The sequence below is a fragment of the Hakea prostrata genome, chromosome 3, assembly GCF_041222555.1.
Source record: "Hakea prostrata isolate BN-2017 chromosome 3, UWA_Hpros_2, whole genome shotgun sequence".
Classification (NCBI taxonomy): domain Eukaryota; kingdom Viridiplantae; phylum Streptophyta; class Magnoliopsida; order Proteales; family Proteaceae; genus Hakea; species Hakea prostrata.
Window position 1 is genome coordinate 75,377,471 of NC_142602.1, and position 62,982 is coordinate 75,440,452.

Consider the following 62,982-nt stretch of genomic DNA (forward strand, 5'->3'; position numbering starts at 1 on the left):
GGCTGTTACAGGTAGAAATAAATAACACAAGTATATCTTCAATCCTCTCCTCTCCTCTCCTCTCCGTAAATATATATATATACATGTTGATGGCTGCTAACATTCTTATCCTACCTAAATTCAGGTTTTTGTAGCTGCATTCGAAAAGAGTTAAATCTTCCCTTACCAGAAAATGAAGCAGAATTATATCAAGAATCTCCTGATGAAGAGAGAATTGGGGAGATACTCTCACGGACAAAGAGTTTTCAGTCCAATGCATCATGCATTTGGGTTCGGATACGTTTCCCAGATTCCTCAAAGGAAAAGCCGTTGGTTGGAAGGTCAGCAAGGGCTGCTACTAATTCACTCAGGACCTCATGTGCCCATGTCTGTTTTTTTGGCTTGGATTTCAGTTCTTTGCAATCACTGCATTTCCTGGTGTCTACGTCGGTTGTTAGTGCCATTTGCGCGATCACCGGACAGACGGCATCACCCCGCGGGGGGGGGGGGGGGCCCTGTTTTGTATCGGGGGCGGCCCCCCCCCCCCCCCGGGGGGCGGGGGAGGGGAGGGGCCCCCCGGGGGGGGGGGGCCCGGGGCCCCTCCTATTCCCCCCCGCCCCCCCGCCCCCCCGTTTCTTTTTTTGGGCTGGGTTTCCGTTCTTTGCAATCACTGTCATCGATGTGTTTGCATATGCTGGTTTGCTCGAGTTCTTCACCCAAGAAGCATCGAGGGGATGAAGTCTCTGGGAACTGCCCTTTTCTGGAGTATACTTGGTTTGGGGTCTTTGTTAGGCTCTACTCTTGTGTTAGTGGTAAACAAATACACCAGACACGGAACTGAAACTGGATGGTTGGGGGGAAAGGATTTGAACCATAACCATCTTGATCGTTTCTATTGGTTGTTAGCCGCCATTGGTCTTGTAGGATTCTTGAATTATTTGTTTTGGGCCACTAGATATGTGGAGCGGAAACCAGTAATTAATATAAAACACAGAGAAGTTGAAGCTTGAAATTTGGAGAAAGCAATCAATTTGATTTTCTAACCACTCATAATCATTTAAAACTGGATCAAAGATATTCCAATGACGTATTGATATGGGAAAATTAAACCAAACCCGATGCATCACAACCCGGTTGAACCACGATCGGGACCAGTCTTAACCTAGTCTCTACGATCATATAGGAAGGAGCCGTCTGACGGTTGCAAGCCACAAACGTAACCGAGTTATAGGAGGAAACCGCCATTGATGCAGAGAGGGAATCATGCTAAGATCGGTAACTAATCACGGTCCCGAGTATCTAGGGTAAAACCCTACAATCGGGGGATCACGAACTCATCCAACGATCGAGAATCACAGGTAGAACCTATATAAATGAGTAGCTAACTCGCATACGAGGTATCTGAATCTTTTCCTCACTTTGCAATTAGCCAGAGTTGTGATTAAGTTCATTTGCTGACTTAGCCTTCAGAGGTGGCTTCACGACCCCCACGGTCGGGCCATTCCTAATATTGTTTTGCAAATCATCTCCACAAATCTCAAGGCTGGGCAGATTTAGGACGCATCACATATAAATAGGAAATGAAATGTTGTCACCCCGGCCTGCGCTTCAGCGTGTATGTACCTGTACCCAAACAGAGTTAGACGGCCTCATAGTGATACATTAAAGGATGCCTAAGTGTATAAAAAGGCTCTTGAATGAGTTCTCCGATGTAGCATCGAAGAACTTCCAAACAAGTTGTTACCAATGCATGACATCCAACATCGAATTGATTTGGTATCCAGCACCACCTTACCAAATTTATCACATTATTGAATGAGTCCAACCTAGCACGCTGAATTACAAAGACAAGTTCAAGAGTTAATAAAAAAAAGGGGCTTATTCAAGAGAGTTTGAGCACATGTGCTATGTTCTTACTCCAAAGAAAGTTGGATCTTGGAGGATATGGGTTGATAGTAGAGTAATAATAAAATTATGATTTAAGTATAGATTTTTCATTCCCTTATTAAATGATATGTTTGATATGTTTAATAATATAAAAATATTTTATAAATTTGATCTTAAAAGTTATTATCAACAAACTCGCATCAACCGGGTAATGAAAGGAAAACCATTTTCAGGACACAGAGGGACATTATGAATGGCTTGTGATGTCATTTGGCTTGTCTAAAACACTAAATACCTTTATGAGATTGATAACTCAAGTGATTAAGACCATTTTGTGGAGAAAAAAAACTTTGTTGTTTATTCTAATGATATTCTCATAATTAGTTCTTCTTGTGATTAACATATTAATCATGTGCCTTAAGTTCTTAAGGTTTTATGCAAAGGAAGATTAAATGTAAATCTCACGAAATGTTCTTTTGTAGCCAAAAGTGTTTTCTTTTTAGGTTTTAGTATCACTTCACGAAGAGTTAAAGTGGATGAAAAAAATATCAAGGCAATTATGGATTGGCAAATTCATCGATCCTTAATCGAAGTGAAGAGTTTCCATAGTTTGGCTTCATTCTGCCAACGGTTTGTGAAAAAATTTAGTACTATTATTGTTCTGGTAACCGATTGTTTTAAATCTAAATCTTTTTCTTGGACCCAAGATGCTAATCAAAATTTTAAACTAATAAAACAAAAATTAACGAATGCTCCAATTCTTGCTTTACCTAATTTTTATGAAATATTTGAGGTTGAATATGATGCTTCACATATAAGCATTGGAGTCATTTTAACCCAAAAGGGTCACCCCATAGCTTACTTTAGTAAAGAACTTAATGATGCCGAAAAAATGATACTTTACTTATGACATTGAATTTTATATCATTGTGTAAACATTGCGATTTTGGTGTCATTATTTGATTCACAAAGAATTTGTCTTGTTTATCAACTGTGAGACTTTAAAGTTCTTGAATTCTCAAAAGAGATTAAATTTAAGACATACAAAATAGGTCTCTTACGTTCAAGAATTTAATGTTGTAATTCATCATAAATCATGTACAAATAATAAAGTTGCCAATGCTCTTAGTTGTAAATATTGTCTTCTCAAGACATTAGATTTAATATTTTACCGAAAAGTTTAAAAAAAAATTTATCTATATTTTGCAAAATTTTTGCAAGAATGTGAAAATAATAGAAATGATAATTTTAGCATTTTTTTTATGGTTACTTATTTAAGGAAAATCAAATTTGTCTACCACATGGGTCTCCAAGACTTTATGTCATCTTTGAACTACATGGGGGGGGGGTTAGGTGGATATTTTGGAAGAGACAACACCTTAGCATTGGTTAGAAATCTTAATTTTTGCCCAAATTAAAACATGATGTGGAAAGATATGTTAAACAATGTATAGTTTACCAAAGTGCCAAAGAAAAAAACTCAAAATCATGGCCTTTAATAACCATTATTATAACAAATCACCCTTGGGAGGACTTGAGCATGGACTTTATTGTAGGACTCCCAAGAATTTAAAGAGGTTTTGATTATATTTTTGTGGTGGTAGATAGGTTTTGAAAAATGTCTCATTTTATTCCTTGCAAGAATACCACCGATGCCTTTCATGTGGTGAGACTATTTTTTGAAAAAATAGTGAGGCTACATAGTGTTCCTAGGACAATTACCTCGGATCATGACATTCAATTTGTGAGTCACTTTTGGATTACCTTATAGAACTAATGTTCACTAACTACATTTTTCAAGTACTTATCATCCACAAACCAATGGTCAAACCGAGGTTGTGAATATGTCACTTGATGATTTGATTTGTTATCTTGTAGGTGACCATCCTTGCCAATGGGACTTGGTTCTACCACAAGATGAGTTTGCCTACAATAGTTTCAAGTGTCAATCCACTTAAAATTGTCCCTTCTAAATAGTGTATTGTTAATGCAACCTAGAGGGGGTGAATATGTTGCAACTAGTGGATTTGCCTTTTTTTTTTTTTTTTTTTAATTGCAAATTCAATATTAATTATGAATTAAAATGAAAGTAAATAATTGCAATCAACAACGACACAAATATTTTATAGTGATTTGACTTTACAAATTTATGTCCACTCCTCTTTTGGCCTCAAGAGAGTATTCTCCTACTGATTTTCTTTCAATACATGAATAAAAATTCAAGTCCTCACAATCTATGTTCAATAAGGCAAAAACACCATTTTTGCAATCTTTGTTACAATAAGGCAAGAGCACCTTATTCAGTCTTTGTTCACGGGCAAGAGCACCCTAATCAAACCTAGACTAGAATTCAAACTAACAAGATAGAAGAGATGAAAGGATATTATCTAATAAAGGGTGTGAGACTTTACCCTTGTGAGAGTGTGATGAAATGAGAAGTAAGCTCAAATGAATATAATATGCACCACTAATGAATCACCAAAGCCTTCAATCACCTCAAGCTTAGCTTGTACAATCATGCTTAATACCTTGGAATGTTCTTCAAGGATGAGAGAGGATGAAAGTCAATAAATAGTCAATCTTTGACAAATTTGAGAACTTGAAAGTAGTTGGGAAGCAATTATTCGATTTGGCAAGGTGGAGGCTCTCAAATGGGGGTGGTTGGGCTTATAAAGATGACATTCAATTGCTTAGCCCAACCACCCTTTGGCTAGAATTAAGAGTGAAATTTTAGTCCAAATGGCCCGCCTTCTAATCAGGTGGTGCACCGTCAATTAAAATATAGCCATTAAAAAATAGTCCTTGAGCATTTTTAACCAAAAGGATCGCCTTCTAAGTCAGCAGCACTCCTTCTAGTCAAACGGCTCACCGTCCGCTCAGATGAAAAATCTGACTGAGCCTCTATGATTGCATATGTTTCATATGCAATCTCAAGGCTCATCTGCTGGGGCCAGACGATGCGTTGTCTGTAGCCTAGGGAACATATAAGGATTTAAAAGGGATTTAAATTCTCTTAGCGAACCCTATCTTCACATACATTCTTCTAACATGTCTTAGATCAATCTAATGACATGATGCACATGGTTTTGATGCAAATGAGTACAATTACATTTGTCTGTGCATGGAAGTGTCCTAAACCCTAAATTACTAAGTCTTCTTGCTTGAGTTTGAATTGATATGCATCGGTGTTCTTGAATCTACTTGTAGACCATTATTTATGTTCATCTTAACTTTGACTTCTTGTTCATCTTCACTTGATCTTGGCCCTCACTTGGGATCAAGCATCCGGTGTTGAGTTGGATTAGGTCCACTTGTTCTCATATTAAAGTATACATACACAACTCAATATAGCCATTAGTAATTCATGTTTGTTATCATCAAAACTAATGGAGGCTAATGTGTTAATGCTGACATGGATTAGGTCCAAGTCACATTTTAGATCATGTTCCAATTCTAAATCATAATAAGAGAAATTTAGAAGCGGAAGAGCTTGCAAATCATATTCATGAAATCCATAAACAAGTTCGGGCCCAACTCCAAAGAGCCAATGATCAATATAAAGAAGATGTTGATGTTTATCAACGCAATGTGGAATTTGAAGTTTATGACTTGGTGATGGTATATCTACGAAAAGAGAGATTTTCAAGTGGCATATACAACAAATGCAAGCAAAAGAAGATTGATCCTTGTCGCATTCTTAAGAAAATAGGACCCAGTGCCTATTATGTTGAGTTGCCTAAAGGCATGAATATTATTTATATTTTTAACGTCTCAGATATCAATCCATACTGTAGCGATCCAAGCTTGAGGACGAGTTCATCACAAGTGAGGGACGATGATGAAGCCCAAACCCATTATAAAACAAAATTAAAATTAAACAAATCACGAGCAATTAATAATGTTCTTGTCTCTTTTCACAACCACCACCCCTCTTTAATGTCTCTTCAATCTCTCTCTCTTCTCTCTCTCTCTCTCTCCCCCCCCCCCCTCTACTTCTACTTCTATTTCTATTATTCTATCTATATATATAATATATATATATCACTTCTTTAGAGGGAGGTCATTGAATATTGTTTTATTTGGGCACACTAGTGTTGAAGAGTTGAGTGAATCCTCTTGGGTTGAGTGAGTCCCTAAGTTACCATTTCCTTATATCATCATTCAAGACCAATACTGAAGATCATCATTTATGTTGTCTTTTAATATTGGAAACTTTGGCTACATTACCGAGCTAAGCGAATGCCTCCTGACAAGTGTACTTTTCCCACTACACAAGCCCCCCATTCCGTGTGTTGTAAATTCCAAATTGTCCTCTTTCATTCCACATAAAAGTTAAGACAAGAAACATAAGCTAGGTAGAGAACGTAAGTAGCAAGAATAAAATTATACCTTTCTCACCCAAAAACAACAAATAATAAACTCATGGTTCTACTAACATCCTCGCCATTGAGGAACTTCATGGCCAGCTCACAATGTGCCATTTTTAAAGCTTATCAGCACCCTAAAATAGTGTTAGTGTTAAATTTACCATAAACATTCACACACAAGACCCAAGAATTAACGTGGTTCGGCATTCATTGTGAAGCCTACATCCACATCAAGAAAATCCCAATCAACTATTTCTGGGGTGAGGTTTCTCATTATCTTTAAATAGAGAAGAGTAAGAGTTTTACAAGAAGTTAAATTCTAATATGACTCCCCCTCTCTGCTAGTCTCCTTATAAAGTTAGGAGACTAGCAAGTTACATTCATAACACTCCCCCTCAAGTTGGATCGAAAACATCATTTGAGGTCAACTTGCTCAATGCAATTTGAAACAGTCCCTTTGACAAGGCTTTGGTGAAGACATCTGGAAGCTGATTTTCACTTCTTACATAAGGGGTTTCAATAATTCCATCCTAAACCTTCTCACAAACAAAATGACAATCAACTTCAATGTTATTTAGTTCTTTCATGAAACACCGGATTAGAGGCAATGTGTGTAGCCGCTTGATTGTCACAGAACAACTTCATGGGTTCTTTATAACATCTCACCCCCAATTCTTGAAGTAGGGCACCAATCCAAACTAATTCACTAGTGGCAGATGCCATTGCTCTAGACTCTGCTTCTGCACTAGAACGAGCGACAACATTTTGTTTTTTACTTCTCCAAGAGACTAAATTTTCTCCTACGAATACACAAAAGCCATTAGTTGACCTTCGATCAGTAGGATTGCCAACCCAATCTGCATAGGCATATCCTTCAATGTTTGTGTGTCCATTCTTCTTCATGCAAATGCCCCTTCCTAGAGAAGACTTCAGATAAGGTAGTATATGATTAACCAATTCCATGTGCCCTTTGGTAGGATTATGCATAAACTGACTTGTCACACCCCACCCGCCGGTCTCGGTTACCACGCCCCGACAACCCGTGGGAGTGATCCGCCATAGGATCCATGGTTTTAGTCTATCAACAATATTAAATACAAATAAAGATAATCATGAGCAACAAATATTCAATAAATGAATTAAAGGAATTACAGGAGTCCAAATACTCCAATAACAATAATAAAGGAAAGAAATAATGAATAAAAATGAATAAGAGTTCAGCAGAAGTAAACAAAAGAGTTATATCAATTTCTTTCCAGTTTCCTTTTCTAAGTTTAAATAATGTTTTTCATGAATCTCAAGATAAGGTGTCCTCCAATTCTTCTCCATTCGCTAAGCCAACTATCTAACCACCTTCCGTCTATGACCATCAATAGGTGCGATAAGCGCACTCCATGCACCCGCAGGAGCTCCCGCACAGCCTATCTCCATTTCCCATTGACGGTGCCACATCCTCTTCATACGGGATGGTTCCTTCATAGGAAACCAATCCATCTTCCTGTACAATTCTTTCTTCTATGCAAGCTAATAAACATATACAACATAAAGGAGTGAGTTCTAAAGAACTCAGTAAGAAACAATCATAATTCCCATCAATTATCCAACAAAGCATATATGCATAAATGATATGAATTAATGCAAAGTATGAATGACTCTATGATTTCTAACTATGCAAGTCTCTAATAGCTGACATGCTTTAAGATATACACAAGCCCTCCTCTGGGTAAGTCTTATCACTCTGATCCGGCAAGGACTGGTTACCTCTGTAGGGATCCTGGGCAAAAGGGAAAGTCCACACCTGGCTCACAAACCATGGCTGGGGTTGAGTCAACACTCTCTCACCACGACCATTGGTAATGAGTACTGGCGCATGTCGGGGTTTCTAATCCAATGCAAGGTCATACTGGTAACATGTCTACATGAAGTCCAGATACATCCCCTATGGCACAAACCAACTCAATTCAGTATCCTTCGCAACCTAGGAATGAGAATCCTCACGGACTGGCTACCACTATTGGACTCCACTCCTTAACCCTATGGTCATCCACATATTATTGGGGCGGATGCTCTCATGACTCCTCACGACACCCAATCCGTTCCTTGGACATCCATGAGCCCAACCCTAACATATGCAACCCCACCATTTATATGACTAACAGTGGACCAACGTCACATCACTGTCATCACGGGTCACTCGGTTTCAATCCCCCTACCGAAAGGGTAGTAGCATGTGGGGTACCTAACCATGCAATTCTAGACTCTACCTATGAATGTCATCCAATGATCATGACAGTGCTGGAGACATCAGCAGGCATGTGTCCCATACCACAGCCTTCTAATATCCCAAGTTAAGATATCCCAGAGGAATACCTCATCCATCAGGACCACATACTAATCATCATCAGTACATAACATTCATAATAATCAAAGTATATAAGTAAACAAGACAAACAGCAGTAATATAACAAGATTAATATATAAAACATGACTACAACAGCATATATAAAGAATCACTACTTCTAACAGACACTGGACTAGCATGTTCAAGTCTATACATAAAGATAGGAATGAAAGTCCTTACCTGCATATAAGTAAACTATCCGTAAAAAGAGATCCGTTAACTATTACAAGACTCTCTCTTCAAACAGAGAATACCTAAACACAGTGTTACAATAATATGTAAGTTAATTGAATCAAGGTGGATCAAAACTAGAAGTCATTTGGTCACTGTTTACCGGCCGGTCACTTGAGCCGGTCGCTTAAGTTGAGCGACCGCCACTAGTGACCGCCCCAAAATAGAGAGTTTCAATCCGAAACTCAGGTTTCTGATCACCCGTTTTCAATCCGGATTTCGAGTGATCATGACCTAAATCTCGAATCTAACACTCTCCAAGCCAAAGGGTGAAGGAATTCCTAACAATTACCATCATTGGGTTACCCAGAACTCTCCCCTTGATTGGATTCTCCTTTTCACGAAAGCAGGGTTTCGTTTTCGGAAGAATCTCATCAAGTAGATTGGAAAGAGAGTTACAATGAATCAAAGAGGGTGACCACCATGATGAGGGGATGGGTTAACAATAAAATAATAGGCAAAGAGGGTAAAGAATAAAGGGTGAATTCATTACCTCATGTCAGAAAGCCAGAAAAAAGGAAGGACTAATGTCCAGGTCACTGCCAGCACTTCAGATCTACTTTCGGAACTTCCCCGCAGCCGTCTAACCTCCAAAATTAGCAACCACGAATAAAATATTCGTTACTTGGATGAGGGTTACCTTTTATAGAAGTCAAGGGGCAAAATAGGGCAAAAACTCCGAAAACAGACTGGGCGGTCGCTCCAGGCGATCGCTTGGTTTGATCGACCGCCACTAGCAACCGCCCCCATGTAATTTACCATACAAGGGTGCATTTGCTAGGGGGTTGATATCCAAGGACAACCTAGCCCTAAAGAAGAGATGGGGGAGATCTTACCTTCATTCCGAACATCTTCGAACGACACTTGGCTTCCGGAAATCCAACTACCAAGCATGGCAGGCTCTTCAGACAAGGGATCCAGATCCATGGGTTCAAGGTATGGATCATGGACTTCTATCTAGACACTCCACAAGTTTACCCAACTAGACCTTCGGGTTCTCGGACCTGAAATACGGATCTCGGGTTAGAAATACGAGGGTTGTTACATGACTGACATAGCTCACTGCATATGCAATGTCAGGTCTAGTAATGGTCAAATAAATCAATTTTCCAACCAACCTTTGAAAACAATTATTATCCTGCAATGGAGAATCATTATTAGTAACCTTACAAGTGTAATACATGGGTGTGTTGGCTGGTTTCACACTCAATTTGCCAGTTTCCTTCAGCAAGTCAAGAACATATTTCTTTTGAGAGATGAATAACCCTTTACTAGACCTCGCAACTTCAATTCCAAGGAAGTATCGAAGTTGTCATAAATCCTTGATGTCAAAAGTCTTCTTCAAATATTTTTTGAGGGTATTGATCCCTTGATGATCATCTCCAATAATTACAATGTCATCCACGTATACCAAAATTACTGTTGTACTAGTAGAGGCTTTCTTCACAAACATAGAGGAATTTGATCCACTTCTAGTGAATCCAAATGTAATAAGAGCTATACTTAACTTTTCATACAATGCTCGTGGTGATTGCTTTAGGCCATATATTGCTTTCTTTAATTTACAAGCAAGTCCATCTTGTTTTTCTAATGGGTGGCCTAGAGGGATCTCCATATATACTTCTTCTTGTAAGTCTCCCTACAGAAAGGCATTTTTACATCCATTTGCAAAAGTGGCCATTCACAATTAACTGCAATTGACATCAACACTCTTACAATATTCATTTTAACTTTAGGAGCAAATGTCTCTCTATAATCAACTCCATATGTTTGAGTATATCCTTTGGCAACAAGCCTTGCCTTATACCTCTCTAGAGTCCCATCACTCTCGAATTTGGTTTTATAGACCCAACGACATCCAACTGGATGTTTGTCAATTGGGAGTTGCACTATATCCCATGTTTTATTTTTATGAAGAGCTTCTAGTTCTTCATTCATAGCCTTCACCCATTTAGGTGAATTCTTAGCTTCAATAAAATTGGCTGGCTCCTCGTGGTCTTCAATGGCCAAAAGATATGCAAAATATTGAGGGGAGATATTATCATAACTTATATGAGATTGGATTGGGAACTTAGCTGTATGATAAGTGGTAAACTCACGCAATCTCACTAAAGGTTGAGAGACCCTAGTAGATCTACAAATTGGTAATTGCACTATAGTTTCAACTCGTATCATTTCCTGCAATAGGTACATTTGTAGTTGCTTCACCATGTAGATTCTCATTTGTAGTTGCTTCACCATGTAGATTCCCGTCAGTATCTTCAATGACATCACCTATAATAGTGCTACCTTCAGTGGTGTCGCCCATAACATTGTCTTCATTAGCATTAGCCCTTACAAACATGTTGTCTGGTATACTTGGTGAGGGGGGGGGGGGGGGAGGGGGAGGGGGGGGGGGGGGGTGGTTTTTTTTTTTGGGGGGGGGGGGGGGGGGGGGGGGGGGGGGGGGGGGGCCCCCCCCGGGGGGGGGGGGGGGGGGGGGGGGGTTGGGCTTTTTTTCCTCTTCGTTTCCCGTTGGGTCTTTGTGTTGCTTCCCTGTAGATCTCAGAGGTCACCATGAGACCAGATCTTCAATGACTCACCTATATAGTGCTACCTTCGTGGTGTCGCCCATAACTTGTCTTCATTAGCATTAGCCCTTACAAACATGTCGAACAAATTCATGGGGGCGGGGGGGGGCCGGCTTGGTGCCAAGCAACTCCGTAATCTAGCTCCCCTTGAGTTTGATTCCTGCTAGAGAATAACATTTGAGTTTCATCAAAAGACACATCCCGTGAAATAAAAAAATTTACCAGTAGATGGATCAAAGCACTTGTAACCCTTTTTAGTAGAGGAGTACCCCAAAAACACACATTTGCGAGCACGAGGATCAAGTTTATCACCACCCTGGGCATGAACATAAACAATGCAACCAAAAACTTGAAGATGAGACATCACGATGGGACGATCATATAGAACCTCTAAGGGTGTCTTAAAGTTCAAAACTGTACTGGGGAGACGGTTGATTAAATAACAACTTGTGCTGGCATCATCTGACCAATAAGTCTTGGGAAGATTCCCATGAAATAATAAAGATCGTGTTACCTCAAGCATATGCCTATTTTTGCGCTCAGCAATCCCATTTTGTTGAGGAGTGCCTGTGCATGAAGTTTGATGTAAGATTCTCAAACTTTTGAGATATGATTGAAATGGCTTATTGGTGTATTTTGTCCCATTATCTATTTGCAAAACTTTAATGAGAGTCTGATACTGAGTCAAAACCATCTAACAAAATTCCTGAAACATCTGTAGCATTTCATTCTTGGAAGACAATAAATACAACCATGTAGCCCGAGATTTATCATCAACAAATGAAACAAAATATCCGAATCCATCTCTAGAGTGTATAGGAGAATGCCAAACATCATAATGCACTAGATCAAATAATGCCCTTGAAATATGAGTATTATGTGGAAACGGTAATCTGTGTTGTTTGGAAAAATGGCAGGCATCACAATTAGTAGAATTAAAAGATAAAGCAAGATTTAAAGATCATAAAATCTTATCAGAAGGGTGACCCATACGCCAATGCCAGAGTTGAGATTTCTCATGATTACTCATAAAAGTCAATGCGCTATTTATAGGATCTAACATATAGAGTCCATTTTGCAGTCTACCTTCACCAATCATTGTCCCTGTTAAACTGTCTTGGAACACTACATTGTCCTTTGAAAAAATCACATTACAATTTAAATTCTGAGTAATTTTACTAACGATAACAAATTCACCAGATAATGATGGCACAAATAATGCATCAGTCTTGGTTGAAGATAGGTTCAATTTCCCTTGACCTTAGATTGGGACGGTAGTACCATTAGCAACAGTAATAGGAGGATAAGATTGTAACTTATCATTGCTCAAATCAGATAAAAAATTGGTAGATTGACACATATTGTCGGTTGCACCCGGAATCTACTATGAATGAATTCCGAAAAGTAGAGAGAGCAAGAGTAGTACCATGAGACTGAATGAAGTTCTGCAATAAAGATATAACTTTTCCAAGAGAGTTGTATTTCTAAAGAACTTGCCATGGAAAGATCTCTGTATGAACCCATAATATTAAATATCAATGGAGCAAAATCTCCTCGATCCGTTACTTCCGCTAAGTCTGAAACACCCAAAAATTATAAGACCACTTCATCTCATATAGAACACCTTCCCACAAAATCCTGCGAAAATAACTTGTCCAATACCGATTCGATACTCTTTTTGTTCTCTCCAATCAAAAATTCTTTTGTTTTTTTGTTGACCTTTTGATTGTAATCATTAATCACACTAAGACAAAAAAATTAGGAAGAAAAAAAAATTTCAAGAAAGGTACCGCCGTCAACGACCCTCTCCCTTCTCTCTTTCTTTCTTTCTTTTTTTTTTAAATCGGCGATCCAAACTCGGATCCCGATCAATTTTTTTTTCTTGAATCACTTATCCAAAACTTGGATCGCACCTCTTTCTTTTTTTTTAAATCACCGACCCAAAACTTGGATCGCACCTCTTTTTTTTTTTTCTTTTTTTTTCAATCAGTGATCCAAACTCGGATCGCACTGAATCAAATTTTTTTTTTCAACCATGCGACCTAATTAACTGATAGCAGCAGAGAAAAAAAAAATTGGCAATCGTGATCCAAACTCGGACCCACCACTAATCTCCCTTCCTCTCTTTCTTCTTCTTCTTCTTCTTCTTCTTCTTTTTCTTTTCTTTTCTTTTCTTTTCTTTCTTTCTTTTCTTTTTTTTTTTTTTTTTTTTTTTTTTTTTTTTAATATCCAATCAAAGCACAAGAAAGAAAGAAAAAAAGGATAAAAAAAACTTCACAAGTACCTTCAATCAATCTGTCGAAAGAAAGGCGAATAAAGGATTCGAAATCCAAATTTGCACGGAGAAATCAACTTCGATCAATTCGTGGAAGCCTTCCATGTTCTCTTGTCACCTATCCTCATCTTCGAATACTTCCGGCAACGATTACCGAACCTTGCTCTGATACCATGTTAAATTTACCATAAACATTCACACACAAGACCCAAGAATTAACGTGGTTCGGCATTCATTGTGAAGCCTACATCCACAGCAAGAAAACCCCAATCAACTGTTTCTAGGGTGAGGTTTCATTATCTTTAAAGAGAGAAGAGTAAGAGTTTTATAAGAAGTTAAATTCTAATATGACTCCCCGTCTCTGCTAGTCTCCTTTTAAAGTTAGGAGACTAGCAAGTTACATTCATAACATGAGCAAGACCACTATAGACCTTTCACTTCTATTCACAACCCAATACGATTTCGAGTTTTGAAAAATTGCAATCCTAGAAAGAGAAAGAAAGAAATAAAGAGATTAATCTACTCAGATATTAATCTACAGTATCTATAGAAGCACAAACTTAGAAATAACAAACCTACAACTAATAAAATCTTATATGCTAAGAGACACAACAATATCAAATCAAATCTTGAAGCGGAAACCTTCTAATTAATATGTATCAATCCTAAAGGAAACAATCTCTAACAAGAAAGAAACCTCTTCTACATGTTAAAGGAAGAGTCTTGAGCCAAAGGAAAGAAACAAAATGTGGCAAGGACAACATCTTCAAGCCTTATTGTCAATGCTCCTAGAAAAGAAGAAGAAGAGAGATCCACCACATAGTACATAAGAACAAGATGAAATAGAGACCTAGAGATGGCTCAATCCCCTCGGGAGGGCACACCTCATGGATGATCTGTACAAAATGTCATCCGAAAGGAGAAAAATGAAGCCAATAGAGTCCATGTAGCACTATTGCGCTGTAAAATACTTACTTGAATGGCAAGCTTGGCAGCCCAAAGATATTCCAAACCCTAGATCATTGGGAGCATCAAAACCCTAAGTCACGAGACAAGGCTCTCATGTAGCAGAGAGTGTAACGATATATGTAATCTCTTCTTTCTCTCTATATACCTATTAGGAAATAATGCTTGATCCAGGAGTGAAAACTAAGCTAACACTTTAATGTCTATATATAATTTGGTGGAGTTCTTTCTCGTTATATACATTTTAAGAAATAATTGTTAATTTGGGGAGTGGAAACAACAGTAACACAGTTTCTCCTACTTAATAAAAAACCAGTAGAAATGACCCTTTGTACAAAGCCAAGTATTCTCATGGAGTACTACACTATAGGAAGTCAACACCTAAAAAGTATGTAGAAACCAAAATTGTAACTACACTATTGTAAATTTGTAATGATTCTCTTGCAATGCTCTTTGGAGATTGGTTCATTACTTGGCTCAGACTCCATGTCAGATACCTCAAGGTCTTTAGAAGATCACACTATCTCAATAAGCAAATCATACTCGGAGTTGTATTTTAACACACAAGAGACATAGTCAATTTAAAACCCCAATACCTACCTCATGTAAATAGAACTCTTGAGTGTAGGAGTCCTATACTAGTGGTGAACAAGGATTTTGTGTGTGTTTGTGTGTATATATAGCTCTGCAACAGTCAATCTCATGAAAGCACATAATCATTACCCATGGATATAGGATGCATTGATCAACCAAACCACATAAACCTCCCCCCCCCCCCCCCCCCCCCCCCCCCCCCCCCCCCCCCCCCCCCCCCCCCCCCCCCCCCCCCCCCCCCCCCCCCCCCCCCCCCCCCCCAAACGCTACCCCCCCCCCCCCAACCCCGCTTTTGATGGCTTCTAACATGGCAACAAAGCTCATTTCCCACCCAATTGCCCTCCCCGGCTCCCTCCGCAAATGAAACAAACTCTGCTATGGAGATCTCAGATCGTGCCCCTTCTGAAGATTGATGAACTTTTTGATATAATAGATGGCTCTTCTCTTTGCTCACCTATACCATCCTTGATAAATTTGGGGCTACACTTTTCATGCCGAATCTTGACTTTTAAAAGTGAAATTGTTAGGACCAACTATTGATGTGATAACCTCCAGGATCTTAACCCAAAACCCTAATTGTAGGTATGAACACTTGAGCATCCAATGGGAAGAGGATGTGGGCCATCTTTGTCACACCCCACCCACCGGTCTCAATTACCCGCTCGACAATCCGTGGGAGTGATCCATCACAGGATCCACGGTTTTAGTCTATCAATAATAATAAATGCAAGTAAAGACAATCATGAGCAAGAATAAGTTCAATAATTAAATAAAAGGATTACAGGAGTCCAAATACTCCAATAAAATAATCAAGGAAAGAATAAATGATCAAAAAGAATACGAGTTCAGCGGAAGCAATTCAAATGTTTAAATAAGTTTCTTTCCAGTTTCTTTCTCTAAAGCTAAAAACTTAAACTCAAGTTTATCAAGGTGAGGGGTTCTCCACTTCTTCTCCAGACAATGGCCAAACTGTCTGACAACTTGTCTCCTACGCCCATCAATGGGAGCTATAAGCGCACTCCATGCACTCGCAAGAGCTCCCGCACAGGCTATTTCCATTTTCCATTTCCGGTGCCACATCTTCTTCATACGAGAAGGTTCCTTCATAGGAAACCAATCCATCTTCCGGCGTATATCCTCCATCTGTACAAGCTAATAAAACATAGAAAAATAAAGGAGAACTCAGTAAGAACAACAATAATTCCCATCCATATGTCAAACCATCATAAATGCATATATGATATGTATGATGTGCAAAGTATGAATACCACTAAGATCTAACAGTTGACATGCTTTAAGATATAACACCAGCCCTCCTCTGGGTAGGTCTAGTCATTTTGATCCGGCAAGGACTGGTTACCTCTGTAGGGATCCTAGGTAAAATGGAGAGTCCACGCTGGCTCTCAAACCATGGTTGGGGTTAAGTCAACACTCTCTCACCACGACCATTGGCATGAGTACTGGCGCATGTCAGGATTTCTAATCCAATGCAAGTCATAATGGTAACATACTACATGAAGTCCAGATACATCCCTTATGGCACCAACCAACTGAACCATCCTTCGCAACCTAGGAATGAGAACCCTCACGAACTGGCCACCGCTACTGGACTCCATTCCATAACCCTATGGTCATCCACATATTGTTGGGGTGGAATGCTCTCATGACTTCTCACGACACCTGGTCCGTTCCTTGGACGTCCATGAGCCCAACCCTAACATATGCAACCCTACCATTGTATGACCAACAGTGGACTATCGTCACATCACTACCGTCACGGGTCATCCGGCTTCAATTCCCCTACCGAAAGGGTAGTAGCATGTGGGGTACATAGCCATACATTTCTAGACTCTACCTAGGTATGTCATCCAGTAGTTATGACAGTGCTGGAGACATCAGCGAGCATGTGTCCCATACCACATCCCTCTGATATCTCAAGCCAAGATATCCCAATGGAATACCCCTTCCATTAGAACCACAAACCATCAACCATCATCATATCACATTCATAATTGACAAAGTATATGTAAAGACAGTACAAACAGCAAGCATATAATAAGATCAGCATGTTAAACAAGGTTACAGCAATATATGAAATGAAAGAACAGTAATAACAGACATTGGACTAACATGTTCAAGTCATTTCATAAAGATAAGATTGTATGTCCTTACCTATAAATAAGTAGAATTCCTCTAGATTGCAAACCAGAAACAATTATAAGACTTTTATTGGAAATGGAGGACACCTATAAATAGGGTTACAATAATATGTAAGTCGAATGATTCAAATCAGATCAAATCCAAAAGTCACTTGGTCACTAAAAACCAGCCAGTCGCTTGGGCCGATCGCTTAGGCTGATCGACCGCCACTAGTGACCGCCCCAAAAATAGTGAGTTTCAATCCGAAACGCAGGCTTCTGATCATCCGTTTTCAATCCGAATTTTGAATGATCATAGTCGAATTTCAAATCTATCACTCCCACAACCAAGGGTGATACTAAACCTAACAATTGACACTAAATTGGTTACTCATAATCTTTCTCTTGATTAGATCAACCCTTTTCACGAAAGCAGGGTTTTGTTTTCGGATCTAATCTCACCAAGATCATTAAAAAGGTAAGTACTGTAATAGAAAGATCATGAACAACCAAAAAGGAACACTAATCTACTTTAATCATAGCAAATGGTGGAGTTTGAGTGAACAAGGAATCACTTACCTCAACCAGATCAACTATAAAAGACAATAGAAGCTTCTAGAACACTAACAACACTTCAGATCACCTTCCAGCACGTCTCCACAGCCGTCTAACCTCCAAAAACAGCAATCCCCAATATAATATTCATAAAATAGACGAGGGTTGCTATTTATAGAAGTCTGTGGGCAAAATAGGGCAAAACCCCACAACCAGGACCAGGCGGTCTCTTGGGGCAGTTGCTTGGTCTAATCAACCACCACTAGCAATCGCCCCCTAGTATATTGCTACACAAGGGTGGTTTGCTCAGAGGGTTGATGTCCAACCTAACCCTAATGAACACATGGGAGTGGTCTTACCTTCATTTCGGACATCTCCAAACATCACTTGCCTTCCAAAAATCCAACTACCAAGCAAGGCAGGCTCTTCATCAAGAGAATCCATATCCATGGGTTCAAAGTATGGATCATGGACTTCTATCTAGACACTCCACAAATTTACCCAACTAGACCTTCGGGTTCTCGGACCTACAATACGGATCCCGGGTTAGAAATACGGGGGTTATTACAATCTTAATTGAAACCCATAGGTTGGCTCCAAAATCCATGGACCTGGATGATAAAGATGGTGATTCTCTTGCCTTGTTGGGAACTGAAAGAAGATCTAGTCAAAATCTTGATGGTTTAGGTAGGTGGATTTCCAACTCAAGGGAGACAGAGTTGGGAGGTTCCATTAAACCAGCTAAGAGCCTTTAAAATGATCCTTAGGCTTGTACTAGTATTTAGGACTTTAGGAGGTGGTCGCTACAAGTGGTCGATGGACCAATCAACTACCACCCTAGCCGGTCGATCGAACCTGTATGGGTAGATTTGTCTTTTTTTCCCTTGGCATTCCTATATAAGCTCTCTAAACCTTATTTTTCGCCTTATTTTATTGCAAAGACGAATGTGGACTTTAGAGAAGTCAAAGAACATGTGGGAGTGAGGAGACTTCTTGCGGAGATTTTCCTCCATTATTGTCGATTTTCAGATCTTGAAGGTAATTAGATTAACATATTCTCTTCCTCTTCATTATTTTAGAGTTTTGAGAGTTGTTTTCTTGAGAAACCTCTGTTGGAAGAAAATTTTTGATGGGATAAAACAATTAACTACTATTCATTCCAATCAAATCATGCTATAAAAATAGATCTTGCATCTATTTTAATGGCATATTCTTTCGGAGAAGGATCTCAAAGTCTATATCTGTATTTTAGATGAGATCTTCCTGTTTTTCAAGTTTAGGATGTTTAATGAGTGAGAATACCATGGAATTGAAGCCAAGTGACCTGAATGATGGGTTTTTAATATTGTTGTAAGCTGCCCCTCTTAGGTGTTACAGCCTACAGGTAGCAGTAAGAAGATATGAGGATTTTGTTTCAACTACTAAGTTCTCACTTCCTTCTAGTAATTTGAGATCCAAATGCCTAGAACATTAGTGTTGGTCTTCTCCTTAGGGTGCTTATAAGTTGAACACTGATGTTGCTGTTAAGGACTCTTTGGGAGGCATTGAGTTGATTGTTAAGAATTTCAATGGAAGCTATATTATTATTGTTTCAACTTTCAATCCCCTTCTCTTTTATTGAAAGTGACTGCCAAGCTGTGGTTAATATGTTTCTTTTGAAGACATAGATTCCCAATGAGTTGAGAAACAAAATAGATGACATCATGTACCTAACTAAGTCTGTTGAGTCCTGTATTTATTTATAATTATTATTTTTTTTTTTGTGTGTAATGTTGTTACTCACTCTTTGGCTAAGGAGGCACTCAAGTCTAGAGGTAGAATTGACCGGGCAAGCTCCGATCCATGGGTGTTAGATCTTTGTTTGTCTAACTCCAAATGTTTTCATTGCACTTTTATTTATAAATGTGGTCGTGGATGTGCTTTTAGCATAGTGGTAGTAATCTTTTATGTAGCAACACTAATTAAAGGAGGTCAAGGTTCAAACTTATGACCCTACCACACCTTTTTCCCTTCCCCCTAGCCTATGGGCCCCTAGCCAGGTTGATGATTACCAAAAAAAAAAAAAGTTTATAAGGGCAAATTACATATAGACCCCTGGATTTGGAATAAATTATATCTACTATCCGTAGAAAAAATCAATTACAAATGCCTCCTACTGTTAAATGTTGGGGTTAAATGATGATGTCCATTAATAAATATATCAATGCCTATTTTACTTTGTTATCTTCGGGTACCCTTTAAAGTGCAAATTACATATAGACTCCTATATTTCGAATCAATTACATCTATTATCCTCTAAAAAAATCAATTATAAATGCCCATTGTTGTTGTGTGTTGGGGTTAATTGATGATGTATTATACTAACTTAAAGGAAGTACTATTAGAATCCCTAAAACATAGTAAACTTAGAAAACTGCAACTTGATTTTCAATAACAAAATACTTCTCCATAAAAGAATAAAATGTTTCTATTTGCTATTTATGAATCCTTTCAGTTTTTGAAAGATTGAAGGATAAAATAGATATTTAATATATTTGTTAACGGATTACATCGACATCATCATTAATCCCGATCCTTAAGAATAGGGGATATTTTTTTTCCCGAATTAGTAGATGTAATTGATTTAAAATCTAAAGGATTTATATGAATTTGCTACATTTATTTATGAAAAAATGCAGCTCAAGAGGAGAACCGAAACGCCAATCAGACCATCTACCGTACATCCTGCTGGTCGTGTTCGTCGGGAAACGGGAGTAATTAAAGCCATGAAAAGTTATTTCGGCGAATTTCGCCGATATTTCGCCCCCTGGCGAAATGAAACCAGGGGTGAAAAGAGATATGGCGATATCTGGCGATTCTGAGACGGAAAACCAAGTGAAGGGTCGACTCCTTCTGGATGTTGTAATCGGCGGTCCTTCCATCCGCGAGTTGCTTTCCGGCGAAGATGAGATGCTGTTGATCGTGAAGAATACCTTGAAATCTCGCCGGCGAAACCCAGAAGAGGAACTGAAGAACAAAAGAAGAAGCGAAGAAGACGATGTCAGTCGTTCATGAGTTCCAATGTTCCATCACCGTTAAAATTAAAAAGTGAATCGACACTTTCACGGTTGCTTGGTTAGTAACCACACACATTTTGATGATATTTTAATTTTTTTATTTATAAAATATGAGTTAAAGAGTTAAAGCATTTAATGCCTAACACACCACTCAAATTTTATATTATTTTATTTAACCGATTGTGATGTTTTGCATGAGATTTTAAATTTTATATCAATTTATTTGACTGAGTGTGATGTTTTGAATTAATTTATTTAAACTGGTTGACAACGACCGGTTAAAATTCACATTTTTTTAATTTAATCATGGAAGGAACGTTCGTTCTATGATTAAAGCTGACTCTAACAATTAAAAGAAAGAAAAGATTCTAGACTTCTTAACCGTTTGACAGCGCATGCTGCGCAGTAGCATTAGTATAATAGTATTCAAGTTCACTCCCACAGTCCCACCAATTCCACTTTCCCCTCTTTTGTCATTTATGCTTCTTCGTTTGGGTTCTGGACTCATAGAGACACTAAAACAGTCTGTTCTCTTCTTTTCACATTCCCAGAGTCACCCACCCTTTCAGAGAAATTCCTGGTACGTTCGTTTACTTTGCACTTAAGCAGTTTCACCGATCTTTTCTTGTTTCTGTTAGTTCTTGTTAATCTTCTTGCTTTGTTAGTCACTAAGTCATCACAATAATATGATTCACTTCTTGTAGTAATCCTGTCGTGGGAAATTCTTCTGAATAGCTTTGGGTTTCAGCTTGCTTCCCTCATTTTCTGAATCCCCATAGCGAAGAACTGTAGTAAGGTTTCTTTAAAAGTTTTCATGTTATTCATCTGAATTATTACCAATTAAAAGTCATCGAGCGGCAAGGAGACCTTGCCATCAATATCTGATATTCAATGAACATTCCATATGGTAGGAGTTTATTTTTCATTTTTCAAATTTTTTCCCCTTCTGTGTGGGGGAGAGAGAGGGGGTTGGACAGTTGGGTGGTCTGAGAGAGACAGAGAGGAGAAACATTTCTACGGGTCTGTAGTACAGTACTATAGACCTAGTTTCGTTTCAAGCTATTTAAATGGTTTTATTCCATTTTCTAGAAGTACTGTATCTTCTGAAGATCGAGTCTTGTTTCATTTCAGGAATTGGATGTTTGTCCACATTTGCGTTTACTGTGGAGATTCATCCTTGATTCCTAGTATGGGTTGTGAATGTTTTCACTCTTCTTCACTCTCTGTCTCTGTTTTCTGTGGGTTGTTCACCAAACAGCTTCATATATGAGTATTTGGCAACTGACATGAATCTGACTTATGCAAAAGTTTGAATTCTTTGGAGGAGAAGTTACTAATTCAAATGATATTTGCATTCTTTTAGTTTTATGTCCTAGTTGAACCTTTGTTGGGACATTGCCTGCAATGGACCTGATCATGCTATTGGTCCATATTGTTGTTGGTCTTTTAAGATGAATACAATCCTTCACATGCTTTTAGCAAACAATTGCTCTTGGCTGTGGGAGATAAATTGATTGAGATTTATTAGGAAATTTGAGCTTGATGCTTGGAGCACTGAAGTTGATTAGTGGATAACAGGTTCACCTTAATAATTCTAAAAACTAAAGCAAGAAGAAAGCAGCACCATGATACTGGTGTCGAATTTTACTATTTTAGCAGATTGGCGATTTTGCTAAGAAAAATTGTGGGCTTGCAATATTTTTCCTGGTTTGAAACTAAGAGGAAAATAACGGTAGAAAACATTAATGACTTGAGGAAAAAAATAGAAGGTTGAACGAATTCTGACATGTGGCTCCAACAGTGCTCTCCTACTTCCCCTTTTTTTATTCCTTTTCCTGTTTCCATACATGTTACAATGGCTTGCAACAGTTAACCTTTTTTGTTGTTGTTGTTGTGATGCTTCTGTGGTTGATATGATCCAACAAAGCCCTTAGGTTAAACTAGTTTGGAAGATATTCAATTCTGTATGAAGGGACTAAAAGAGGTAGGGCAGGTTAAGTGGGTAACTGTCGGAGACATTATAAGGAGAGACACTCATATTATGGGCTTAGTATTATGGATTATCTTAAAACAAATACCACGAAATAGCGAATTTAAATAGAAACAAAACGAAAACATAGAGATTTAATGTGGTTCACACTCCAATGCAGTATGTTACGTCCATGGGCTAGGAAGAACTTTTCACTTTGTGGAAGAAGTACAGAAAGAGATCTCATAATCAATTTCCAAGAAATGACATTACAAGAACTTTCACCTAAAACCCTATACATACATACATACATACATACATGTATGTATATATATATATATATATATATATATATATATATATATATATATATATATATATATATATATAGACTTCGATTGGGTAAACGGGTAGACCCACGGGGTCAGGTCGTACCGTACCTCAAAAGCTATGCCCCCACACCCCCTCCATAGACTAAGATTAGTGGTGGGCTCATCTAGGCTTGGGCTACTTCCACCATAGATCTCCAAAAATGAGTCATTCAGGTCACCCACCCCAACAGATTAAATTAAAAACATGAATGAGATTGTGAACATGGGCGGAGCTCCTCAGGAGCCAGGGGGCATGTCCCCCTCGATTTTTTTTAATTTTCTCTTAATCTCCTTATTTTTTCTTTGTTTTTCTCTTTCCATGAGGCTGCGTTTGTTTGCTGGAATAAAAGTGGGGTGGGAAAAGTGGGGTGGGAAAATTCTTGAAAAAAGTGTAGATTTCTTACTTTTCCCTTAAATCCTAAAATTGTAGATTGTTTGCTTGCTTGGGGTGGGAAAGTGAGAGACAAGCTTCCTTGAATCAAGGAAACTTGTCTGGTGATGTGGCAGCCCAACTTTTCCACCCCAAGCCATTTTAAAACCCCATAAATTTGGTGGGATTTTGTGAAAAAGTTTGGAAAAGTAAAAAGTGGGACCCACCACTATCACTTTTCCACAAAACCCTTTCATTTGCTTTCCTTCTCCCTCACCCTACTACACATGGGGCCCACATATTTTTTCTTCCCACCCCACCTTTGCAAACAAACGCAGCCTGAGTGAAATATCATTATTTTGTCCCCCCCCCCCAATATTGAAAATAATTTTTAAGGGTAAAGAATGGGTAGAAAGGTCATTCTCAATAATTATTCAAGGGTTACAATTAAAACCCTATTTTTAAGGAAGAAATAGTTAAAGCTTAATTAGAAACTAACTCACGAATCCCTAAACTTTCTCCTAAAATTTCGATCCCTTCAAATGAAGATTTCAATCTTTAAGCATTAACTACCTTAAATATTCTTTTAAAGTTTTTCCTCAATAATTTACTCCTAAATTTAGAAACCACTAGTCATGATTTTTATAGTTTTTAAACTTTAACAAATCTACTCATACGATTTTAGTCCTAATGCTTTATTTCTAATTTTTTATAATAATTTACTTATAATTGTATTACCTATATTTTAGTCCTCCTAAGTAATTTACCTATATTTTTAATATCCATGTCTAAATATAATAAAATAATTCAGAGGTGGGACCTCCCATATGGGCCCCACACAATGTGTGGCGAAAAAGTGTCAATGCTCCTTTGACGCGGAGGTGATCTGACTCTTATTCCCCCCCCCCCGAAAAAAGAAAAAATGTTGAATCATAGCTTTGCCCTTGGCTGTGAAGGGACTACGAGAGCCACTAGAGGCCTAGGCTAACCATAGGAGAAGTGAGGTGATTGGCAATCAAGGATCTTTGTGGTCAACCCTATTTAGTTATGATAAGGCTATGCATGTTATTTATTTATTATTATTATTATTTTTTTTTTTGGGGGGGGGGGGGGGGGGGGGGGGGGGGAGGTTGGTTGAGCTTTAGAATGAGCTTGAGGTTATATAGCATGTTGATTTTTCTAATTGCATTTATTTTTCCAGTACTCTCCTATTTCTTTGTTGTATGACCTTTTTTGTTGGTTATTTTGTCCACTTTATTTGCTTTCATATGTTCTCCTAAATCCCATCTCTTGGTGGTTGTTGAAAATGTAATGTTGATGAAATGTGTTATCGGTGCTTGTCTTCTTAAAATATTTTGAAAGAGGATTGCATGGAGGGTTTGATTATACATATTCAGTGAGATCACCTTGTATACCTCAATACTACTATTAGTTGGGTGGAGTCTGGTCTCCAGGCTAAACTCCTTATATAACTAGGGCCCAGATCAATCTGTGACATGTAGAAATCCTTGCTAAAATTGCTTTGGCCTTTTTTTTCCTTTCTTTTTTATCTGTTTTTCCTTGTTTGCACTTGGGGTGGGGACTAAATCATAGTGCTTATCATATTAGTAGCATTTCCGCATTCTTTTCTTGGTGTCTTTTTGACAGCAAGTTTTTGTCCCTGCTTCTTGGTTCCCCTAATCTAGGACTGGTGATCCAGATTGGTTTATCATGCTTTCTATGTTTTTGAGGGTGTCATTTCATCAACTTCTTTCTTTAAAAGGAAAGTGCCCTGGGGAGGAGGGGATTAGAAGTTGGTACAGGCTCTGATAATACGATATTTCAGTTATCTAGAAGGTAATCTTTTCACAAGAAGTGTAAAATTTTTGTAGGTTCGTGATTTTTACCAATGGCATACATACCACCACACAAGAGGCATCTCAAAGATTCAGATAGGTCATTACCCACCCCAGATAGGCTTCTTCCTCAGGTGGAGAGAAACTTGAATCTGAATTCAGCAAGGCATAATCCAGAGAGGAGGAAAGGTAAAGAGGTAGAATCAGCGAAAAAAATAATTTACGCAACTCAAGCCATATCTAGATATTGGGTAGTTGGCTATTCAGATGATCACGTTCCTGCTTTCCAACTGGAGAGAATTTCCTGTGAATCCTTTGAGCGAAGAAATGGTGAGAAACCACTGGCTTTAGTGAGCGTCAATGCAGAAAAAGGTTTCTAAAACAATGTCACTTAACTTTGTGAACATGTTAAACATTTGCTCCATTTGTTGATTAGTATTCATTTTAATGCTAATAATTTTCTTCCTTTGGAGGAGTTGATGATCTCACAATGAGCTGTGAAAAACAACCATGGGTTTCTATCACCAAGAAGATACAATATGTACTGCAAACATCTGTGCAGAACATGGTGAATGGAATGAATTTGCAAGAGTCTGAAGAAGTACAGCCTTCCTTTGTAGCTAGATTTGGAAAAGTTCTCTTCTGCCAGTAAGATAAAAAAAAATCCTTATACCTTTCAGCACATGTTCAAAAGTTAATTATTTGACATATTCAGTGCTGATGCACATAACTATATATTTATTATATTACCCGGACACTTCTGGTGAAGTTTTATACCTATGACTGAGACTTCATATAGCCGATGCATGACGTGGAGTTTTTGATGGTGCATCTTTGTTGTGCCTAAGTAACAGATAATAAATGGTGTCATGGTTGATTTGTAACTTACCTGCATTCCTCAAATTAGTGAATCATGGCATACCCCTTTTTTTTTCTTATGCTAAGATGAATGGGTAATAAAATCCATCAAACTTTCCTTGAATTTAAAAATCAGATGACTGAAAATCATATTGAGATGCTTGTTGCTGTTCAAGTCAGTCTCTCAGATAGGCCTTCATTTGATGATTAGCCAGTTCTTTTTTCTACGTAAAAGTAAAAATCACTTGTAGTAATTTGGACTCAAAGCTGCCAGATTGGAAGGCTTAGAATTTTAATTTATCTTAAACCCTAATTTAATCATGCTATAAAAACGAGAGAGTTTTAAAATATTTCTGTAGTTAGGAATTACATTCTAGCTGATGCTGCTCTTGTTTGACCTTCAAAATGACATTATAATGTTGAATTGTTGATTTTAAAAGGGATTATCTCAATTTTTTGTTATCATGATTTGCATGTCTGCCAAGCTATAGATCTCTAGATATTAAAATTTATAAGTTCCTGATGACTTCCTCTTTTCACTTATCACTGATTGAATTGGTTTTCAATGAACAAATATGTTCTCTCCATCTGAGTGATATTAAGATGTAAATATTTCAGGAGACCATCTAGTCAACTGGACACAATCAGCCAAATTTCAGATCTTGAAACTGCATTGAGTCGAGTGAGAAGATCATTCTACGCAAACATTCCTAGTTCATATGTTGAGTACGTTCTTCATGATGTCATACCAAAGATTGGAGTTGATTTTGATGAAGAGAAAGAGTATTACTATGTGCAGGTATTCTTTTTACTGCTTATATAGCCTCTATAGGTTCCTTATATTATTTCAGTTGGCTGTGCATTTTCTTAACTGTCCTTTCTTGTAGGTCTGTGACAAATGCCGACCTCATGCTACCTTGTCATTCAAATGCAGTGTAATAAAAATGGAAGGAAAGCTAGAACTCCACAAGGCAAGTTCTTTGGCACCTTCTATTGGGATGTTTTGCTTTGAAATGCTATATTTAAGTATATCCGCTAGCACAAAGTAGACCTGTAAATGGATAACCTAAACTCGCTTTCAGATTTACATTTGTATTCATTTAAGGGTCCATGAATTCAGAATCTTTCTTACCAGAAAGTATTTGTATCCGTCCGATAAGCAAACCTAATTTGTATTCTGATAAATGCTTATTGGATTGGAAAATATCCGATTAAAATTTTATTTAGTTAGAGTAAAATGTTTACATTTTTTTAAAAGAAATATATATTATCTCTAAATTTTAAATGATACCTCACAAAGTGATAGTGTGACACTCGCTAAACCAGTTAACTCTAGTCAGGCCAGTCTGCCACTTACCCCCAACCAACTCACCCCATATACATAATACCTAACCTCAATCAATTACAAAGCCTCGGTTCTTCAAGCTTGGGGAAACCCAAAGCCTAACTACTCTGCCCCTTCAACCAGCAGCAACCAGATGCAGAGGGAAGACCAACAATCCTCCTTCCACCACTGCCAGCTCCTCTCATAAAGCCATTTTCAAGAACTTCTTCCTCTGCTGTGGCCGGTTGTAGCCTCCCCATCCAGTGTAGTAGACCCTCCTCTTCCTCCTTTCTGTTCCCCAAGTCTTTCTCTGGCATTAAAGGAGATGGATTATCCTGCGTGTTCTAGCCTTGGTGCAAATCCTGAGACATCCGGGTTCAAAGTACTCTCTGGTCTCTCTTCAACCTCATCAACGAGATGAAGGCTGACAATTGAGGAGGTCAGAACAGTAGAGAAGAGGAGAGGAAGAAGAAGAAGAAGAAAGAGAGAAAGAGGGTGAGAACTTGCCAGCACCAAGGCTCTCCCCTTTGTACTTTATTTATAACAAAACCCAATCTCAGTTTGGGAAAACATTCTTACACCAAGTTACATAAAAAAGAAAATCTCATAGTGCATAAAATCTCCCAAGTCTACTAAATAGAAACTATCCTATAGAGATAACTTGTCAATCAAGCAAGAAGAAAACTAGAAAGTAATCCTAGTTGGAGCATGAGATTGTCAACACTCCCCCTCAAGCTAGAGCATATTAGTCTTTCCATGCCTAGCTTGCAACATTCATTCTTGAATGTAGGCCCAAAGAGTGACTTAGTAAAGATGTCTCCTAGTTGCTTAGCAGTTGAAACAAAGGGAGTAACTGACTTCTTTTTCAACACAGCATCTTGGACAAATTGGTAATCAACTTCGATGTACTTAGTGCGCTCATGGAAGACATGATTACTGGCAATATAGATTGTAGCTTGATTACTACAAAATATCTTCATATTTGAGTCACTGGCTGCCCCAACTCAAGAAGAAAGGGCTGGATCCACAATAATTCAGAGGTGGTTTGGAGTTTGGACTATGGCTCTATATTCAAATTCAACACTCGACCATGCAACAGTAGTTTGCTTTTTGCTTTGCAAAGTGACAAGGTTGCCACCCATGAACGTACAATCATAGTAGATCATTGATCATCATCTGCCCTTGCCCAATTGGCGTGAGAAAAGCTCATGATGTCAATATGGTGATGATGACAATAGACAATCCCCCTTCCTAGTGCTCCCATAAAGTATCTCAAGATGCAATGTACAACTTCCCAATGGATTTTCTTGGGAGAATGCATAAACTATCTCTCTATACCCACAACAAAGGATATGTTTGGTCTAGTAATAGTAAAATATATAAGCTTGTCTACAAGTCATTTTTACTAAATGGGAAATCATCAAATTCCTCATTATCAATAGACCCAAGTTTCTACTGTGGATCCTAGGGAGTATCTATAAGTTTGGATGCCAGGAACCCTATATCAGTCAATAAATCAAGGACATACTTTCTTTGAGACAAATTGATCCCCTTCTTGCTTCGGACCACTTTAATAGAAAATACTAAAGTAAACCCAAATCCTTTATTTGGAAGTGCTAGTGGAAATAGAATTTTACTTTAGCTACACTCCTATGAAATGCTACCGATATGATACATATCGATATATCTCTCTATTGTGCACTAAAATCCATTCGCTAGTACAATTAAAATACTTGATATAGGATGGTACATCTCTTAAAATCACTTGACCGATACGATACTTGATACTAATACTTTAAACCTTGCCATTACCAAATATGATAATATCATCTGCATATACTACTAGAATTATCATTTTAAAATCCTGAAGTCAAACAAAAACTGCTCAGAGTAAAATTGTGAAAGCCCATATTGAGTAATTATGGAGCTAAACTTTTCAAACCATGCTCGTGGAGATTGTTTAAGCCCGTATATTGCTATATGAAACTTGCACAGTTTCCTTGACACCTCCCTCTCTACAACATATCTAGGAGGTTGCTCTATGTACGCTTGTTCTTGAAGGTCACCGTAAAGAAAAGCATTCTTCACATCCAACTGGTATGGGGGCCAATCAAGATTTGTAGCTAAGGAGAGAATGATGTGGATGGAATCAATTCTTGTAATTGGAGAAAAGGTCTCAAAATAATTAACACCAAATGTTTGTGTATAGCCCTTTGCAAGTAACTGTGCTTTAAGGCACTTAATTGATCCATTGAGAAGGTACTCAATGGTGTACACCCATTGACAACAAACCATCTCTTTATCAGGAGGCAAATCCAAAAGTAACCAAGTTTTTGGTGATAACAAAGCGTCTGTCTCAGCGTCAGCTTTGCACCCACTGTGTGAGAGAGCCTCATGATGGGATTTTGGAAGAATGTTATCAGATAATGAGGATACAAAAGATTGTGAAAAGGAGGAAGATGGTCAGCAAGAACAAAGTTAGCAATGGGATATAATGACAAGGTACAAGAACCTTTACCTTTGCAAAGAGTGTCGAGTAAGTCATGATACATCTGCAGGGGCACGATCAATCAAGGAGAGCTGGAGGAGAGGTTCTGCAGACTGTTGCCTCTAGTACACTTTCACTAAATGAGGTTCAGGCATGGGAATTATAGGTAGCACAGTAGTAGGTGAAACACTAGGACAAGTATGTCAAATCATCATGACAAAAATAAAGGGGAAATCTACAAAAATGGTAACATTAACACTGTTGAAGTATATGCAAGTTTGGACTATTTTACTGTTCACGTGAACAGTAAAAGCTTGGGACTCCTTCCATATCTACTCAAAATGTATTGAAGAATATTATTAATGAAGAACTTCATCCTTCTAAGATGGTATTCTATAGCAACACCCATACTAAGTTTACATACCAAATTGTGGTCTGTAGTAACCTATACTACATTTTACCTATCTGGTCTATAGTAACCGATACTACCTTACTACCTAACCTACTTGGTCCGTAGTAACCTATACTATCTTACCTACTTGGTCTATAGTAACCCATATTACCTTACCTACATGGTTCAATAACCTACATTGCCTTACCAATACTGCCTTTACCTACCCCTACCATTGCCAATTACTTTCTCTTCTTCCTTGGTTTCTTCTTCATTTTTTGCATATATTTTGATTATCAAAGTGTGATTTCTAACATGGTATCAGAACATTAATCTGATTCCTCGATTGCTCTTTTTCTAATTGCCATTTTGAGAGTCATCTTGGGTTCTTGCTTTAAAGAAGGAAACCTTAGTTCATAAAAGAGAACTAAGGTTTCACTGGCTAGATATTGAATTCATTTGTCACTTGCTGCAGATTTGAATTGATCCTTGACTATTGATTTCATCTTATGGCTGGTTGATGGTTTCATGCTTTCTACCTCTGGTTCATCTTGATTTCCATCTTAGACATAGCCTTCTTGGTCGATGGAGTCGTCTTCCTTCTCAGATTTTGATTAATATTATTTTGTTTCAGACCTTCAGCGTTTTTGCTTTCTTGGTTTGAGTTTATGTTGAAAGTAATTCACTTATATTCTTCCCAGAAATTTTAGTATGCAAAAGCCTCTGCTGTTCTAGTATCGCTTGCAACCAAAAACTAGACCTATGAGACAGTCTCTACTCTCTTCTAATCCTTCCGTCATCAATCGACCCTTCTTTTCTTTCTTTTTTTATCACAAGAAGTTCTGCAACCTGAAACCTACGTTGCTTTATTTTTTTTTTTTTTCTGGTTTTCCTTTCAATAGCCCAACCTTCAAACCATCTAATCATTGAACTAGAATCATTGTTTCTAAACCCATAACCAACCCACCCATCGAACCATCTAACTATTGAACCAACACCATTGTTTCTTTTCCTAGTTTCTTTTTGTTGAACCACCTGTAGCCTCTAGGAGCATCCAATTACTTGAGTGATTCTCCCTTGGCCTTCTGAAAATTTATTTCTTGTCCTTTAACATCCTTATGATTGGTTTTTTGGTGAAGAGCTTTTTTTTCTTTTTTGTTCCCCCTCCTACCAAAAGTAATTTTTTTCTTTGGTACCCAATTTATATTTTGAGTTCTGCAATGGTCGATACATGCTTAAAGAATGAAGATTATATCTGGAAAATTGTTTTGTCTCACATCAATTTGGGATTTTATTTGTCGTTATGTGAGAATGATTGAAGATATTGTGATCTTCCTATACTGGGCATTGATTGTCATTAATTGTCCACGCGTAATGCTGCACGTGAGGGGGAGATTGGGGACTCCTTCCATATCTACTCAAGATGTATTGAAGAATATTATTAATGAAGAACTTCATCCTTCTAAGATGGTATTCTATAGCAACACCCATACTAAGTTTACATACCAAATTGTGGTCCGTAGTAACCTATACTACATTTTACCTATCTGGTCTATAGTAACCGATACTACCTTACTACCTAACCTACTTGGTCCGTAGTAACCTATACTATCTTACCTACTTGGTCTATAGTAACCCATATTACCTTACCTACATGGTTCAATAACCTATATTGCCTTTTACCCATCTACTTGATTTACAATAACCAATACTGCCTTTACCTACCCCTACCATTGCCAACTACTTTCTCTTCTTCCTTGGTTTCTTCTTCATTTTTGCATATATTTTGATTGTCAAAGTGTGATTTCTAACAAACACTTACAAAGTCATGAGCCCAAAAAGGGATCAAAGCAGTGATACCCCTTTTGAGTCCTAGAACACTCAAGAAAAATACACTTGGTAGCATGTGCAGAAAGCTTGTCTAATCCTAGTAGATGATTGTGCACAAAACAAACACATCCGAACACATGAGGTGGAAGGGAGAACAAAGGTGTGTTAGGGTGTAAGATAGAGACCAGAATTTTATTATCAGAGGAGGCATTAGACTAATCAGAAAACAAGCGCTAAAAACAGCATCAGACAAAAGAAAAATTGGTTACTTTCATGTGAAAAGATGACTATTCTTGCATTCAGCCACCCATCTTGTTGGGGTGTATACGAGCACTTGTTTGATGTATCATACCTTTGGAAGAACAGAAGTCAAACAATCTCAGATTGCACGTATTCAAGAGCCTTATCAGAATGGAAATTTTAATGGAAGCATCAAATTGAGTTTTATTTCATTGTAAAAGATTATAAAAAAGAAAGAAACTGCAACCACTCTTTGAACAAATACACCCAATGTCAACCTAGAATTGTCATCAATGAAACACACAAGGTAACGATAACCTAACCTATTTTTGACTCACCAGGGATCCCAAAAATCAGAATGTACCAAAGAAAATAAAGGCAAATTATGGGTGTATTACTACTTGGAAATGATGTTTGATGATGTTACCCTAATTCATAAGCCTCACTGTTGAAATAAACAATTGTAGTAGAATGGCTTATTGATCCATGATCTCAAGCCCTCTATTTATAATTAAGTGGAAAGTAGACTATAACAAGGAATAGAATTTTACATGAATGCAAACTCTAATTTAACTCCTATACAAACTCTTATTAGACTCCTAATAGAATCCAACACTCCCCCTCAAGGTGAGGCATAGATATTAGTCATGCCCAACTTGCCTACAATAGGAAGGAAATCTCTTTCTTTCAAACCGTTAGTGAAAACATCTACTACTTGGTCTCCAGATCTTACAAAGGCATGCAAATAAGCCCTTGTTCCAACTTTCCTTTGACAAAAAACCTGTCAATTTCAATGTGCTTAGTTCGATCATGTTGTGGATTATTAGAATACTATAGATACTTGTTGTCACAATATAACATTATAGGGTTTGGAACTTGGACTCAATATCTTGGCTTTCAACCATAGTAGCTCACAACGCACGAACCATAGCTCTATATTCAGCTTCTGTTTAGATAAAGCTACCACATTCTTTCTTACTTCTCAAGTAACTAGATAACCTCCAACAAAGGTCCTGAAATTGACTTCTGTCTGGAGATTCAGCCGGTGCATCGGTGTATGCTTCTACTTTTAGATTATCGGTGGGTGATAGTATTCCTTTCCGTGGTTCCCTTCAAATCCGTAGTATTTTGTCCTTCATATGAGCTAAATATGAATCATGCATGAATTGGCTCACTATCCCTACGGCATGCGATGTCTAGCTCCGGTGTGGACAAGTAAATAGCTTCCTACCAGCCTTTAGTATCTTCCTTTGTCCACGGTTCTCCTCTTTTTCTTTAAGTTTAGCTCCGGCTTCATAGGGGTATCAATGCTTTACACCCCAACATTCCCACTTCGATAATAGATCTAGACATACTTTCTTTGGGATGGAATATACCTTTATTTGATCAAGCCACCTCAATCCCTAAGAAATACGATAACTTTCCTAAATTAAAAGATCAAATTCTCCGAAGTCTTTCAACTTTTGAATTTCTTCACCATCATTTCTGTGATGACAATATCGTCTACATAAACAATGAGAGTGTGATGTTAGTACCGACTTCTTGACAAATAGTGTATGATTAGATTGCTTTGCTTGTACCAATGGTCATTGCCTTTAGGGCGTCCAAACCGGATCTGGGACTGTTTTAACCCATATATTGACCTCTTCAACCGAGACTTTTCTTCGGTTGTCATGGAAAAACTATGTGGGATTTCCATATGACCTCTTCGTAACTCCCCATGTAGAGGATTTTTACGTATAGTTGGTGCAAGTTCCGGTGTTTGTTCACAACTACGGACAACGTAACTTTGACGATTTAGTTTCGCAAGGGGTCTCCGATAATCAATCCCATAGGTCCGGTAAACCCCTTTGACTAATCGGCTTTCAACTTGTTGGTGATCCATCCATATTTTGTTAACCACAAATACCCATTTGCATCCACGGTTTTTTCTGGAGGAAGTGTAATCGTCCGTGTCATTTTTCTTCATTGCCGATTTCCTCTACTATGCTTCCTTCCATCTTTTATCGGCATAGGCTTCGCCAACTTTTAGAACGGATACGGATGATGAGAGGGATATAGCACGGTAGGAGTCGAGAGTTATGAGATATTTAGCTATGAGATGTTGAGTACGAGATCTAACCCCTTTTTTATAGTAGAAGATTGGAAGAAGATACGTCGGTAGAATCTGATTCTGGAGCAGAGGCCAGTGGTACGTATCACCTTTCTCCACCTACTTTAGCGGTTGTATTTCTTCCTTGATAAGTCGCACCTCCTTATTCTCGGTCGTCTGGTTTTGAGACCCGCGGGGTGTCTCCGAATGGTCTCCCCTGGTAGGTTCTTCACGTGGTTCAAACGAGGGGAGGATTGGGTCCTCGGTTATACTGCGGTCTCCCTCGGTCGGAAACTCTTGGGACTCTTAGTTGTGTTGGTGTGTGATGGAAGATCTAAAGTCGGGAACACCTTTTTTGTCATTTAGTAACCGCAATCGCACGATTCGTGTAGCTACGGGTCGATCTCGGGGAGATATGCCACTTAGATTGAACTTTTAATAGTAATGCGAGAGAATGATTCAATTTTTGTTAACTAATTAACTAAACTAACGATCCTGATCTATACTTCTAATGAATCGAATTGAAATGAAAACAAATTAAACACAATCAATGATAAATAAAAGACCGGAAATGCGAACAATAAAATAAAAGGACAAGGGAAGTGATCCAGTGTCGACTGGGATTGAGGGAAGGGAGTATTATTGACTTTGACCGTGGACCCTTTGGTAGCTTCGCCGATCGGGTGGATATTGAAAAAACAGTAATAACATAAAGTAAATAACTAAGCAATAAACAAAGAATAAAGGAAAGGAAGCCTTAACCAAAGAGAGGCACGATGTGGCATCTCTGATAAGGATCAGGGGATGGGAGAACATAAATAAATGTGAAGTAAATTGGGTAATAGGTAATGGAAACCTTAACCAAAGAGAGGCACGATGTGGCATCTTGATCAAGGATCCGGGGAAGGGAGAACAATAATAATGCTGAAGTAAATCCTAAATTAAGAATATGGAGGGGTAGATAGAGGGGTGGAGGGAGGAGAGAGATTAATAGAAGGTTACTTGCGAATTGAACAAACGATTCGAATCACACAATCCTAACAATCTAGATCTAGAATGATCTAAATCTGAAATTGCTAGACCTGAAGCGAATCTAAAAACTTGAACTTGAATTGCATTACATAAAAAAATTAAACCTAAACATTCAATCTAGAAATTAAAATCTCACAAATGCAAGCAAAGAAAACTAAAGAAGCCTAAATAAACTGAAGAGAGAAGATAATGCTTCTACTAAGCTCTAGAACATGTTCTCCTTTGATGGAGTATGCTCTCCTTTTATAGAGTTTACATGAGATATGGCACGGCTGACTTTGAATAAACTCGGGGTTTCTATCTAACTCGGCCAATTAGGGTTTTGACGTACTAATCGCGCCGACTTAGAGAGATCAGATGCATAATTCCACCGTTGGATTTGAGGTTTAAGTAGTCGTGAAGCTCTCTTCCAAAAATCAGCACGATCGGACATTGGATGACCGTTCGATGAAGGGTTTGATCGAAACTGGACAGAGGCATTCAAAAACGGGATTTTTCCTCTTTTTCTTTCTGAATATAATTATTTTTCCTCTTTTTCTTTCTTTAATTAAATCCAAGATAGGAAATAAGATATTGAGGTATGCAAGGACTCTTTTCCATTTGGACTCTCTCAATAATATCTCTGTAGATTTGATTTAAAATCTCAGCCATAGATCAAATTTGCCTTCATCTCTTCAATATTTCGGAGTTGGCCCATAATCACACATCTCTAGCCCATCATGCTCCAGATCAAGCCCATTTTCGCTTTTGAGAATTTGAATGTACTTCTTGACGTGTAAAATAGTATGATTCAAGCCCAAAACTCCAAATATTTGCTTAAATCTTGAAAATTCCTAAAATCTGCAAAAATAACATAAAATCCAAGGTAACTCCACTCTAAGTGTATAAATGCATGCTTTATGCCCTAAGATTTCACACAAATGTGCTCATCAAACACCTCTCCTCTGGGACTGTCCCCCTGGAGAGGTGTATAGTAAGGGCAAGACTCATTAAAAATTACAGCCATGGATACGATGGTTTTCTGGAAGGAGGATGATAACATTTGTACCCTTTCGAGTGCGTACCCCAAAATATGCAGCGTAGGCGGGGAGCTAGCTTACTCTTGTGGGCTGTGATTCTGGCATAACACACACATCCAAAAACCTTTGGGGGAATAACAAAGGAAGAGGCTCCCTGAAGAATCTCATTAGGACATTTAAAACCAAGTATCCTACTAGGCATCCTATTCATAAGGTAAGTAGCAGTGAGAATAGCGTCACTCCAGTATTGGTCAGGGACATTCATAGCAATCATAATGGAACGGGCTATCTCTAAGAGATGCCGATTCTTCCTTTCGGCAACCCCATTTTGGGCAACCGTATCAACGCTTGGTCCGATGTATTATGCGAATCGAGAGATATCTTTGAAATTCACCATCAATATACTGGGCTTGTCACTGGGATCTTCACAGTGGCATTGAATTGAGTTTTAATCATATTATGAAAGTCACGAAAACATCGGAAAACCTCATTTTTTTGTTTTAAAAGATAAATGCATGTAGAATGAGAGTGACAATCAATTAAAGTAACAAAGTACCCATGGCGAGTAATAGACACACGTCGGCAGGGACCCCACACATCAGTATGAATTAGCATAAAAGGAATAGGTTTTCTATTATGAAGAGAAGGTAAATAAGTAGAACGAGTTTGTTTTGCAAAAATGCAGGCTTCACAAAAACATTATTCTCATTATAAGAAGAAACCAAATCAGGAAATATTTTCTTAAGAGTTCCTAGAGGGGGGTGACCTAGCCTACGGTGCCACTGATGAAGGTCTGATATTACCGAATGGACCGGATTAGAAGATGTAGTCAAAGCAAACGTGGATTCTCCAATCGGCTCGAGCAAATAAAGTCCATTGTTTAGTTACCACGTCCAATTTCCTTCCCCGTGACCAGATCCTGGAAGACACAGTAAGATGGAAAAAAAATCACTTTACAATTCAAGTCATGTGTAAGACTACTGATAGAGAGCAAGTTAGTAGAGAAAGAGGGAACATGTAAAACTTTAGACAAAGAAAGTGATGGAGAATGCTGAATGGTCCCTTTTCCAGCAATGGAATAATAGGAGCCATCAACAATTCGAACTTTATCCTTTCCGGAAGTTGGAGAATATTGTAAGAAAGAGGATAAATCTGTCATATGATCTGTGGCTCCTGTATCAATGATCCAAGGAGTAGAAACTGAAGAAGCTTGAAAGCTTGTAAAAATTTTACCTAAAGTAGCAAGGTAGGAGTTGGTATGGGTAGTAGAGGAAGCAGTGGTCGAGGCTGTACCGTCAATAGTTGTCATATTGACAAAATTATCTCATGCTTCTTCGGCTTCACCCTTTCGAAGTAACCGAAATGTCGCAGAATACAATAGCCAAACCACCCAAACAAATGATAGAATTCAAAAAATACTTATAAAGAATACCATTTTTTCCTTTTGTTCTGATTCTGATTCTGATTCTAATTCTGATTCTAATTCTGATGATATGGAAAATCACAAACAGGTCCCTAGAAAACTGAAATTACAAATAAGTCTTTAAAACTATTTGAATTTACAAATAGACCCCTGGAATTATGCAAATTTACAATTATGTCCCTGAAAATTTGTAAATTTGCAAATAGATCCTTGAAAAATATGCAGATTTACAGAAATATCCCTAAAAGAATGTAAATTTACAAATTAAAGCCCTCAACCATCGTATTTATGTTTTTTGTTGGGCTAATCGAAACTAAAAAACCAGCAGGTGTATGAGCAGAGTCAGGTCTTCATGATCGGCTCTTTCAGACGAAGAACAAGAGAAAAAAATTGAAGAAATAACTCACTAATTGAAGTTGTAGAAGCGGCGGTAGTTGCGGGATCTGTCAAACTGTTGCGATTCTGGAGCTGAGCTGGCTTGGAAGTGCTGATTTCTTCTTCTCTTCTTCTTTCCTATGTTTTCTGTTTTTATTTGTCGAATCAAGACGGAACTGAATCGTCGGAACTGAATCGCCAGTCTTCTTCTCTTCTTCTTTCTTCTTTTTTGTGTTTCAGTTGGCGACCAAGACGGTACTGAAAACGCCAGCAGAGAACGAAGATTGGCGATGGGTTTGAAAAAAATCAGAAGAAGAAGAAGGTGGGTTGCTTCCCTAATCGAAAGATAGGTTACAGAAAAGAATTTCTGTGATGGTTGCAGAAAATTCTACAATGATTGGAGAAAATCTGCAATGGGTTTTGTAGAGAAAAAAAGAAGATCCTAATCGAACTTAGGCTCTGATGCCATGTTGAAATAAACGATTGTAGTAGAATGGTTTATTGATCCATGATCTCAAGCCCTCTATTTATAATTAAGTGGAAAGTAGACTATTACAAGGAATAGAATTTTACATGAATGCAAACTCTAATTTAACTCCTATACAAACTCTTATTAGACTCCTAATAGAATCCAACACTCACATGGCAAAGAAGAAATAGATTAACAACCTGAAACCTTAAGTTAAAAGTTAAATTTTAGACGAGGATGGATGCCCAAGATGGAAATGCCATTTTAGAGGAGATATGCTTGTAGAAGCAACAGCAGTAGACGGTCCAGCGCCATTTAGGGTACAAACCACCATTTTCAAGCCTTCCACCAATTGTTTTCTTTGTTTACAGATCCTAAATAACACAATAAGACGAAAAAAGGGGATAGAGCAATTTAGATGCTTAGTAAGTTGGCCAAAGGACAACAAGTTTAAAGGCATTTTAGGTACCAAAAAAATATAGGGTAGATGCATGGATGTAGTGGGGGATATGTGAGAAACACGATTTTGGTAGAATGGCTTGAATAGATCAGTGTGATCTCAAACCCTCTATTTATAATAAAGTGAAAAGAACACTATTACATAAATACCCTTACTTGAGTAACAAAAAATAGAAGATTACATGAACTAAAACTCTAATGGAGTTGAACTCCTAGTAGAACTCAACCAACAGATATAGTTCCATGACCAGTTACCTTGATAGAGGATCCATCATCTAAAATAACAGGTGAGGAATTAGCACATTCTCACTGGAAAAAAAAAAAGATGAATTAACAAAACTTAGTGAATGAAGACCACAATGTAGACTTACTAGTCATATGGCAGGAAGCATCCGAATTAAGAATCCATGGGGTGGAAGTAGATGTAGTGAGGGTAGAATTACCTGTATAGGTCACGGTTATGGTGGAAGAGGATGCTGAATTGGCTTCAAGCTTCCATGAGCGCATAAGAATCATGTTGTAGTCATCACGAGAAACATTGGTACTGGTAGATGGGCCTCCGGATGCAGATTTAGTAGGGTTGCTAGTGGATATGTTGTCACAACTCACAAGTGTCTTCAGTTAATCTAGTGTTGGCTGACTCATGAGCCCAGTCAGGTTTGCCAGCTTCACCCAACATGTGTCAATAGAATGATAGGGTTCCCCATAGAAGGTGCATTGGCAAGAGGAATTACTTTCTTGTTGTCCACCGCCATGACCCCTAGTAAAGGGTCTACCACAGTCAATGCAGAAGTCTTCTTTATTGGAGTAGGAAGAAAAGCCTTGAAGGAGTTGGGAACCAGCTTTTTCAAACAAGAGAAGACCTAATTTAGGAAAGGAACCTTTTTATCCAGTAAGTAGTTGGCTTCTAACTGATCGGCCAATCCGGGTGAAGTCTAGCTAAGAATTTTGCAGCATAAAATTCAGCCCGGTTGCTCTTTCAGTTTTTCAAGATCAGATAAAGTGATACTTGAAGTTCCTGAAGATAGCCTTAAGTAATCATTAAAAGATTTGTCTCCTTGAGAAATTGAAGATTTTTTTTTTTTTTTTTTTTTACAGTTCATAAATATGAGAGATGTTCTTAGCTTGGGAGTAACTTCAATGTAAATCTTCTACAGCTTTGGCTAAAGTACGGAACATTACACTCGCAACAATATGGGGCTCAACACTATTCCACATCCAAGTCTAAACAGTGGAATTTTCTTGCATCCACTCATCATAGGCAGCAATAGACGTAGGGTCCTTAAGGTCCGTTTTGAAGGGTCTTCCTTAATATATTTTGGTTTACCCTTGGCTTGTATATAAGCTTCAATGGCTTGAGCCCATAATAAATAATTAGAAGCACCAATCAGCTTTATACTAGTAATTTGGACTTGTGGAATGTGGGCTGGGAGTTTTGATTCAGCCATAGGAACAGCAATTAAAAATTCAGCAGCAAATCAATTATCCAAACACCATACCACAGCACTGTGTCTCAACTCTTAATTTAGTGCAGAATCAACAGCCAACAGTAGAGCATAAGAAGCAGACTTCAAAAAGCAGGCATAAACACTAGTGCAAGCTTCACAGACACAAAGACAGTAGCAGAAATAGGAATGCAGTTTATCAACCACATGGTGCAGCATTCACAGAGAGGCAGTGCTATGAGAGAACCAGGGCAGCAAGCATATCTGACTTCATTCAAGCAGAAAATATAGGTTTTGTTGTTACCTCAATAGAAAATCAATCTCTCAGAAACAGGAGAGAGAGAGAGAGAGAGAGAGAGAGGAGAGAGAGGGAAAAAAAAAGAGGAAGCTGACTGTAATATTCCCTTACATCAAATGGCCCTCCAGAGGAGTGAAATAATCCCTAATCAATACGCCTGACTGGCTGGCCAAAACAGATCCAGGTGCTAGATTGGCTGTACTTTCATTGGTTTAATTATTTTCCATCACATGTAATAGCAGCACTATTCAGACTAAGAAAAGGATGAATCCTCTATAACATCATGGTCTGATTAATAATCAGACGGTAGGTAGTAGAAGGCTAGAAGCAGAAAGGAAAGAGAAGAGAACCTCTCAAAACTGCAGCTCTCAAAACTGAAACAGGATCAGAAAAATAGCTCTGATAACATGCTGCAGTTTCTGCAATTGAGGGGGTCAAAACAACATAGAAGAAGATAAGAGGAGGAGAGGAAGAAGACAAAAGAGAGAAAGAGGGTGAAAGCTTCCCAGCACCAAGGCTCTCCCCTATGTTCTTTTTAATGTAAAACCCAATCTCAGTTTAGGAAAACTTTCATAAACTGAGTTACAACAAAAAGAAAATTACATAGTGTGTAGAATCTCCCAAATCTACTAAAACAGAAACTATCCTTGGGAGATAATTTGTCAATCAAGCAATAAGTAAAATAGATGGTAACCAAAATAGAAAATAGTCCTACACTAATTGAAGCATAATATCATCAGGTTGCGAACGGGAACTTAGAGTTTTCTTTGGTTGGAGAACCCATCTTTGAGTCCAAGGAAGAAGAAGAAGATAATGACGAAGAAATCTGTAATCAACAATCGGCAGTCAGTAATCGGATAGTTTATCGGATTGGGTAATTATTGGATATCCAATAAATCTTCAGATTTAAAATTCAAAAACCTTTTGTAAATTTTCGTTGGATATCTGATCGGAGATGAATGGTGTATTTGCTTATTGGATTCAGATACGAATAGTGGTGTATCTAAGATGAATCTGATCCATTTAAAGATCTAGTACAAAGGGTATAGGAAGAGTAAAAGGAAAATATGAAACACATTTCAGATAACTTTAGAGTATAGTCGTATACTATTAATAATACATATTTTTGAAGTGGGATGCTTTTCCTATCTTCTTGTCTGACATCCATGCAGGTGTTTGTCTTCTGCAGTTTTGTGTTTCCTGTTCAAATAGATTTATACCTAGCTGCTGAGTAGGAGCAAGTAAATTGTACTTCTAAATTTAGATGGTGTTGGATGCTGTTTTTCCTGACACTCATTTAGCACTTAAGTTTCTGACACTTTCGCTACATTTTACTTCAATGTATATGTAATGTATTGGGTCTTTATTATTTGGCTATGCATTTCATTTATGTATTTAGGTTTGGTTTGTTTCAATGGATAAGATCCTATGGAATTAGCTTTGGTCATGCATTTATTTATTATAGCTTTATGATCTGTCCTTATATTTGTTTTCCTTGGTTTGGGTGGGTAATTGGATCAAAGAAAGAAAGCATATAACGTCCAGTCCAATTTTTGGATTGTACTATTTTTTTTTTAAAAACAAAAATTGTACAATTTTGTTATTTAAAGCTAATTCCTGTACAATATTTCCACTAGAACACACGGAGCCTAATGTTTAGCAATAGACATTGAAAGTCCAAACACTGCCACAACAAGCATCCAAAACACTGCCTTGAAAGTAGACATTTTTAGGCAGCACATTATTCTTGGAGGTTTTCATGTCATTTTTTTTAATGAATTAAACATCATACCATAGTGTTTTGTTTAAATAATCCTACACTAGTTGGAACATAATATCGTCCGGTTGAGAGCAGGAAATTTGGGCTTTCTGTGGTTGGAGAACCCATCTTCATGTCCAAGGAAGGAGAAAAATCTGTAATTGACAATCAACAATCAGTAATCGGATAGTTTATCGGATTGGATAAATATCGGATATCCAAAAAAAAATTGGATTTGAATTCAGAAACCTTTTGTAAATTTTCGTTGGATATCTGACCAGAGATTGATAGTATATTTGCTTATTGGATTCAGATACAGATAGTGGTGTATGCTAGTTGAATCTGATCCGTTTACAGATCTGGTACAAAGGGTAAAGGAAGAGTGAAAGGAAAATGTGAAACAGCATTTTAGATAACATTAGGAAGCAGGATGCTTTTCCTATCTTCTTGCTGACAACCATGCAGTTGTTTGTCTTCTGCAGTTTTGCATTTCCTGTTCAAATAGGTTTATTCCTAGCTGCTAAGTAGGAGCAAGTAAATTGCACTTAGAAATTTAGTTTGTGTTGGATGCTGTTTTTCTGACACTCATTTAGCACTTAAGTTTCTGTTGTGAGTCATAAGTTGAGTCCAGTTGGGAGTTTGGTCTATTAGAGTCTTTATTGTTTATGTTTTTAGTACCACAACAGGGATCGTTGTATTTTCTCATTCATAACTATTATTAAAAATGAAACCTTACTATGTCACATTGACGTAAGTCAGGATTCAAATCTCAACATGTTATCAGAACCAACTCTGATCCATCGCTGATCCATTGCTGAGCATGAAAAAAGTAAAAAAGAGAGAGGAGAGAAAGGGTGAACCATCACAGAAACAATCATTGACTCACCAGCATCAAGAGATCCTCTAGTCCTGCATCCGTCACCAAGATCCCCTGGTCTTGCAACCATCACTGCAACCTAGTAGGAGAACCCATCGCAACCTACAGCGTAACCTATCTGATCGTGCAACCATCACTGCCACCTAGTAGCAGAATCCATCGCAACCTACAGCAGAACCCATCTTCTGATCCTATAACCATCACTGCAACCTAGTAGCAGAACCCATTGCAAGAAAAAAAAAGGACAAACCTAAACCCTGAGAAACCTCGACCTTCCGTCTCCTTTGTTTTCCGCCTTAAACCGATGACCGAAACTAGGTACCCACAACCTTCCACCTTCTTCATCTTCAGCCTTAAAGCAGCGACCAAAAATTTAAACCATCGCCTCCTTCCTTGAAGCCAACCAAAAAAGAAAGAGAGAAGAAAAAAAAAACCATTGAACCAAACCAATAAACCCTTAGCCTTGCAAGCATAGTTTTCAAAGCGGCAAAGCGATTGGGGCTCCATCTAGGCGATTAGGCGATAAAACGGCGCTTAGACGGCAATAAAGAGACTAAAGCGGTTGGATCAAAATTTTTAATACAACTACTTTTAAACTACTTTTTAATACAAATACTTTTTTATAATAAGCTAAACAAACATCCAACAATCACATTCAACAATATTATTCATATATAGTTTAGTGAAATTATTTTACCAATTATTTTTAACATGACTTTTTTCTTAAATATACATGAATAATATTTGAATTGGAATCATAATTGATGTATCCATTTTTTTCTTTTTTTTACCAAACAGTGCCGACATGATAACTTAAATTGATCTCATTATTCCGATTTCCAAGTCATTGTTTATTAATGATTCATTGATTAGGTCGATGTCCAATATGACTCACGCTTCACTTACATTTATATACAGCACTTTGGGCCTTGGAGTTCATTTGCAAATTGGGCCTCGATTCCAAAATGACTCACCTATTTAAATTTATATACGGCTTTGTAGAATAAATTATAACTAAAAAAAGTAAGAAAAGATAATATGTACAAATTAAAAAATGTGAAAAAAGACTGCTTTGGCTTCTATGTGGCAATAAGGCGCACAAGGTGGCAAAGCGGCAAAAAATCAACTTGTCAATTAAGTGGTTGAAAATTAGGTAGCTTAAAAACCGCTTTGCCACCTAGACGGATGCTTTGACAACAATGGTAGCAAGTTTTGAAGATTGTCCCCCCCCCCCCCCCCCCCCCAAAAAAAAAAAAAGGAATAGAAAAGTAATTGCCATGCAAGGCTAGTCTAAATTTTCTTGGATCCCCATGTTCTAAATTTTTTTTCTCCTTGCTAGAATTTTTCCTTCTTTGGTTCCTGCGATGGCTGACCCAATTTCACCAAACTCCTCTAGTACCTCTAGTATATTTGATGATTTTCCTGGTTCCTCAATTCCTCGAGATCATAAGTTTTCTCCACTCCAGATGACTAATGCCATACTGAATGGGACCAATTATCTACGATGGTCTCATTTTGTCTCTCTTGTAGTTGGTGCTCCTAGTCTTACTGGCCATCTTTATGGAACCTCTACCAAGCCTTCCTCTCTTGGTCTACTATTTACCAAGTGGTATACAGGTGAATGCATGGTTGTTAAGGCAGCAAGGCAACCAAAGCGATTGGGGCTCCGCCTAGGCGATTAGACGACAAAGCGGCGCCTAGGCGGCAATAAGGCAACCAAAGCGGTTGGATCAAAATTTTTCAATACAACTACTTTCTATAATAAGCTAAACAAATATTCAATAGTCACATTCATCCAAAAAAAAAGCATTTAGGAATCATAATTATGAAAATTTATTCAAAAAAGGAACACAAACTTAAGTTCATCTCATCAAACCATGGTTGTCAAAGCGTCTGCCTAGGCATTTACTAATTCATTGATTCTTGATGTTAAGTATGGCTTATGCTTTACATTCAGTTGCCGATGGGCATGGGTGGGGGTCCCAGGAGGTTGCCTCAGCGGGGGTGTGGGGGCAGTGCCCCCAGAGCAAAAATTGGTTCTATTTCGCTTTGGGCCTTGGAGTTCCTTTGCAAATTGGGCGTCAATTAAGTGGTTCAAAACAAAGCAGTTGAAAAACCGCTTTGCCGCCTAGGCGGACACTTTGACAACCATGGGTGAATGTTAGGTCTTGGGATTTCTTCTTAATTCCATCAATCCAAGCATAGCAGAGAGCTATCTCCTTCTCCCAGATGCTACTACTATTTGGAAGGTTGCTCAAGATGCATACTCCAGAATAGGTAATGATGCACAATGCTTTGAGATTAGACGAAAGATTCATCAATTGCAATAGAAAGACCTTACTCTCTCAATATTATAATATACTTTGAGGATATTACCAAACCTTGGATTTCTATAAAAAATTTACACCAACAAATGTTGAAGATGCAATTGCTTATTAGAAGTGGGAGGACAAGGTTCGCATTTATGATTTTCTGGCAGGATTAAACATAGAGTATGATCAGATTCAGGCACATATCCTTTCTTGTGCGCCCTTTCCCTCTCTAGAGTAAGCATATGGCATGGTTGATACATAAGACAATCAGCGGATAGCTATAGTACATACATAAACTTCTAATAGGTCCACATTAGCTGTTGGTTCTGGTAATCCTAAGATTACTTTTGGTGATTCTCGACCTTATGTGAAATGTGAATATCGTGGGAAGGAACGCCATACAAAGGATAAGTGTTGGAAGTTACATGGACATCCAACAAGTTCTTGCGAAGGAGGTAAGAGTGGAAGTAGGGACAACAATCTTGCATATGCAAATTAGGCTATTCCAAACATCCAGAGTACTCCAACACCTATTTTCTCAGACAAGATCTATAATCTCTTTTGTTAGTTGATGACCAGGCTTGATGGATCCTCTTTCGAGTCAACTCCCAGCGCGAGTGTAGCATTTGCCATTACGTCCACCTCTGGTTCTCAACCTCCTACAGATATTTTTGGTTATCACAGTGTCAATTTTATTTATCCCTCCTGGATAATTGACTCTGGGGCAACCAACCACATGACAGGCTCATCTTCCTTATTCCACACTTATTCTTCTATTCCACTTACTCAAAATGTTCGAACAACTGATGGATCCCTATCCCCTATTTCTGGAAAGGGCTCCATTATTTGTTCACCTAACCTCACCCTTTCCTCTGTTTTGCATGTTCCTAAATTTTCAGTTAATTTATTGTACATTAGTAGCCTAACCCGTGATATGAATTATAAAATAACATTCTTTCCATCTCACTATGTTTTTCATGACTTGGAGACGGGGCATACGATTGGCAGTGGTAAACAAGGGGGACCTACCTATTGGACAATTTTGCTTCTCCATCCGCTCTTTCTACAGTTTTTGCATTATCCTCTCATGTGTTAGTGTCTTTGTTACAGTGGCATGATCGTCTTGACCACATTCCTTTGTCAGTTTTGTCTTAAACTATTTCCTTATTTGGTTTAAAGGTGTAACTTGAATGATTTTCGTTGTGATGCTTGTATTTTAACCAAGCAAAAAAAATATATTTATGTTTATCATTTCAGATAATGGAAGTCCAATTCCATTTTTATTTATTCATTTTGATGTGTGGGGTCCTTCTCAGACTGTGTTTATATTTGGCCATCGTTGGTTTGTCACATTTATTGATTGTTGCACTCGAACTATTTGGGTTTATCTCTTACATAAAAAAAGTGATGTGTTCTCTTGTTTCCAGAATTTCCACAATATGATTAAGACCCATTATGGCGTTGTAATTAAAATCCTTAGGACAGATAATAGAACTGAATATTCGGGTGGTAGCTTTCCCTTTTACTATTCTAACCTTGGGATTATCCATCATACCAATTATATTGATACACCTCCTCTCAACATGGGGTCACCGAGCACAAGAATAGGCATCTCTTAGAGGTGGCACAATCCTTTATGTTTACTATGCATATGCTACCTTGATTTTGGGGTGATGTGATTCAAACCACCACCTATCTCATTAATAGGATGCCTTCACGTGTCTCAGAGCAGTGTTGTTCCCTTAAAGTTCTCTTAGGTTCAACTAATTTTACTGTACCACCAAAGGTCTTTGGATGTCTTACATTTGTTCGCAACCATCATAGTTATGGTAAACTTGATACTAGAGGGTTGCGGTGTATATTCTTGGGTTATCCCCCTACCTAAAAAGGTTATAAATGTTACCATCCTGGCTCTCATAGATTTTTTGTGTCTATGGATGTTGTTTTTCAAGAATAGGTTCCCTTTTTTTCTCCTCCTCTTCTTCAAGGGGAGAGTTTTAATGAAGAAGCTCCGGTGTTCCTTGAGATACCACCTGAGTTTCCTACTATTAGAGTCTCCTTTGGTAGATTTCCCATTGTAAAATAGAGTGACTGGACAGGAACAACTGGTGGAGGATGTGCATAAGGAGTCTAGACCTCTTCTCGTAAAAATGTGCAAGGGAGTCTAAACCTCCTTTGAAGATCTACCAAAGGAAGCAAAAGCCCCTCTCTAAGCCACGACAATTGGAAGCACTAGATCCTAGTCCTGAAGCATCCATTCCTCTTGGTGAGGTTGTCTCTGATCTTGATTTGCCCATTGCATGAAGAAAACAACCATGTATCTGTACCAAACACCTTATTTCTAACCATGTGTCATATCATTCTCTATCCCTAGAATTTCAAAGCTTTATTTCCTATATGTCTTCCACCTCTATCCCTAACTCATGGCAAAAAGCAATGTCTCACTCAAACTGGAAGAAAGCTATGGATAAGGAAATGCAAGCCTTGGGAAAAAAAATAAGACATAGGATCTGGTACGTTTGCCTGCAGGGAAGAAGACTGTTGGGTGCAAATGAGTGTTTGTAATAAAATACAAAGCAGATGGGACCATTGAGAGATATAACTCAAGACTAGTAACCAAGGGTTTAACTCAAACCTATGGCATTGACTACTAGGAGATATTTATCCTTGTTACTAAAATGAATATTGTTCGGACTGTTCTCTCATGTGCTGTAAACTAAAGGTGGAATCTTCAACAATTAGATGTGAAGAATGTTTTTTTGTATGGAGACCTGCAGGAAGAAGTATATATGGATGTGCCTCCTGGTTATTTTAGTTCGGAGACCCATAAGAAGGTTTGTGCATATTAAGAAGAGTTTTGTATGGTCGAAAGGTCCCCTAGGGTATGGTTTGGAAGATTTCACAAGGTAATGATCTCCTATGGCTACAAGCAAAGTAATACAGACCATACCCTATTTATCAAGTAGGATGGAGTTCATACTAAAGTACTCCTTGTATATGTGGATGATATTTCATCACAAGAAGCAATGAGGAAGAAATTAAAGCCTTAAAGACATTTTTGGGGACAAAAAAGATATGGGCGCACTCAGGTACTTTCTCGAGTTATGGTTGGCTTACTCTGCTAGTGTTGTCTCACTCTCTTAAAGAAAGTACACCTTTGACCTATTAGAAGAGACTAGAATGCTAGGGTGTAGACTTGCAAAGACCCCAATGGAGCCTAATCAACACTTGAAAACTAAGGAAGGAGAACCAGTTGACAAAACTAGCTACCAAAAATTAGTTGGGAAGTTGATTTATTTGTCACATACTAAGCCAGATATCACCTTTGGGGTTAGCATTGTTAGTCAGTACATGCATGATCCTTATTCTTCACATCTTAATGCAGTATACCGTATCTTGTGGTATTTGAAGGCATCTCTAGGGAAAAGTTTCTTAATCTCTTCTTAGGGACATCTTAGAGTTGAAGCATATATAGGTGCAAATTGGGCTGGATGTCTGGATGATAGGAGGTCTATCTTTGGCTATTCCGCTTATGGGAGGGGGTAACTTGGTATACTGGAAGAACAAAAAATAGGCTGTAGTAGCTCAGTCAAGTGCTGAAGCAGACTTTAGAGCTTTAGCTCAAGGTATTTGTGAAGTGTTATGGTTGAAAGGCCTTCTTCAAGAACTTGGAGCAGATTTGAAAGGTCATATAAGGTTGTTTTCTGACAGCAAATCAGCCAGTAGCATTGCCCATAATCTAGTTCAGCATGACATGATCAAACATGTGGAAATTGATAGGCATTTTGTTAAAGAAAATGTTGAGTTTGGACTGGTTCAAATTTCTGTTGTTACCTTTGACAACCAGCGTGCTGATGTATTCACAAAAAGTTTGAGTTTCAAGTTATTTAGTAGTATTGTTAGCAAATTGGGCATGATAGATATAATAATCTATACACCAACTTGAAGGGCAGTGTTGTGAGTCATAAGTTGAGTCTAGTTGGCAGTTTGGTCTATTAGAGAGTCTTTATTGTTTATGTTTTTAGTCCCACATCAGGTATCATTGTATTTGTTCATTCATAACTATTAATCATAAATAAATCCCTAGTATGTCACATTGACATAAGTTAGGATTCAAATCTCAACAGTTTCTCACACTCTTGCTGCATTTACTTCAATGTATTGGGTCTTTATCATTCAGCTATGCATTTACTTTATGTATTTAGGTTTGGTTTGTTTCAATGGATAAAATTTAGAGAATTAGCTTTTGATTATGGGTTTTATTTATTAGAGCTTTATGATCTGTTGTTTTATTTGTTTTCTTTGGTTTGGGGGGTAATTGTATCAGAAAAAGAAGCATAAAGTGTGCTAAATATATATATATATATATATATATTTTTTTTTTTTTTTATTTTATATTTTTTTTTTTTTAATACAATTTTGTTAAAGAGCTAATATTCCTGTAAAATATTTCCACTAGAACACATGGAGCCTAATGTTTAGTAACAGGTATTGGAAGTCCAAACACTGCCTCAACAAGCATCAATATACAGCTTCGAAAGTGGACATTTTTAGGCAGCATTATTTAAATCTTGGAGGCTTTTACGTCACTTTTTTTTTTTTAATGAATTAACCACTGTAAAGTAATGTTTTGTTTTCTAATTATAGTCTTATGTGGAAATCCAAGTAGCAAAAGAAAATGGGGTTGAAGGGGCCAACCTGTTTTAGTGGATGAATTGAAATCTATCTTATTGTATCCTGTAGATTGAATTATATCCAGTGCGCCAACTTGTAGTGGATATGTCATGCCCCAAGAAGGATATAGACCTGAGATTGATGCTGTCCGCAAAAAGGAAACTGAAGGAACTGCCTGTAAGTATTCTTTTTTGCTTCCGTCATTTTTTCATGTTTTGAGTTGTTGAATGTATCCTTTGATCTTCTATCATTGAAATCCCAACTAGATATTTCTGCTAGAGTTCATCGTTTGAAATGTGAAGGTGGATACTGGATAGAGTGGAATTTTTTAAACAGGATTTTTGTGGCCAAACTCAAGTAGTGGGAGTGTGGCTTTTCGAATTGGGCTGTATCACTGGGGGATACTGATTATTTTCATAATTTTTAAAGTTTATGAATCATTTAGATCTGTTAATATATAGTCATATTTATTTTCCTTTCTTCATGTAGACAACGTAAATGAAAACTCACCCAGATAAACTTTGGTGCTTTTGCGGCAAAAATCAAATATTGAGGCTAAGGAAAAATTGTCTGACCGTATTAATAATCTGTTGTCTATTTAGGATGATGAGATGGATGACATAAGAAAGTTAATTGCTTTTGCAATTATAGATGAGGATGTCAAAGGAGGATTGAGATGGCCATTAGGGAAAGAGACCATTGGAGACAGATATAATGTTGTTGGTGCTTGGCACAGCAAAGCTAAAACTTTCAGGAATTCATCAATGAGGATCAAGTTAAGAGATACTGATCGCTTTGATTTCAAGACTTCAACTGGAGAAGTTGCAAAAGAAGTTAGTCTAAAGATGACACAATTAACTGCATTATTACGGGTAAGTCCATCTCATCATAACAAAAAGACCTGGTGATCTCTAACTTTTAATGAATTTACAGATTCTCTGGTTAGATAGTCTTGATTACATCATGGTCCACTATTTCGGTTGGCAAAAATGAGCAATAAATTCTTTGAATTTTTTTTTTTGGTAGAATGATGTCTTACACTTTGGATGGTGTACAATTCTCACAATATATTTTGTTTGATTAGCTTTAATTTTCCACATAGTTGTCTTAAAATGAGGATGGTTTAATGGTGCTTCAGTAAGTATCTTGCATGTGTGCAGTATGTCTGGTAGTTCTCTTTAATTTGGCTTGTACTTGGATCATTCAATCAAGTTAGGAAGCTTTCTTATGTTTTCCTGGAAACCATTTATGCACTTGGTAGGATTACTTTGTTTTTCCTCTCCTGATAAAGAACTTGGCAAAATTTCTTTTTTCATGCCTTGAATCTGGACAAGAGTTTTGTACTAAACCATTTGAGTGGAAAACACAGGGTAGGGGAGGGGCATTTGATGAACAAACCATGATCTGTACCATCTCATAGACTTTCTTGCCATCCCCTGAACATAGAACACTCAATTGTTTTGTCAAAATATCAAAGGGGTGAGGAGTGGGGTGTCCATTCAATGAATTATTCATATCTTGTTTTAGACTGCCATAAATGATAAGACAATTTTCACTTCCTTATCCAGGGGAGAGGGGGAAAAAGGGAGTAAATCTGGTTGTTAGCATATAATTTTCTTAAGTTTATGTGGTTACATGACATTGAATGTTTCATACTTTCAGGAACAAGTGGTTGATATAGACCCAATCAGTATGTTGCTTGAAGACGGTTTGAAATTGATATGGGAAGAGAACTTCTTAGGATGTGATGGCCATTCCTTTCCTTGAAGAATAAATCTCACTTTGTTAAAACTTAAAAACTCCTCCTTTGTAACTACTTTCTGCTGATGAGTATCATGTGATGGGGCTGGTCCCTTGTGAAATGTTTTCCCTTTCTCTTTGTAACTACACTGCTACTAGCCTTCCTACTCTGCCATTAAGTTCTATTTGTTAATAGATGACATGCATGCATCTTTACATTTCTTTAAAAATCCCAAAATAGCCCTTTATAGTCTCTCATCTATTTCAACCCCTCCTTCCTGACTCCAAAGGATTAATGTTTTAAATTGTATAGTTTTTATAATATTAAAAAGGCTGCTTCTCAACCAATGGTGTTTGGTCCAAGTGGTAAGCAGCTTGGTTCACTTAAGCAATTGTGGATGCAAAAAATTTCAGCTGGGAGACTCACCCACCACAACTAGGTGTGCGACCCGGGTTGAGCACTGGATTAGTCAGGGCATAGCCTTGAAAACCAGGGTTGGCAAACCAAAAAAAAAAAAAAAAAAAGCTGCTTCTCGTCAAAGTAATTCAAATTTAAATGCATTTGAAGTATAATCTTTATGTGGACTCTTTTAATTTTATCTTTATTTTCTAGTTTGAGAAACTTGTTTTTACAGTTATGTCACCTCCATTCATCTTTTTGTCTTCTATTTATTCTTAAAAAGATTTTGTTAATAGAAACATTAGTTAATTCTACTTGTTATGTGAATCTTAATTAAGATTTTACTTAAGAATGGTTGGAGGATATGTTTTATGTGAAGCTTTGAGCGGGGTTGTTGTTATTTCTATTTGCATTAGTTGGTGAAATCAATAGATGTTGAGATTGAAAAATAAGTAAGAAATGGTTTACCAACCCATATAGTAACTTAAGTTGTAAAAATTTTAGAATCAAATTGGAAATGCAATCAAACCAAAACCAAGTCTGTCTGAATTTGGATCTAGTTCTAGAGTCAACTTGGTTCTTACATAGGATTTGGATTACTATAATGCCTTAGGATCAAACCAAAACCCAACTGAATATCCAAGACCAACTAGGCACCCTTCCTCCGTGGCTCCAGCTATCGAAACACCTAACGAGAGTTTTTTAGTTTGGGATGATTACTGTTGCCCCTTGTATTATAGCTTAATTACTAAAAGGATCATGTTCTTTATGAAATTATTGTCGGCCCCTTCAGTTCTAACAGTGTTTAGAGATCGTTACATTTGAATGTTTAATGTCTATTTTGTCATTTTAGAATTAAAAAGTCAAAACATAATACTATCCTCATTTTAAAAAAAAAACATATCAAGTACTAATTTTGCGCTTGTATTTTTATCATTTTGAATTAAAAAAAATAAAGACTACCTAAATTTTTTTTTTTTTTTTTTTAAGAATAAGAACTTCTTAAAATTTGATAACGTCAAAATTAATAGTAAATAAATGAAAACCTAATGGAGGTAGGAACTCATAAATTGATAATATCAAATTGGAAAGTAAATAACAAAAACTAAAAAATAATACAAGGATTCATTATCAATTAAGCCGAAACTAAATACAGCGGCCAACCAACTCCAGATCATTTTAGCCAAGTCACTGTTTATGAAAAGGTGATCAACATCAAATTGAAAAGTAAATATATAAAAGCTCAAAATAAGGAACTACCACATTAGGGTTAATTTTTCCTAATTAGTAAGGTAATAATGTAATTAATCAAAATATAAATAAGTAGAATAAAACCTTAGGGTTATTTTGAAATTTTTTTAAAATAAATAAAAATTGTCATGCTATCACTTTACTAACGGAGTTTAACGGTAGGGGGTCAACAATAATTATAGGTAAAGTTTAAGATTGAATTAGTAATTTTAAAAAAATATATAGATGAAAAGTAATAATTAAACTATAAAAGAGGGGGACAAGAGTAGTTACCCCTTTTAGTTTTTATTTTTTATTTTTTCATTTCTCTTTCTCCCTCCGTCCTTCACATACACTCCTAGACACATTTAATCATTTATTGGATACGGAAGTAGAGGAAACTTTTTCCCCCATTCAACAGTGTAGAATGAAGTCAGACCCATAAAAGATGAATGGATAATTTTCATCTGGACTCCCTGAGTTTTGGTTCAGTTCACTTTTAGTCCAGTTTAAGTTCTTTTTGCATATAGCTCCCCTGTGGTTTCAAGAAATGATTAAATAAGGACACACTTAACAAAGATCATTAGTTTAATAAATTTTGTGACAAAATACCCTTGTGTCCTTTGGACTTTTTTTTATTATTTTTGTCACATTCACCTAGCCGGTACCCTACCTGGCATACCCGAGTGTGTGATCCATAGCCCTGAAGATCCAGTATTCGAGGAAATCATCCTCCCACATTTAGAATAACATAATCATGAACAAGACGTAATCAATGTAACATTATATATAAACGAAAGATCAAGATAAGAAGAAGAGAATGACAACATAATCAGAGTGTGGAAAGAAATGATACCAATATAATAATCAATGTCGAACACTCATATGTAGAGTGTGCGAAAACTCACTCCACATAACACAACGGAAAGTAGCTCGAAACTAAAAGAGAAGATTACAATCGATTCTCAAAATGAAAGGAAAGAAAGAAATAATCAATCTAAACTAATGTCTCTTCTGACCTATAAAGAATATGTTCATAAACATAAACTTTAGAAATCAAGCATGGCCGCTTCCACTCCAAGGTAGGGCTAATCTTGATACGCAACATGATTACACAAGGAATCTTCACCGTTATCTTCGTAACAGCTAGCACCTTGAGAGTAGTATGCATCATTAGCTTGCACTTCATAGTACTGACCGTCATATTCTTCAGTACCTGCAAGATAGTCTAACAAAGGATATTTGCAAAAATGAGTGAGTTCAAAAGAACTCAGCAAGGCAAGTTATTCCATAACAACACAAATAACATGATAGCGGAACATAACAAATGCAATATGATATGAAACAGACAATGTGGGTATGAATCTAACTCTATGTATTTTGTTCTCTATTGGCAGACATGCTTTACGTCATAGCACCATACTTCTTTGGGTAGGTCTCAAATCACTCTTCCCTCAACCATCTCGGTATTTTGGGTTCTCCGGTGGTAATTGGGTCCTGCATCCCTCTCGGACATTCCTTGGCTGGGGTTTAGGTCACCGCTCTCTCACATCACCATTGGTCTAAGTATTAACATATGTCAAGGTAAAACCTAGCCAAATGCAAGTCCTCTACTTGGTTATATCAAGTCAGAGTCAGATACTTCCATTCCTCCCCTCTCGGGATCCTTTTTGGTATCCTTCTCATTAGAATCAACATATCCTATGGTTACAACCAACTCGGACTACGAACTCATCAATCCTACTGGTCATCCACAAATAATAAACGGGAAGCTCTTATGTCCTCTCATGGATATAACTCACAGGTATTGAATAGCCATGAGCCCAAGTCTACTACTTGCGACCCTACCAATGAATGGCCCCCACAATGTGATCTATGTCCTCTCACGGATTGGTTACCGGTCTTGAGCGCCCACAAACCCACATTGCTACCACGGGTTACTCGGTCTCAATACCCTTCTGAATCGGGTCTGATATAACATGGACATTGTCACATCCCCCGCCCCCCCCAAGATCCATAGTTCGGGACCACATAATCCACTCCGATAATCTCATGCATATAATATCATAACTAGCATATATCTATTCATTGTCCTATCGTCATAAATATCTCTTTACTATCCACTCCTTCACCACGGTGGTCATTTAGTTAAGTACAAGTCTCGTTATAAGGTAGTTGTTATTCAATTCTTCTGTATCTGTCCGGGGGTACTACTCATAAGTCTCCTCCATTATATATCTTCTTCAAAGTTGAGGACCTGGAGCCCAACATCTGCTCCCATCAACTCCGGCTAACCCCTGCCCGTATCTTCTTGTATGTCCCGTCTTCCGTCCCCTCGGATGTGTATAGTTCGGTCCGCCTCGTGCCTCGTAATCCCTAGTAGCCTCAATTTGCCGTAGTTCAACTCGATTATCCCACCCACTCCACAGATATCATTATCGATGTATAGGCATATTGCATATCTTTATTCTAAGTATGCTGGTCATCTATGGTAGACATGCTTTAGTCATAGCACCATACTTCTTTAGGTAGTCTCGTCACTCATCACCGGGGTTGTCCGATCCCTCTCGACAAATCCATGTTGGGGTTTCGTCACCGCTCTCTCCATCACCGTTTGTCTGTTTGGCATGTCGTATGCCTGCCCAATGCAGTCATCTACTTAATCATATCATGCCTTCCGTCTTCCTTCCTCCCCTCTCGGTCCTTTCCGGTATCCTTCACACTAGGTCACGGATATTACTCCCGGACTCATCAACCCTTTGGTCATCCACAAATGGTCGAGCTCTCAGTCCCTCTCCGGATCATTTCACCGGTCTTGAGTGCCCGTGAGCCCAGTCTAGCCATTTGTACCCTACCAATAATGGTCCCTTTCGTCCGTTGCTTTATGTCCTCTCACGGAGTGGATCCGTCTTGAGCCCCACATCCCACTACTCCCGGTTGTTGTCTCTGCCTTTCCAATCGGGTCATATGATGGGACATCCTGCCATACATCTAGCAAATCCTATGCATGTCATTCAATACCCAGCGTCTGGACACCTTCGAGCATCCCATACTATTCCCTCCGTGTCCAGGCGCCCGGTCCCTCATCCCGTTATCTTGGCAATCACTGCCCAAGTTCATCATATCGTTCACAAGTACCTCATAATAAACATTCAATTCATGACATTGACATAAGTCATCATATTTGAATTGATAAACATGATAAACATTGAAGTAATATAATGTAACCAAAGCTCCTTGCATATGTGCAGTCTCCGATAAGATATGTAGAACTATATTTACTAGGTTAGGAATACCAGTCAAGATTTCCATATCCTAGGTAATTACATCGATAACTATCCTTACCTTGAATCGGAGAGATGGTCCAGATCCGCGGGCCCAATAGTCTTAAGTCCTAAACAGCATATTGAAGGTTAGAGAATCACAATCGAATCACATCGCGACAAGTTCGCTCTTTGGTCGATCTTTGGTCTGTTCCCCCTCTTCCGCGCGTCCTTTTCGGTTCTTGCCGTTTGGTCTTCCGTCTCGATTCATGAAACTTGGAGGATAGTCTAGCACAACATGGGGACACTAATTATCAAGAACTTTCATAATCCAATGTCCATTTGGAATCCCCAAATTGACATATTGGTTAGGTTGTAGATCTGGCATTGGCTATATCTCATGCAATTAGGGACTGGGGGATTAGGTAGGGATCGTTTAGGTAACATGGAGCCATATGCAGGTATGATTGGTTAATCATGAGCTTCATCTCGTTTTGGTATAAGCAAGTTGGTGCATATCATGGAAATGTGTAGTCATGTCATGAGGTGATCAATCATAGTCATATCGGTGAAACATCATTGTTGGGGTTTAGAGGTTCTGGCGGTGTTGCATGTTGCGCACCTTGGCCATGGTCCCCATAAATGAGGATGAGTGAGAGTATTGGGAGGTCATACCTTTAAAGTAGAACAAGAAAGTAGGAATGAGTGGTTGGCAATGATTGATGAAGAAGATGCTTCACCACTACCAAGGAGGATCTTGGGAGGCTCTCTCACGTTCCCAGATGTTAAAAACGCGAGAATAGGGCTCCAGTCTCGAGGAATAAATAAATAGAAAAGAATATTCCAAGAATCTTTAAATCTGGGCTCGAGACTTGTTGGTCGATACCTTTGGTCGATAGTATCGACCAATAGTATCGACCAAAACAATCTCTCGCAAAAATTTTCAGAATAGTTCAGCAACTTTAGGTGCGGACTTGGAGGGCTATACAAGGTCAAATTGCATGGGGTTTTCTCCTACAGTTCACTCAAGAGGTCTAGTTTCAGGGAGTACCTTCGGATTATGCACAGGAGTCCGTTTGCTATTTCAACTGTCTCGCTCTTCATCAGTGCGCAGATTCTAACTTAGCACTGGTAATGTGCTCAAGGAAGGAGCAGCATCATCATGTCCATAAACTGGAATCCCGACATTACGTCATCAACCAGTAGGGCCCATAAGTCCCTCCTACCACCACTTCAGGTCTTTGGACCTACAAACATAACAATGACCGGGTCGGGTCAAGGTTAGGTAAAAGCTGGATTTTACAGACATCCTAGCCAAACACTGCTAGACAAGCACTAGGTATGACAAACAATAATCTGGGAAATAGTCAAAGGGCACCATCGGAAATGTCCATACCACTTTCACTGATGTCCAAGGACAGAGACGTCAAAAGGACATTCCCCAATCCCAAATCATACATAATCAATCACATTCCCAATTCAGTCATAACATACATAATTGATATTCCAACATATAGAAAGATATCATATAAACACGATCCACCGAATATGTAAATGACAAGAATAAGTATTTATACATGATCAAGGTAATTTAAAGAATACATGAACAAGGTCCTAGTGTATTTGAAGTACTTACAATAGTAATATCACATTAAGAAAATAGAAAAACAGTAGTAAATTCATGAAATTCCCAAATTAGAAACTAAGATTCACGCAATCTATGTTAATATGGAAACAACTGTCCTTACCTTGATTAGATCCGAAGAAAATCTAGAGGAACAAGAGATAAAGTCCAAAGTTAGCAAATAAACCCTAGACAAACATAGATACAACATTAGGAAAAGCCCTAGAAGATTGGAGGTCAAACGGATTAAATCGGACGAAGAAACCAATGTTGTTCATGCCTGGCAACCTAGCTGGCAGCTTGGTCCAGTCGACCAAGTGAACAGTGTTCGTAGCCAAAAACTGAATTTTGATCCGAAACTCATCTTCCGAGATTCGAAACACTCCGAAATTTCGAAGGAACATTAGGAACAATAATCTAAGACTAACTAGCATAGATTAGACACCAAACAATGATCAAAATCATGACTTTCTAATTTGATTAAAAAAAAAAAAAACTTGGTTTTCAACGAAAACAACCATGGATGCAAATGAGAATTAAGGATTCACTCAAGAGGATTATTAACAATAGATCAGAGATGAATACTAAACATAAAATCAGATCTAATATGCTAGAGAAATCAAATTAAAGAATGATCATGGCTTATGAAGAAATCATATGAATCATGGCTAAGAATCAAGCATGAAGGTCATAGCATCAATGGAATGAATGTATATTTATTCTCATCATTGGAGATTGTAGAAGAGGTGTTTGCAAGGTTGCAATATCATCTTCATAATCACAGCAGTAGGATTAGATCAATACAAGAGTAAATCAATAAGAAGTTAAGAGATTACTAACCTTGAAGATGAACAAGAGATGAAGAACTTAAGATCTTGCAAGAGTCCTTCAACAATACCAAGAAGAGGCTTTGAGAGAAGCTTCCCACATTCTCTAAAGTTTTTAGAAATAAAGGAGGCTAAGAAACACAAAGTCCTATTAAATAGAGCTTCAAAAACCCTAAATATAAGATATTCTCGAATTTTGTTAGCAGCGGGCAGCCTAGCTGGTCGACTGGCTAGTCGACCAGCAGTCGACCAAGCTAGGACAGCAAGGTCCAGACAAGGAATTGAGGCTCCAAAACTCCTCAAATTCAAGTGGGCTTGTCCCAACTTAACAAATGACTTACCTAGTATAGAGGAATGCCTTCAAACCATGTCCAACTAGGCTTTAGGTCCATCAACTAAACTCTCCTTCATCAAGGTGTAGTTTCTTCTCAAACACAACCAAAGCTTCCAAGTATGGAGCACCATCATCAATCTCCATGGGTTCTGGGTCAAACACTATGTCTTCTAATGAGATGACCCATAGTTGCCTTCTTCATTCACTTCAGGTCTTCGGACCTACAATCAACAGGGTTTTCGGGTCAAGGTTAGGGTTGGATTTCACAATTTTAGTTTTGATTTACTAAAATAGATACTATCAAAATAACCATGATATTGGGGAAGTATTGTGTGCAATGGTATGCTGCCGAGTTTGTTTGTGACATCCGTGATCTAGCAAAGTTTTTTCGCCAATGTGTTTTCTACCATGTAGTGCGAGAGCTTGAGGCAGGAGCTGACTTTCTTGCAAGTTTCAAAGTTTTGTTCAAGAAGTTTCTTTTTCCTTTAGGTTCCCTACCAGAAGCTCTCCTCCGTATTGTAAGGGAGGATGCTAATGGGAAGACCTATTTTCGTATGTAATTCCTTTTTATTTTTTAATACAAGCTACCTCCCGACCCCCCCCCCCCCCCCCCCCCCCAAAAAAAAAAAAAAAAAAAGAAAAAAGAACAAGAAGTCCAATGGTGGAAAACATGCTAGTAAAGTAAGTTACCATATTTTAGACAAACCAAACCTATATTCTAGGGCATGAATAATGTTAGGCCAAGAAGTCCAATGGTGGGGATTGAAATATTGTTCTTCTAAATTGTAGGCCTTACACCAAGAAGATTGAATGCTAGGTAGAGGGATGTTTTGAATTGTTTATAAAAACTCTTGTGTTCCTATTCAAAAGGGACAAATGAGCTATAAACAACTGGAAGTTCTAACTGTAGTACTCTACCAAGAACTCCAAACTACTAGACCTTGTTGTTTGCTTTCTATCATTGATATCTCATTTTCCCATATACTGTGAAACCCTAGTCTGTGCCTAATATTTTTGTTGCTCCCAATGTCAAATATCATATTACCATCTAGGGCACCACTAACATTTTGTACACAATCCAAGTTACTAAATTACCTACTAAACCTGTTAGCTTTGGAGATACAACAAAAAACTTAAGCAAATTGTAATAAGAATCCAACACTAATCACAAAACAATGTATGCTGTTTTTTAAAAAAAAAATAATAATTTCATCTCATCCAAAAAGAAAATTTAATTTCTAGAGGCACCTGTAACAAACCCATGAACTTTCCTGTAAAAGTAGACCAATAAATGGATAGTTGAAATCTACCTCCAAATTAAAATTCGTATTCGTTTAAGGGTGTCCGAATCCAAAATTTTTCTTATAAAAAAATATCTATATTCGTTAGGTAAACAACTAGATTTCAATTTGGATAATTGCTTATCAAATGAGATAATATCAAACAATTTTTCTCTTTAAAAATGGATGATAATCGGATTCGGAAGTCGGTAATCAATAACCATAAAATCTGAAATCAAAAATAAAAATTGACAAAAAAATGACAATCAACAATAAACAATCGGATAGTTTATTGGATATCTGATAAAGTTTTGGATTTGAATTTGGATACCTTCTGTAATTTTTTGTCAAATAGTGGATCAAATTCGGATAGCAGTTTTATTTATCATATTCAAATTTCTGATAGTGTATCCGAGTTTAATCCAATCTGTTTATTGTTCTAGACTCTAGAGTAAAAATATGTCTTTTCCATAATTTACCTCTCAGTAGTAGGGGTGTAAACGGACCGGATTCGGATCAGATAGTGGTAATACCATATTTGCATCCTATTATATTCGAATGAATTCGGATAATATATTATCGGTTTTCAGACAGATTCAGTCGGATTCGGATGATACTCAGATAGTTATTTTCTTAAGTAGATTTTTCCAAATGGGCAAGAATACAAATTGAATACAAGTTTTCAACTACCTGTTTACATCTTTACCATTTTCTTTGTGAGCGCCAAGTTTAAAATTTAAGAATTTAACAATTTTGGTAGCTATTTTAATAGAAAATCTAGAAAAATAGTCACATAGCACTGGTAAAAAATTTATAAAATAAGAAAAATAAATCTAAATAAGTAACTTAATCGGACAGATAATAATCGGTAAGAAAGGGGTATACCATATCCGCATCATATTAGTAATTGAACGAATTTGTATACCCTAAATGGATGTGAATGTGAATTCGGAAGCAGATTTCGGTTATCCATTTACGGATTTTTGTTCGCGGCAGAGCGAACATCGTCCGCGCACTGCCGCGAACGTGACACGTGTCATATGAAAATCCAATGGTTAAAAGTAAGTAATGGGATGTAATGGTGAATACAAATTTGTTTTACAACTATAGTTTTAAAATTTTTAAATTTACAATCAAACCCCTCAAAATCGATGAAAGCATCGTTCTCTATCGATTTAAGAACCCTATTTCGTTGAATCATGGGAATGGTGTGATAAACCCTCCTTCTCCGGTGACGGCAGCGGCAACGGAGACTCTCTCACAACTCCAGGTTGTTTGATCTGAAAATTGACCCTGGGTCGCTTAATTTACAGTATACCCTCTACCTTTTCAATTTGTTGCACGCTCAACACCCT

The 62,982-nt window shown here is 37.8% G+C and overlaps 1 protein-coding gene and 1 pseudogene across 5 annotated transcripts; both read left to right on the forward strand.

Annotated features, from left to right (window-relative positions):
- The window catches only part of LOC149023093 (protein NRT1/ PTR FAMILY 4.4-like), a 15,934-nt pseudogene extending 15,497 nt beyond the window's left edge, over positions 1–437 (forward strand).
- A 21,073-nt stretch (positions 438–21,510) lies between these two features.
- LOC149023094 (uncharacterized) lies at positions 21,511–53,008 on the forward strand. Of its 5 annotated transcripts, XM_089150945.1 has the most exons (9): positions 21,523–21,599; positions 21,724–21,810; positions 25,601–25,936; positions 26,038–26,212; positions 27,041–27,221; positions 27,310–27,393; positions 50,999–51,106; positions 51,532–51,801; positions 52,592–53,008. In XM_089150945.1, exons 3-9 carry the CDS (start codon positions 25,618–25,620, stop codon positions 52,694–52,696), a joined length of 1,242 nt encoding a protein of 413 aa, XP_089007071.1. In that variant the 5' UTR covers positions 21,523–21,599; positions 21,724–21,810; positions 25,601–25,617; the 3' UTR covers positions 52,697–53,008. The 5 variants fall into 5 exon arrangements, with proteins under 5 accessions (XP_089007073.1, XP_089007074.1, XP_089007069.1 ...); XM_089150947.1 differs by lacking the exon at positions 21,724–21,810 and having other exon boundaries at positions 21,511–21,599; positions 25,601–25,894; positions 52,592–53,006; XM_089150948.1 differs by lacking the exon at positions 21,724–21,810 and having other exon boundaries at positions 21,511–21,599; positions 25,601–25,894; positions 26,041–26,212; positions 52,592–53,006.
- Positions 53,009–62,982: the final 9,974 nt, after the last annotated feature.

Bases quoted from the DNA above. Each gene is read 5' to 3' on its own strand.
- LOC149023094 (XM_089150943.1), top strand. From the start codon at position 25,618: ATGGCATACATACCACCACACAAGAGGCATCTCAAAGATTCAGATAGG. The intron at 51,107-51,531 runs GTAAGTATTCTT...TTGTCTATTTAG, and splicing joins GGAAACTGAAGGAACTGCCT to GATGATGAGATGGATGACAT. The intron at 51,802-52,591 runs GTAAGTCCATCT...TCATACTTTCAG, and splicing joins AATTAACTGCATTATTACGG to GAACAAGTGGTTGATATAGA.